General features: G+C 35.4%; 1 protein-coding gene and 1 pseudogene across 2 annotated transcripts; both read right to left on the reverse strand.

Moving 5' to 3' along the window:
- Positions 1-23792: 23792 nt before the first annotated feature.
- Positions 23793-26938, reverse strand: LOC149236576 (uncharacterized). Of its 2 annotated transcripts, XR_016246234.1 has the most exons (6): positions 26682-26938; positions 26329-26560; positions 26141-26232; positions 24798-26011; positions 24431-24503; positions 23793-24333 (listed from the first exon to the last, which is right to left on the reverse strand). XR_016246234.1 is itself a non-coding variant. In XM_089372429.1 (5 exons), exons 1-4 carry the CDS (start codon positions 26809-26811, stop codon positions 24478-24480), a joined length of 480 nt encoding a protein of 159 aa, XP_089228555.1. In that variant the 5' UTR covers positions 26812-26931; the 3' UTR covers positions 23793-24333; positions 24431-24477. The 2 variants fall into 2 exon arrangements, 1 of the variants encoding a protein (XP_089228555.1); XM_089372429.1 differs by lacking the exon at positions 24798-26011 and having other exon boundaries at positions 26682-26931.
- Positions 26939-28733: 1795 nt separating this feature from the next.
- Positions 28734-60636, reverse strand: LOC149236577 (peroxidase 5-like; annotated as a pseudogene).
- Positions 60637-62942: the final 2306 nt, after the last annotated feature.

Genomic DNA, 62942 nt, shown 5'->3' on the forward strand with positions numbered 1-62942 from the left:
ATAGATTCTTCTCTCCCAATATTATCAAATCTTAATCAACGACTCCTAGGGATTTTTAGGAGTAGATTAAGGGAATTTTGTTCAATCCTATCCATATTGGATTCCGGATTGGAATAATGATCTCATTAACTCAAGTGTTCTTTTCCAAGTAAATCTTTCAGTTTATTTTTATTATCAAAATCTATTTATTACATCATCATATTTACTCTAGATTGAGTCTACTATGGCCTTCAAGCAATTACTAAAAGTAGTTCTTCCTAATTAAAGGATATTTACATAAGTAAAAAGGGGTATTACATCTTCCCCCTATAAAAATAAATAACACCATCCTTGATGTTTATTCCTTCTCTGCATCATCCAAATAATGCTAGACAGGCCCCTTCCATATTATCCTCACGTTAACAAGTATCCTCAGTTGTAAATTTTCTCCACTACACTTTAACCTCAGCAATGACTCGATTCCAAAGCAAGATCTCTTTCCAATCTACAATACCGAGTGGCTTTTGCATAAAATATCCTTCGAGCTCCACTTGTATCAAATTCTAGTCAATTGCATGAGAAGGATCATGAATATATTTTTTTAATAATGATACATGAAACACATTATCAAATTTAATATGACTGGGCAAAGCTAGTCGATATGCCACTGAACTAACTTGGTCAAAAATTTGAAAAGGCCCGCAGAATCGAGGTGCCAGCTTGGCACAACTACGAGTGCTAAGAGTACTTTTTCTAGGCTTCACTCTCAAGTACACATGATCTGCAACATTAAATTCTTTATGACTTCTTTTTTTTCTTCATAACCCTTTTGTCTATTGTGGGTTGTTTTAATATTTTGTCTAATCTTCTTAACTATATGTTCCATCTCTTCTAAATCTTTAGGATCCAATATTAATTTTTCTTCTGGTTGACCCCATCTAAGTGGCATATAACACTTCGTGCCATACAAATCTTCAAAGGGGCTCATTTTGATGGAATATTAGTAGTTGTTATTGTAAGAAAATTCTAACAAATGCATAAAATCCTCCCACTTAGTGGGTATGTCAATTACATACATGTGTAACATGTCTTCTAAGATTTGATTTACCCTTTCTATTTATCCATTTGTTTGCGGATGATAGGTAGTGATGAAATATAACTAGGTCCCCATGCCCCAAAACAAAGCTCTCCAAAATTTTAAGGTAAATTTAGCATTCATGTTTGACACTATCATTTATGGTACACCATGCAGTCAGAAAATTTATTTCATGAAAATGTTTGCAATCTATGTAGTTCCAAAAGTAACTGCATGAGTATAAAGTGTGTCGCTTTAGTCAAAGTGTCAACCAACACCGTAATCGAATCATGTTGATACTTGGTTATTGGTAAACCTATAATAAAATCCATTTATATTACCTCCCACTTCCATTTGGGTATGGATAATGGATTTAGTAATCCTACAGGATGTTGGTGTTCCACTTTTACCAATTGACACTCTAAGAATTTTGTTAGATATTCTCCTACATCATTTTTCATGCCTGGCAAAAAGAAAATTTTCCTTAACGTTGTTACCATTTATTGGTCTCCTGGGTGACCAACATATGGTCTTTCGTAGTATTCATCTAGTATTATTTGCCTCAACGTGTCCGTATTAGGAACATACATCATTTTTTGATATGTTAATAGTTTTTTTGTGTTTTTAGCATATCCAGGGACTTCCTTTTGCTGCAGTTTCTGTTGTATTTCTTGATATTGAGGATCCTATTATAATTCCTATTTGATTCTCTCTCCAAAATATGTAATAGTGTTTCTCACAGAAATTCCTACAAATGCATGGGCATTCCTACTGAGAGCATCTGCAATTGTATTTCCTTTTCCTTTTATATGTTTTATATCAAATTCAAAACGTTAGGGAAATCTAACCACCTAGCCTACTTAACATTTAAATCAGGCTAACTAAAAAATATTTCAAATTGATATGGTATGTTAACAACAAAAATTTGTTTCCCAATAGATAGTGCATCGATATTTTCAGAGCATGTATTACAATTGCCAATTCTAAATCATATGTAACATAATTTTGTTCATTTTTTTTCTAGATATTTGAATTCATAAGCTATTATTTCATTATCTTGCATTAGCACAACCACAAGTCCCTCCAGAGAAGCATCAATACAAATAATAAATTCCTTATTTGGGTCCACAATTTTTAATATAGAAATTGTTGTTAATAATTGTTTCAATTTGTCACATATTTCTTGGCATTTAGCTTTCCATTTAAACTTTATTCCTTTTTTCTACAAGGAGGTGATAGGGTAAGCCAATTTCGAAAATACCTATACAAATATTCGATAGTACCCAACAATCCCCATGAACGATCGAACTGTTGACACATATTTTGGTATAGGCCAATTCATGATGGCCTTAACCTTCTCAAGGTCCACACCTAATCCTTCCTTGGAAATAATGTGACCTAAATACTGGATTATGTTTTTGTAGAACTCACATTTGCTAAGTTTTTCATAAAGCTGATGTTCTCTTAGTGTCTTAATACCAACCTAAGATGCTCTTAGTTCTCCCCTTCATCTTTAGAGTACACTATGAGGACATATATGAATATGTACACAAATCTCTCAAGATATTTGTGAAGAATATAATTCATTAGACACATGAAGGTTGTTGGTGCATTAGTGAGACCAAAGGGTATCACTACGAACTCATAATGTCCATACCGAGTCCAGAAAGTTTTCTTATGGATATCTTTATCTTTTATCTGTAACTAGCGATACCTAGTTCTTAAATCAATTTTTGAAAAGACGGTTTCTCCCCTTACCTAATCGAATAGGTCATCTATTTGGGGAAATGGGTATTTATTTTTGATAGATAACTTATTCAACTGTCTATAGTCAATGCACATTCTAAAAGTGCCATATTTGTTTTGGACAAATAGTACAAGGGTTCCCCAAGATGATACACTAGGTCTAATATAGCCCTTATATAAAAGTTATTGTGACTTCAATTTACATTTTTCCACAATTTGGGGGCTAATGTAGCTTAAACTAGCCCCAGGATCAATTAAAACAAAAACAAGTTGGTTTTGAATGGTACATTCGATCTCAATCATATTAGATTGATGATCATCCCATTGGTCTTCCAATGTCGCACTAATTTTGGGAATGTTTATGGCCACATCATTTACATTACTTTCCTCATGTACAACTTGAATATTTTGTATTGACCTCAGATTATGCAGGCAATCCCTTAATAGATGTGGCTTGCCACAACCCCATCATTTTAAGCAGTTTTCGTTCTTTACCTCTTATTCTCTTTTTTCTATTCATTTCCATAGTCTTTGATCCTATGTGAGATTGAGCTGATTGATTTACACCTCCTTTGTTAAATTCTTCCTCTTATGAACTTTTCCTAAATTTTTCAAATAGGAAGAATTTTGTCTTTTTAGATTCATAACAAAATTGTTTTTATCCTTATTCTGCCATGAGTTGGAACCTTCATTCCTATTTCTGAACTATTGGTAATAAATTATAGCTATCTTGACTGCTTCGTCAATGGTATTAAGATTGTCAACTTCAATCCTCTCTTTATATGGTGCTGGTAAATAGTTTAGAAATATTTGTGCTTTTTCTTTCTCCTCTCTAATATAGGGCATGCAGCAGTGTAAGTTTGTAAATTTTGTTACAAACTCATCCATGGAAAGTTGTCCTAACCCTAATTGATGGAATTACTTAGCACGGTCACCTTCATATTGTTCCCTTAGATATCGAGATTTAAACCGCTTCAAAAACTCCTCCCATGAAACTGTATTTTCATCCAAAAGGTGTATGGTTTTAGCTTCTAATTCCCACCACAGAGTGGATTTATCCTGTACCTAATAAACAACCAGTCAGGCCTTCAAATTACTTTCATATTCATACACTTGAAAGTATTTGAACATGTTAAGAATCTATTTTTCCATATCCTCCTCCCTTTCCCCATCAAAAGTAGGAGGCTTGATTTTCTTGAATTCTCCCTGCAACTCCATTTTCTTCTTTTTCTTGTGTAATTTGAAATCTATTTTATCTGATTCTTCAACACTTTTAGACTTTCCGACACCATCTCTACTTCCTTCCATTTCAACCCTTCTGGTTCTACGCTTTTGTAGTTGCATTTTTCTGTCAACTCCTTTATTATATGTTCCTCATCCTCACTTGTTTTTAACAACAGTTCATTACTGTTCTGGAGCTAAGCCAACTCTTGTTGTGAATATCTTATAACTTCTAGAATATGAGAGTTTGGGGTGGCGCCTCCTCCTCCCAATTCCACATACAAGTCTTCCCCTCCTGTTATGGTTGTAGGAGATTCGAATTCCATACTACAATAATATAGTGTACTTATGTGCCTTATGAGACAACACAATCTGATTATCAATAATTTCATATTTATCTTTTTCTATAAAAAGAATATAGCTATAATTATTTTTTTCTTAGAGACTGTGATGGCCCATTTCAAGCCAAGTGTTAAACAACCTAGTTCTGATACCACTTGTCATATAACACTCTATCATATTTTTTTCCTTTCTATTTTTAGGATTTCGTTATAGTACAAAATAATTTTTCCTTCGATCCATGATTATCACCTTGTTAACAACTTTGTATCTTCCTCATTTAAATTCATGAAACATGTATTAAATAATAATTAAACATTTCTATTCTTAATTATTCTCACCATAGTGCTTACTAGTTGGATATCCTTTATTTCTATCAACTCGGGTAACAATCTGATATATTATTCATATCATAAGTCTTTTACCTCTCACCCATACATTTTATTAATGTTTACATACACTAATGTATGTTATGCTCCACTTCTACGCTATATTAAACTTCAATAAATATAAATATAAATATATATATATATATATATATATATATATATATATCCTATAAAGACTATGGTAAACATAGCCATCCCAAGCGATTATGCAAGGTTTAAAATGTGTGATGTCCTACAATGGTGATAAATGCTACCCATACCAAAGTGTACATTACGCTTACAGCTATTGTGGTAGTAACTTAATGCATGCCAGCTGTGGCAAAAATCTCGAGGACTTGGAAAACTCAACCTCCAATCCCATTTCACTAGCTGCAACAAATTCATATGATATTCAGATGGGTGTAATCTTCATATATGTGAACGGTTGAGATTCACCAAGGAAATCCAATGGTAGTTTCTCGTTCATCCCAAACCCTAACCTTCCACCACTATATTCATCCATCTATTCGTTGTTCACGCCTTTTTCGAAACTGGCCAAATGTATGAGGTTATCGTAACACAGCTGTAGGGTTTTACAGAAAACATGTGTCACAGGGGCTCTTTTGCCTCTCATATGACCACTGGTCAAACCCAAATGGATATTTTTTCATACTGTACCTTATTTTGTCCTGTGTATTTAGATGGAGGTTGACAATTTCTCTGATAATTTTTCCTGTCGAAGTCTCAAGTTCTCAGTCTTCAGCCAGTGTTCCCATGTTGTATTAAAGGTAATGTATTCAATTATAATGATACTGATACATTCATATTTTTCTTTCTTTATTTTCATTTTCTTATGGCTGTATTTTGATCTATTGATTTTGTTTATCTATACTACGGTAAGTGAATAACTTCGGAATATTTTGGGGATTTACCCCTCCGAAGCTTTATAACCCTCATCTCCTACAATGTTCTGCCCTTGTCGCCTCACTCCAGATGATAAACTCGGCATTTTTCCTTTGTTGCTTCTTTATAGGTGATGGACATGGTGCTCCTTTGTTACAACAAAGTCTATTTGTTTTTATTATTCCTTTTATTGTTCGGTGTTAGCAACATAAGTCAGAATTTTAATAGTTTTATTTTTTAACTCCATGTTTTCTTGATGCTTGTTCTCTGGGTGCACAGGGGAATTAGTGTGGCGTAGGTTTAGGCACCAGAATACTGGTAGTGACTTGCATATGAATCTGTTTGAGGATTATGATAAATTGAAAGTAATTAAATTAGAGTTTTAAGTCTCTTGTATCAAATTCATAAGCACATAAACATGAACTAAAAGTTCAATTTTTGTAGAAAATAGCATAAAACATTGCCATAACAACAAACACAATAAAACAAAATTATGAAGGAGTTCAACCCTCCTGGGCTACATCTCCTGGTCAAGCTTCCAATACTTGGGCCTCTTTCATTATGTTCATAAAATGGTGTTTACATCAAGTTACAGTTCTCAAAAATGACTTTAAGACTGTCAAAAACCCATGTCTAGCCTCTTTTTGCTCCCACAAAGGCCAAAAATCGAATGAGTTATAATCTCCCCAATTTTTTCTGCCATTCATTCTACAAATCGCACTTGTCTGCAGCCGTCCTACAAATCTGCCCTAAAAATAACTAACGGAACGACATCTTGGCTAACTGCTAGCGTAATTTGTGAGACACTTAATTTGTCCATTAAAGCCTGTGGACCGAATATTTTAACCATATATGGTGGTCTCGCCCCTTATTTGTTGTGTGTGCGGTGACCAGCGCTGAGGCTAGCCCCGACCCACCCCAAAAAACGCGTGCATGAAAATTTTAGAATGGTTTTTAATATATGAATAACAAGAACCAATCGACGGTGTGTTGACAAGTCATGTGGCTTGTACTTGACCAGTCCCGTGTTCGATTCCCGTGGGTTGTGCTCGGCCCTTAACAAAATTTTGGTGGCCACCAAGCAGCCAGATGGCAGCCTCTATTGGCCCACATGGTCCCTCCGTCCGTTGGTCGATTTCACTAACCTCAAAACCAATAAAAACTGCCCATTTGACAACCAATAAGATTCTCACAAGTGGCAAGCTATTACAACCAATCAGCTGACAACCAATAAGAATCAGCTGTGGCAAGCTATTACAACCAATCAGCCAAGTGGCAAGCTATGACAACCAATAAGATTCTCACAAGTGACAAGCTATTACAACCAATCAGCTGACAACCAATAAGATTCTGACAAGTGGCAAGCTATGACAACCAATCAGCCTGTACAGTCAGGGTTCAGTCAGCATGCCATGTTAGCAGGTCCAAACAGCTATATGGACTACTGACTGGGAAATCTTGCAATTGCCGGTTTGAAAGTTTAGTTGTTTCCACAAATGAACAGATCACTCATACGTCGTTCGTTTTTCGTGGAATGAATTGCGCTGGTTTGAAAGTTTAGTTGTTTCCACAAATGAACAGATCACTTTTTCGAGAGCATACGTCGTTCGTTTTTCGTGGAATGAATTGCGCCAAATTTAGAATGATGAGATCTATGTGGTCATTGAGGTTTCGAGCCATTCAGAAAAAATAGGAAATTTGATCATAAAATTGATCCACCGGGTCAAGTAGGTTTAGTCTCGGGGTTCAAAGTTGAAACTCGCTACATTCATTAGTATTTTGTCTTATTTATTTATTTCTTGACGGGACAATGAGTATTGAAACCACGTTTCATTTCCCTATCCCCATTGCTTGTACGGTGAACGCATAACCATATCAGGTTTTTTCCCTTCATCGTACCTATAACTAGAACTCTACATTTAATCGATATTATTCTGTGTGACATGTCAGTCCACCGCTCTTGAACTTGTGAAGAAATCTTTCAAATATGTGTCTATCTTGGGAATCCATTCCCAATTTTTGTGTTATAGTCGAAATAAATCTTATTTGTTGTGTTCACTGGTTTAACTGTGAAGCATTTTTCTCCAAATGGAGAAACACATATATTTTGCCCATCGGGGTTTAAATACTGCAATGGAGTTTGTATTCCCTTGTGTGATATTACACGACTGAAGAGACCTATATCCTCAGTTATATTTTTGTTGTTTATTTCTTATTACAGTGTAATATTATATGTGATATGGTTTCTGTCTAGAAGTTCAAAGTGTATTAAAAGATATATGTTTATAATGTACTTAGATTGATATTTGAGCGATAATGGTAAATATGTACTTGAATTGACTACTCAAAATGGGGATAAGTATCCCATCATCTAGTTAATAATTTCTATTTATGTTTTCCTAAATTTTGTTAATTTGTTGTGCTTGCACTACTTTATCTTCAATATGAATAAAAGTTGTTTGGCATATTATATAGTGGCTTAGATACTTTTCATACTCTATTGAAATGTAATTAAGTTTTATGGTTGAGTTAATTATGCAATCCTTTGTGTGTTGGCCTACAACCATGGAATATAACTACATTAATAGTTTATCCATTTAATAATAAATGTATATCCAATGAAATCTCTTCTCGCCTAGTTAGCGCCACAACCCACCTTACCAGTGTTAAGAATTGGCATATTGTTCGTATTACTCCAGTTTAGTAATTGATCAGTGACTAGTTCCATCTGGAACTTCTGATTCTTGGTTCCATTTCGCAACTGGAATTCATTAACTTACTAATTTACCCATATTTTGTTTCCATTTTTATTTCTACATCTCCATGGTTAATTATACGAGTTTTTAAAACACTCGTGGTGTAATTTGACTGAATATATCTTCATGTCGTAACCTAGTCTTTCTGTAACCTGTCATAGTAATTATTATAGGAAATTGTGCTAGTGAATGTCAAGTTAAATAGTTTATTTCTCCTATGGCGTGTAGGCGTAATACGAGAAGTGGGTTTCAGTCCCTTTATGTTGGTTCTGTGAATTTTTCCCATTTTAGTAATTAATTTAGTTTCAGATACGACGATACTTTACTTGTCGTGCCTGGAAGTCCATTCAACACGATGAAAGGATACAATTTTTGTTTCATTCTCTTTCACAGTGAAATTTCCATTTTTCGATCTCTAATCGTCTAAAGCTCTCAATATGATTATACATGTTCTAGTGGTTTCCGTTTCTACACAACGCCCCTAACTTTATATCTACTCTACGAGAAACGGTAATATTGTAACCACGCAAAACGGTAATATTGTAACCACGCAATATCAGTGAAAAATAGCATAACCTCTATATAATTTTAGCAACTAGACAGTCATGTAGTAACCCAATTATTAGTTTTCCTTAAAATCTTAAAAAAGCCTCAGCATATCTAGGCGTAGAATTTTCAAGTGCAACTTATATATGTCTCGTATACTTTGTTTTCCTTAATCCGTAACACCCAGAATTTTAAAATTTATTGAACACATAATCCAAACTTGGAGTAATGATTTGAATTCAAATAGCTGCCCTATATACTTGAATAAGAATGACATTCAGATAGTGGTTAAATTCATGAGTATATTCACTTAGAACCACTCTCACACCACTTAACTGTAACAATCGTAACTGTAACTTCCAATACATTTCAACCAGAATTAACTATAAATTTTAAAATCGTATCGCTCAAAATTAACTATAATATAAAGTACATATCTACCAAAATTATTTATGATATTAAATGCATATCGGCATATTTAATTGTAATGTTAAATATGTATCAACTTGAATCAACTGAAATGTTAGAAACATATTAACCATAATTATGACTGTAATGAACTGGATCCCCTTGTATATAACAACTTGCCGTTCAACCATGAACCATCTTCCTTGGTTCTCTCCCGAGTTGAGATCTACTTTTTTGGTCCCAAAATAAATAACCTCTTCTGATTCTTCGTCGAGGTATTTTATGCCTTGCTTTCTTAGCAGAATTTCCTTAATGATGTCCCACTTTCTAGGGTCTACCAACCCCATGGGTCTACCAACCCCATAGCATAGATTTTTTTTTTCGAAAAAGTATGTTACTTTTTCATTAAAGACCTTTTTTTCTCCCGTAGTGTATTCATCCATTCTCGATGTTCTTTCCTCACTAAGTGATTTGATAGATTTTTCTCTCCCAATCTTATCAAATCTTAACCAACGACTCCTATGGATTTTTAGGAGTCGTTAAGGGAAGTTTGTTCAATCCTATCCATATTTGATTCTAGATTGGAATAATGATCTCATTAATTCAAATTTTATTTTCTAAGTAAATATTTCAATTTATTTTTATTACCAAAATCTATTTATTACATCATCATATTTACTCTGGGTTGAATCTACTATGGCATTTAAGCCATTACTAAAAATAATTTTGCCTAATTGAAAGATATTTACATAACTACAAATGGATATTTAAAAAAATATATTCCTCTTCTTCTTACCATCCTTCCACTTTTGTTAGTTCCCTTAACTTCTTTATCAAAGAAATTTATTCAATTTTCTCTTCTCAAACAATGTCTGTTGCCTCTCCATCTTCTTATTCATCACTAAATTGCACTCAAACTCTAACCCACCTAGCATCATTACTTTAGATAACACTACTACTATTAATTTCCTTTGAATTTTCTTGCCTATGCACCATCACCAAAATACAATCCAAACTCTAACTCACATAGCATAACTTTACCTAAGTACGATCCCCAAATTACAATCCAAATTATAACTCACCTAACATAACTTTATATGCGTACCACCACCAAATTACACTCCAAACTCTACTTCTACTTAATATAGCATCATTATTTTAACTTTGTTGATACTTATTGCCAAACCAATTCTTTATATTTAAAATTTCTTTTTTTGGGCAAAAAGAAAATAAAACTCTTTATAATAATATCATTTTCCTTTCGTATAGTTTTAGAACCTCCTTCCATAAATAAAAAAAATTAATATATAAATAAATATATGAATTAGACATAATGGTTGGGAGTGAAGAAAATATATATTCAAAAAACAATTTTGTCATTAATTTTTTTTACGGAAATTTTGATAAATATTCCTACTTAGTTATCCTTCTCTACTTAATTTAGAAAAAACGAAAAATCAAGATAGCAACGAACATGCTCACCATACTGGACTAATTAATTGGAAATCCAATTATTTCTGCGTTGCTTAATTCAGGATATGCACATAAATAACGTAAAATAAATTTTTCAAAACAAAATTCACTATTTAAATTAAAAAGAAAATAATAATCAATCAATAGAAGCGATAATATTTTATAGAATCGAATTTATCGAATAATAATCCAATAATGCCAATCATTACCAAGGAAATAAATACAAATTAAGGAAATAAATACAAATTAAGGTAATAGTATGTGAAAATCAATATTAAATCATGAAATTATAATTTTTTCCAAAAATGGCATCCTAAGTGGCATCGTGACGTTTAGTTTCAAGGTCCTTCATATTGAATACGATAGAGTTTGTTCAAAAGAATATCAACATGCCTTATGTTAGAGTTGGTTAAAAAGAATATCAACATCTCTGAATCATCTTGATAAGTGTATATAGGAAATTAAAAGTATAATAAATTATTATTTTAATGCTTTTTAATAATAACTTTATAAATACAATTTAATGTATTGTGAGGTAGTTTGTAGTTTAATAGCTAGTTTAAATTTTATCTTAATTTTGTATCAAATTTATATAGAAACCAATATAATTATAAATAAAAAATTCTACACTGGTTTTCTATCGTTAAAATAGAAGAGATGTATAATTTTAAAATTAGCACATGAAAATAATATAAATATATATATTAAAATTAGCACATGAAAATTATATATATATATATGGGGTTGGTTTTTTTTTATGAATATATATTTTTTACTACGTGATAGTAGGGGATGCGTATTTAAAATATATATTAATAGCAAAAAATATTTAGATTTGTATATATGTGTGTACATTTGAGTTTTTATTGTATAGATATATGTTTTTTACTAAACAATATGTAATATCCTTTGTCTTTATGGTTATGTTTTTTAATAATTAGACAATTGTTTATAAACTTGATAGCACGAAAGTCATGAACATGAAAGTATTATGATGTAATAAATAAAGTTTATTAATAAATGGAAAAGATGAAAATTACTCGAGAAAGAAGCACTAGAGTAAAGGGATTCTTGCCAAATTTGGAAAAATCATCTTTGATGGATGAGAGAAAATAAATCTTCCCTAAAAAAGACTCCTAAAATTACCTAGGACATACTAAATAAAATTTAATGAGATAGGAGAGAAAAATCCATTAATTTACTTAGCTCAGGAAAGATGTTAAGTATGGGTGGAATAAAGCACCACAGGAGAGAAAGGAGGGCTTTAAAGAAAAAAAGAAGAAGAAAGATAATTAGGCAAGTGGATTGGCAGACCCAATAAAAGAAGGACACTCCTAAGAAAAATATGCTAGGGAAAGAAAATATATAAAATACATTAGTTGGGAATCAAAGAGGTTGTTGATTCCCTGGAAAGTACATCTCACATCAGAGGTGAATTGGAGGATTTCAGTTCAAGGTTAGCTGGAAAAGGTGCAATATTCCCAAGTGTTCCCCTAACAGTGATACTAGTTAGATTTTTTGTTATGTTATTTTATTAGCATAAATGTTATGTGAAAAGAGTATATCAAGAAAATTGTTATCATGAATTTATTTATACTAGAAATTAGATTTTGATGTCAAGTTGAATACATGATGTTATTATGAATTTAATTATATTAGAAAATAGATCTTACTTTCGAGCCTAATATGTATGGTAGTTAAAATAATTTGGCTAGAAAAAAAATGGCATTAAGTTTAGGTATATGTGCATGACTATAATTATGTGTTTTACATTGGATTGAACCATCTACATATTGTTATTTCTAAGTATATGTTACTAAACATGTTACTGGTCTTAGAGACTATGTATATTATTTTCTTTACATATAGAAGAGGTAAATGTTAGGAGAGTTAAAGAAGGCAAAGGATTTAGTAGAAATCAATTAGAAAATCTAAGTGGGGTAATCGTGGAACCAAGATTTAATTTCTCGGGTGTCAGGCCTTTAGGAGACAGAAAGAATTCAATTTCTGGTTGGTTACAATTAACAGGAATCCAAATAATAGTGGTACAGAACAAAAGGAAAATAGCACAGTGGGCGTACATTCCTGGAGGTTACACAGTTTAAGAACATCCTAACATGAATTTTTATCCAAGATATTAAAGTCGATAATAGTCTATTACTATTCCTCTGTAATAGGACAATAGCGAACTTCTGAAAAAGAAACTAGTAAAGAGTCCATATGAAAAGAAAAACAAGAAAAGAAATAGGATATTAATTATTTCGTTGTTTCCATCTGTGTAGATCTAACTGGAAGGAATAGAATTTACAGCGCTGAAATACTTGGAAGAAAAATAAAATACTACAGAATAGCAAAATAATGGTTCAATAGTATTTGAAATATATATTTGGATCTTGGACTACATATTGTAGGATAGTCAAAGAAAAACAAAAATGACATGAGATGAGCCATAATATCAAACTAACCTCCACAAAGGAATTATATTGGGTTAGCACGAAAAGAAAAAATCAGTAGTTATTTCTATATGAAAAGATTGCACTATATAACACATTAAACTTTTCTTTTCCACCCATGGTAATTAGGGTACCCAGAAATTCTAAGTACAGAAACGAAGTAATGGAGGAGTAAACTACAGCCATGAGCTACTGACAAAAGAAAAAAAAGAGACAAAATCCACTAGATTGAGGATTGAATGCTTAAATTGTCCATAGGACATGTAATGCGAGTAGTTCACAATAATACTGGCAATGAACGAATTTTAACATGACCACTGAATTGGATCAAACTCTAGAAACTCGAATTTAACCAACCTCGGAGAAATAGTAGCCGAAAATAAGTGATGACTGTGGTTGCCAACTTCATGAGGAAGAGCTACTTCAAAGGAAACCCGCATAGCTATATGTCAGGCGAGACAGGGGAGTGAGTATCCTATTGCTTGAAGTGAGAGTTATTAGAATAATAACAACAAGAGAGAAAATTAAATTCCCTACCAGTTGAGGATAAATATCGGCTCATACTCCAACTTGTACATTAACAAGATAGGAAGTCCCCTTAGACACCTCTGCGGATATTCTGAGTAATAGTATGACGAGAAGAAAGAAAAACCACAAGGAAACTGGGAAACTAGGTGTGAATATGGTTATAGCTACACCTAAACAAGAAAACCATAGTGTGACCGTTCTATAAGGAAATAATAAACATGATGTTGAAAAAGTTTTAGAATGCCTGCGCTTACCTTGTATTCCCCTCGAAGCCAAGGTCACTGAATCAACTTGGTTTGGCTCTGCTGCTCCCTATACAAGAAGGGGAAACAACATTAAAGCCAAGACACATTGACCATGTGTATGGCAGCCATGCGATAATAGGAATATAATAAAAAAATAAAATGAGGTTGAAGACCAGAGATGCAGAAATTACTTGAGAACAAAAGGGTAACAAGGTTGGAAGAAAGAGACCCTACACGAGCATCACCCCTAAAAACCAAAATAAAAACAAATATAAATGTTATCAACTGAAGATGGGGAAGAGGGATGCCAGGAAGACAGATTGTAACACCCTCCTCGCACATCTACCCAAGAAACCAGCCAGTCAGGTTGAGCATGCGACGAGAGACCACTATGATATGATTCAAACTCCTAAGTCACCTTAAGGAAGTGGAACCCACGGAAAAACACCATATGGACATTCAACATAAACTAGAGGATCCTCAGGAATCAATCCAATACTTGGGATAACTTGCCTTCAGGTCCCACTACTCTTTCAGAAACTTGGGGTAGAGTAATGCTCCCCAGACACTGCCCAAGCGAGTGATAATGCTCCCAAGACACTACCAAGGTGAGATGTAATGCTCCCCACGCACTATCCACACGAGTTATAACACTCCCCAAACACTACCAAGGTGAGTTATAATGCTCCCTAGACAATGCCTAGGAAAGTTAGCCTTGAAACTAACGTTCTATTTGCTAGCATTCCAAGAATTGAGCCACATTTTTAAGCCCGGAGCCTGGGACACTGCCCAGAATGGAATGATCACTTAAAATTGGTAAGAATACAAGAAACAAGGGTGAAAAAGCAATGAACTCTTAAAATTGGTAAGAATACAAGAAACAAGGGTGAAAAAGCAATGAACTGAACAATACCATAAGAAGACCCCTACTAGCCATGATAGGCACTTTGTCAAACATATCATCAACATGTAATCTACAAATATAAATAATAGAATTACGTGTATGGATCTCATACTTATCTATGAATCATCGTGAACCATTGTTTCCTCATGTAATTTGCCACCTTATCATTTATTAAATCATAGATACCTTATCCATTCAGATACAAGTAAAAACATGTTGAGAGCCATACATAGCTGTTGTCATAAAACGTACATATAGCCAGCATAATAGGAACAAAAATACAATAAACATATCAACTATCAAAATCCATATATACACTAATAAATTTACACATGAAAATCAATGGAATTAATTTCTCATTAATAAATGCAATGAACCAACCAGTGATGGGACTACCACATTCCACCTGACCGTAGAATGGCTGAGCCAAATCTCTCTTCAACCATTTACCCTTGTTCCATATTCTAAGCATCAATGTGGGATCTCATAGAACACATTAATCAAAACTCATCCAGGGCTTCCAGAGGCCATCCACCTCAACCCATCAAACAATGATTCCACCTCAAGTTCAAACATCATAAAACCAACATCAGATCAATCTCCATCCAAGCCTTCTAGAGCGTTTTTCCAACCAAGGCTTTCAGAACTAGTAACTCAACCCACAACTTATACAGGGATTCTAGGGTGTTTCTCCAAACAAGGCTTCCAAAACTAGTAACTCAACCCACTAAGGGCTTCCAGAGCGTTTGTCCATTTAACGCTTCCAAGACTAGTAACTCAGCCCAAGTTGTTACAAGGCTTCTAGAGCATTTTTCCAACAAGGGATTTTAGGTATAATAACTCAACCCAAGCTAAGGAAACATAAGAACCAACCAAAAACAAACAATGAAAGTAAACCCACAATCACCATGGCTATTCAAGAAATTGAAGGCTAGGAAAATCCACTTTCAATCAAGGAAATCCTCCATGCCAATGGTGGATCATTGCTAGGAAACCACATTCATGTGCCATGCATGCCAAAACTAGTGAAGAAAACATACATGCAACTCGATACCCGTTAAAAAATCTAATGTAGTCATTGATCTCGACGCCTTCTTGTGCTTTCCTGCTCTTCCTTCGCCTTCTTGCTCCAAGAATCCAAGTATGCAACACCCTCCAAGAGTGCTCCAAGAAAACGCTAAGTATCCAAGAGCATGAGAGAGAGAATAGTGAGAAAACTTCGAAATTGAACTAATTAAGTCTTGAGCTAAGAGCTTTCAAACTAATTCTCATAAGCCTTTTTATGAATGAGGCCTTTATTTTCTTCATTTTCTATTATTTTCCTTTAATTCCCTCCCCACATGCAAACTTTGACCTTTCACCTTCTTTTTCTCCTAATTTCCATTATTTTCATAAATAAAATTCCAATTAATGTCTCTTTGCCTTTCCAATGACTTTTCCATTGCCTTTGTCAATTTCCTTAGCCATAATAAACCAAATCAATGCCCATTAAGATGTCTTGCCCAACATTCATCTTGGAATAGGTGCCTTATCTGTGATCATTGTTTTTAACTTTTATTACATGGAAGAAGCTAGAAAAACTAAATGCTCAAAATGCCATAAAATGGAAAGTGAAATCAAGTTATAAACCCAAAAAAAAAAAAAACAAAAAAACCAAAAAAACTGCAACAAAGAATACCTTACTTGTAAATTTGGGGAAGGAGAACTATGAAGGTGGGTGGAATGAGCGTTGCCTCTATGGCCCATGTGCGTTATCTAGGGGACGAAGGCTGAGCATTTTGCTGGACGAGCGACGTTGTAGTGATACCAGACATAAATAGCGATAGAGGAAATTGAATCCAAACAAAATGGCGGCTACGAGATAGAAAGATTAGGATTGGTGACGTGAGATCATATCCTTTTTTTTCCAAACTTTCATCTCAACCGTTCAAGCGTTGTCAAAGTGATCATATGAATAACATTTGAGGGAAGGGAACGTGGCAAGGAATAATGAATTTCCCAATGCAATGTGATTAACACTTGCCTTGATATGATATAATTCATCAAATCAAACGTCTAGAGTAATTTACTATGCGCCTGTGTGAATTAACCATAGACAAATACCCTCGTTGGTAACGATACCCAATAGTACCTATAAAAATTGCAAAACAAAACCAGAATACCTTGGCACATGCATTCATAGGTTAACATCGAAATAATTACACGAACTATACGCTGAGTAGAAATGAATTTAACATTAAACAAGGGGAGCTGCGACGCAGCGAGTCCCTGATTGAAGTAAAACAATGAACTGAGTTTTTAAGAAGCAAAATGCAGCTTCTGTATACAGCGTTTATTGCCCGCAGCTTCTGTATACAGCGTTTATTGCCAATGGCTTGAGCCAATAGTTTTAAACTAGCCAATCTGCGGTGCTGTGACAGAGTGAGGCCAAATCCAGCACACCCACGATACACTGGTCAGGGTTGAGAATAGATAACCAGGGAACTTGCCATTACTACAAACTAATGCAATAGCTAGAGGTCAAATAGATGGATATTTTAAAATGTATATATAAATAATGTGATATAAAAATAAAATTTACCCAAGCCTAAATCCATTCATACTCTTTCTAAATTGAAAAACATAACAACATAATAGAGATGGAATAATGTAACATAACTTCAAATCTGGCATCTAATAAACCGACATCCGAACAAAAATAAAAATAAGCAGAAGAGCAGAAGAGATTTTTTTTGTTACCAGCTCAATGAAGATAGCTCCCCTGATAAAATCAAGCAGTTTTCCGAACCCAGAGTTCGACTCCACTTGCATCAAATTCTTATTTTACAGCCTTTGTTTTTACAGAATGAGCAATCAGCGGGTCCAGAAATGGCAATGGTCAAATAGAATTGGAATTATAGCTCAATCCCAGGCCAATAAAGACAATACATTACTCCTTATTCTTTTAAGCATGAGTAGCATCAGCTCAAGGTAGAACGATCAGGGGAGCAGAGTCCGCATCGCCAAACAAGAAGAAGCAGTGTCGCGCGAAGGGCCGAGGCAACGAATTCAGGGCAGGAGCAGTGGCTCTTACCCAAATGCTTGAAATTTCTTAAATATTAACAATAAAGTAAACTTATTAAAAATAACAATTTTTTTTATATATATATTTTAGTTTTATTTGGAGATTATCTATATAAAGTGTTACATTATGAATTCAAAAGGATATGAAAGTTCTAAGTGACCTATATAAAATGCCAAGTAAATAAAATTAACAAGTTTTATGTTAAAAGTAAATATTGAATTATCCATGAATGCGTAAAACATAAAACTAAAATTCTGAATGGAATTTCCTTTATAACTTCCATGTCCTATGTATGTGATTAAAATTTAAGTTTGCGACTTTCGAAGAACTGGTTTACGCATGTGTAGTAAACCAGTCTCTAATTGTTTAATTTATTTTTAATGGTGCTAAAAGATGATAGGCGTAGATCAGAATTGTTTATCGCGTGAAGTTAAGCCTGTCGTGAAGTTAAAAGTTTTATACTGTGCATCCGAAAGTGAAACTTTTAGAGTATTGGAAGGAACTGAAGTTTTTAGGAAGCAAAATGTATCACTATATAGTCAATGGCATAAAAAAATGAACTGAGTTTTTAAGAAGCAAGTTGAGCAAGAAGCAAGTTGAGCCTGTCTATTACGTACTACAAAGTAGAGGAAAACACATATCAAAGCAAAATGCAGCTTCTGTATACAACATCGTTGAAATCAGAAATAGCAAATTGACATTGATTTTTGCTGCATCGAGTTGCTTTCCTAAGAGCAAAAGGTAGGCAAAAGCCTTAATGACAAAACTATTACACACTGTAGTCGATGTGATTCAAGCTGCATCGAGTTGCTTTCCTAAGAGCAAAAGGTAGGCAAAAGCCTTAATGACAAAACTATTATACACTGCAGGGACACGGACATTGACTGTAGGCCGAGAGATACATGCTGTCTGTAGTTGAGCAGAGCCGGTGATGGCGGACCCGAATGCATATTTGAAGCATCCGTTGTACACCTGTAATAGAGAAAGAAGCGGGGAAATAAGACAATGCGTAAGATAATCCAAAAGAGATGTTAGGTTTTTTTAGGTTTCTTTTTCCTTTGTCTTTCGACTTTTACGATGTCAATGATCAGAAGAGTCATGAGAATAAGTGCTAAGAGAAACAATGCTGTGAGTTCAGTAAGTTGGCTTATGCTAATGGATTCCATGTTATATGAAGCGGGGAGGTGTTGGATGGGTCGTTCAGTAGAATCAGTCTAGCTTGGCAGGGGATAAAGCGGGGGTAAGGCTATAGTGAGGCAGGTGAAGAGAGCTGAGAGGGGGGTATCCATCCACCATACTTAATACTCAGCTTATTTCGGCCACAAAAAAACCTCTCCTTGAGGTGCAATTAAGTGGTCGATAAGACATGGGGAGCAAATGGGATATGGAATGATGCATTTGGGGGTAGAAGTGATGTATTTGACATCGGGCAATCTTGGTGGTAGATCTAGGTGCAGAAATAATCTCGAAGATCAGATTGGATCAGAGCAGTATTTAATGATGGGCATATCGATCTGACATGGGGTTGAAATGGCATATGGCATGATGGATGTGGCGGCAGTAGTAAATGCGAAATTAGGTGCCCCTTTGAGTCTGTGGCGGTAGATGAAATATGATGAGTATTTAATGATGGGCATGTCGATCTGACATGGGGTGCAAATGGCATATGGAAGCGGCCTTGGAGCAGGTCTTCCTGTCGGTTGATCCACCTCGGGATGAGGGTCCATCGCCCTTTCCCTTCGGGAAGAGTGGGGCGATCAGAATCCATGCAGCCTAGGCCAAAGGCCTGATCCATGAGTTAAAAACCACCATAATCAGACTATGAACATAAGAGACAAAGGAACGAAAATTGAACCCATGAGACAATAATAAAAACCCTGACAGATAGGAAAAACTCATGCCACAAAGGGGCACAACGAATCGAGACAATAAGGATTTAAAAGGTAAAAATTTAGGCAAGGAACTATTCAGAATATATTTCAATTAACAATAATAACATACATAAGGCACAAGGTTAAAAGCAAGGATTTCTTTTACTTAGGTTAAAGGGTGCTTCGATGAAACCCTAAAAAAACCCGTTAGAAAACTACCTACTATTGCAGTCACAATGGCAGACTATTATTATTACTACGAAGGAATGTTGTCTACAGATTTTCTTTGGTAAAGGCCAGATTACTTTTGATAAGTGAGCTTTTTTTAAACCACCTTGTCACTAATACCGTTTCGATGTCTGTATCAACTTTACTAATGAATTGAAGATCCTATTATCGTTTAAATTTTGCCAATCAACAGGACCTACGTTGTTTGCAAATTCCTTATCAGCAGCACAGGCAGACATTGGGGCGCGCTATCATTGAATTTAAGATTTCAAGCAACTGGTGGTTAATATATCATGTTGTTGATATCAAAAACAGTAGTTTTAAATGTGGACATAATCCTTTTTTATTGCTCTGGGATTCTGTTTAAATCAAGCCTTGTGCCGGTATGCCTTGTGGGGAGTGCGTTGGGATATAAAGTTTGTTAGAAGGAGCGGAAACATTGGGAGGGTCTTGGCGATATTATAGGAAAATTAACCTTTCTCGCGCTCTGTTTGATCACTTGAAAAGATCTCAGTGACCGAAACTAATCATCCCAACACGATACCAACCCCATCCATAAATCATATCCCAAAATCTTCAAACCCCTACAAAGGTTTTTTTAGAAGATTTATTAGCTTTGAGAAACACTGTGTTGGAATCTGAGTTTAAATGGGGTTCAAGGGCTGAACCTTATCTTAGGTCTCCTAGGGAAAAATTTAGAACTAAGCCCTTATCAAAGGCCACAGTCAAATTACTTTCGCTGTTTGCAAGAGTTTCTCCCTTACAGAATAGAATTGTGCAGGAGGTTTTACTTATGATTTTGAAACCTATATTTGAGCCTCGTTTCACTCAGAAATCTTATGCTTTTAGACCTAGTAGGAATGCTCACACTGTCCTAAGAGTCATTCGAAGCAATTTTGGTGGGTATGTCTGGTTCCTGAAAGGTGATCTAAGTACTATCTTGGATGAAGTCAAGGCTGGTATTGTGATGACTTGCCTTACAAAATCTATAAGAGATAAGAAAGTAACTGATCTCATTAAATCAGCCCTAAGAACTCCTTAGATGGCTTACCAATAGAGCATGTCTCAAGAGGAGTCTTGTTCCTTGATCATATTATTTGTCGGCGTGTGATATATCCAACTTTGGGTACTCTGCTTTCTGTCACTGCCAGCTTGGAACAGTGCATTAGTCAATTCCGAAAACTAAAATTTGTCAAGGGTGACAGCGATCCTGATCCCCAGCCATGTTCTCGCATGTATTTTGCAACTCAAGTACACAACAGCTAGTCCCTGCCTTAAGGGTAGAGAACAGGGATCTAGATCTCCAAGCTTTGTCAGAGCATCTACCAATATCACATGAAGGTCTGCAGTCCACTACCAATATCTCATGAAGGAGAATATTTCATGAAGGTCTGCAGTCCACCTCAAGCGAGGCTTTGGGTCTGTTGACAGAACTAGCCCACTCGAATTCTTATTTCTGGTAGGAAACCGAGCATTAGAAGAGGGTTTTGTAGAAGGTGAGCTGTATAGATAGCCTCCATGCCACTGTCATTGAATGAATAAACAAGGTCAAAAACTAAAATCTTGAATAAACAAGGTGAATAAAGAAGGCCAAGAATTCCAATTCAAAGCAATTCAGAGCAATCACCTTCAAGATAGGTGATGCAGAGAAAATGTATGTATTAACAAGATAAATATCCATCATAGAAAATTAATAAACACTAAAAAATTAGATCTTCACATATTTCAGCCTAAATTCCTTTCAGAAACTCAGAAATGCAGAGTTCTGAGACGCTTGGATCTGTGAAATGTATTAATAGTTGGAACAGTGCATTAGTCAATTCCGAAAACTAAAATTTGTCAAGGGTGACAGAGATCCTGATCCCCAGCCATGTTCTCGCATGTATTTTACAACTCAAGTACATAACAGCTAGTCCCTGCCTTAAGGGTAGAGAACAGGGATCTAGATCTCCAAGCTTTGTCAGAGCATCTACCAATATCACATGAAGGTCTGCAGTCCACTACCAATATCTCATGAAGGAGAATATTTCATGAAGGTTTGTAGTCCACCTCAAGCGAGGCTTTGGGTCTGTTGACAGAACTAGCCCACTCGAATTCTTATTTCTGGTAGGAAACCGAGCATTAGAAGAGGGTTTTGTAGAAGGTGAGCTGTATAGATAGCCTCCATGCCACTGTCATTGAATGAATAAACAAGGTCAAAAACTAAAATCTTGAATAAACAAGGTGAATAAAGAAGGCCAAGAATTCCAATTCAGAGCAATTCAGAGCAATCACCTTCAAGATAGGTGATGCAGAGAAAATGTATGTATTAACAAGATAAATATCCATCATAGAAAATTAATAAACACTAAAAAATTAGATCTTCACATATTTCAGCCTAAATTCCTTTCAGAAACTCAGAAATGCAGAGTTCTGAGACGCTTGGATCTGTGAAATGTATTAATAGTAGAGAGGATCTATTTAATTGATAAAAGGCAATGTTTTTGAGCCCTACGTAGACTCTGGATAAGATAGAAAAACTAATGAAGCACACACCTTGTGATACGAAATAAGTATGTAACAGTTAGAGAACCAAACAAACAAACAATCAATTCGAAAAACTATACTTGTATGGGGAAAAAGTACAAGAAATCCCTATACTGCAAAGAGTCAAGTTGGAACAGCAATGGATCCAAACAGTACAAAATTAGAATAGTACAGGGTCCATAATACAAGAAATCCCTATACTGTAAAGGAGTCAACTTGGATACAACGAGTACACAATTAGAATAGTACAGGGTCCATAATAGTTTTCCCAAAGCGAAGCAACGCCCAACTGATAAGGGTATGACAAACTAACAGGTTATAACTTAAGAATATTTAGTTAATATCAATCGCATAATTCTGACCAATGTACTGGATATCTAATACTAAACAACATATACTAAAATAAACAACATATACTAAAATTCATCATGTCCGTCAATTCAAGACAGAGGCCTAGATAACATGTTAAAGACGCATACTGCTGAAATTGAAGGTGAATCTGCATGCCCTGGAGAACCATGTGAAACATCCATCCCAATAATAATTATTGATTTCGTTGAAATCTTAGGTATCCTATGCGCAAATTCCATAGATAAAACAGAGTTGAGGCCACCAACTTGAAGAACAAAACAACAGTTCCAACAATATCAACATACAAGAGATTTGCAATCCCTAGAACTCTCTGCCAACAAAAGATTTTCCGGTAAACTCCAGCCTCAGCCATTCTTGTAACTACATAGCTACTAACAAAGACCAAAAGCAAAATGCCTGGAAATAAGACACTACACGAGATTTGCAATCAATAGAACTCTCCTACAAAGAAGAAGGCTATTGGACAGAGGGGCAGGTGCATGCATGTTCATATAGAAAGATATAACTACTTCAGTTTTGCTACAGAAAAACTAGAGTTCCACAGCAATGGCATATGCATTTTCTTTATAATTTGTCTAGCACATGAAGTTAAAAAGTCGAAATAACATAGAATTTGAAAAACAATAATGGGAATATTCTAAATGAAACTCCCTGACTCTCTATATGAGAAACAGAGCCAAATTCATCATTGTACAGAATAAAAAAAGGAAGTTAAACAACAAGCATCATACTCAGGAAACGAGAGAGATGCTAGAGCTTGATGACCAGAAGAACTATATTAAACAAATTATTGAACTAATAATCCGATAGCATAGCATTATATAACAAGTCAAACCAGTTAGGAGAAAATTACAGAATGCATTCATTACGGTTGGATAAAGTTCCAAGACAAATAAGACAACCAAAAGCGTTGTCTAGTAAGACTTGGGACCTTCCAGTCTAACCCTAAGGGTTTGTTGGACAAACCCAAAATCCGGAATAGCCACCTACACGGTTTTTATAGGCATTCCTAATAACCAAAATGAAAATATATAACTTAAATACAACCACAACAACGAATTTCAAGGGCATAGCCGCTTTCGTCCAGACAAAAATATAAATACATATACATCCTGTGTATCAAATGAATATCACAGCTAAAATAAAAAACCTTCCAAGGGATTCACCTAACAACAAGACTGTCTGTCTCTCTACCCAGTCATCAGAAGACCACGACCAAAATTTAAACATACCCATAAATTCATTGAAGACTTGAGCATGTAGGTGTCAGAAAATGATGGAAACTACCTCGGAGATTCCTTGGAACGCCGCGACCTCACTAGGAGAACCTGCAAATCAATTATAGATAAAAAAACAAGTCACGAGATATCTTTAAAATGCAACCATGGAAACTCAAGGGAAGTGCAAGATCATTTATGAGATTACCTGATAAGGGCAACGTATGGGTGGTGGAACCACCTGCTCAGAAACCTTCACGGTTGCCAGACCATACTCATCACTGCACAAATCACCCGGGAATAAAACCCTGGTGTCATAACCCAAGAGCTAGAGAGCCGAGAACTAAGAAACGACAATGCAACATCAAATTTCAAATTTAAATAAAAATAAGAAAATCAACCGATGTCAATAAAAATAAAAATGAAAGTCGAAACTTTTATCCACCTTGTGGGCCCTACATGACGGCCATGTGCCTAACACCTATCTCCCTAGCATAACACATGCAAGCTATACAGCAGGCCACCTAAGGTCGCATCAGGTTAACACGTTCATCCTTCATTTCCTTTTGTCTTACCAGAGTCACAGAGTTCCATCAGATTTGAATGGAAAGAACAGTCCCCTCCTCCTTGCAAGCGAGACACCTGGCTATATTAGAGACTTGAAGGTTCCCATTTTCCTTTTAAGGGGTCGTTGGCAATCTTCATTAATCAGGCATAATCAGGCAGCAGGCGGTAGAGTTCAAAAGGGAAGATTTAAGGAGGAAAACCTATGCTTCGTACTCTGATTCTTAGGCACCATGGTGTCCTCATTATCATGGTAATATTGATACCAATCAAAGTAATCAGATACAACCACCAACCAAATCAGTGATGTTTGCGGAAACCGGACTTTGTATAGATGATGATGCCGCCCGCTGGTGTAATATTTTGTGACCTCTCCACCAAAAGGCCACATGCTTACGGTCTGCTCGGAACAGCTTCTTTAGGGCCGGCCGTGCAGATTGACCAGATTGCTAAGGAGGATTTATCAAGAGCGGTTACGCAATGTTGGAAGAAATTGGTAGCCAACAATCGCAATCCAGCTCAACCAGTATATTCGGATGTCATGATCACGAGGCCGGCGAGGAATGTATTGGGAATGCTCGTCTACACAATCTGGTGGAGTGACAGAGGCGGATTAACATGAAAGCTGTTTCCTTACTCTGTTATCGCTTTTAATATGGTAAGGTGAGGCTTTCTATATCTCAGGCATTTCAATTCGAATGTGAAGAAGACCATAGAGAAGGAGCCCTTCATTTATCGCATCAGAACTCTAGTTTATTGTAATAATGGCTTGTATCCCTTTAGCAAATCGTTGTCTTAAGGAGGGCTAGGTTACCGGAAGGTCGGATGCTCGGACCAGAGAACTCTCTTTCTATCTTGTATTCTTCTATGTCTTTTTCGTCATATCTGTGGAAGGGCTTTCAAGGCCATTTCAGAGGCAGTTACGAAGCATGGAGTACCATAGTTCCTCTATGGCAGAATTGGGGCATTAGTTTGAGGAAGAGCATGTTAAAATGAATAGGCTATTGGAAAAACAAAGGAGCTTCGCAGAGGAGGAGCGAAAGGCATATAAATTGCTCAGAGAACTCTCTTTCTATCTTGTATTCTTCTATGTCTTTTTCGTCATATCTGTGGAAGGGCTTTCAAGGCCATTTCAGAGGCAGACCACGAACCTCGCACTCTTACTTTGAATCAGTAAGTTGCATCGGGTGTGGTTGATGTGGATATGAGCCACTGGTTTTGAAATCTGCACTGTGCTGGAGAACTGTCTCAGAAAGGCTAGGAACAACCAGCTGTTTATTCAAATCCACTGCCAAACATTTAAGTTCACCAAAAATACAAGAATGGCAAAGCCCATTTTAGGGCAAAACGTTACCTATTCGAGCATAAGTGCCTTCGGGTATGGCAATGGACAAATCTGTGGGCACCAGGGCCTTCCCTCGGGCGGGCACCACACAAGAAGTCGCACTGCAAGAACAAGACAGAAGTGACCAGCAAGTTTAGAGGGTAAAAATAAACAAACGCAAGAGACAATGTGAAGATAAGATGGCACTGAAAACGCACCTAGAGAGATCATATCCGGCTGCCAAAGCCGAACCTCTAGAAGGCAAGATAGCATTAGACGAAAGCTTCTTTACGCGCAATAATGGCTCAAAGGCACCTTCCACGCCATTATTCTTCAAATACGCGGCGTTCCCATTCAACTCTAGCCAGTGCAAGAAAATGCAGGAAGAACTGTCGAACTTTAAGACTGCTGGTAGCCCGTTCTCTGAAGATTTCTTTAAGCATTTCGATTCTGTTTACAGAAGGCACACACACATGCTAGAGAAGCTTCAGCTGCAGAGGAAAAAGCTCGACAAGAAACTGAGGAACGTTAGGGCTTGGAGAAAGGTTTCTAATATCATATTTGTGGCGACCTTTGCTACGGTTCTGATATGCTCTGTGGTTGCAGCGGCCGTTATTTCCCCTCATGTTGTAGCTGCCATAGCTGCCGCGGTTCCAGCTGTTAATACCCTGCAACAACACGACAACACCTGTTAATACCATGCAACCATAGCATATACTTTATGAAATAACCAAACCTGTTTACCAACAACATTTAATGTTTCAAAACTAATGTTAACATTAAAACAAGCCCTTTTACGGTTAGCCAAAATGCAGCAGCCTTAAAACCAATATAACCCATGGTCAGGCCTCTTCCGCCTCGGGAAGAGGCCAAATAAGATGAGAAAGGTTAACCCGGAATGCGACTTTGGTTATGTGCACATAAAACCTCACACGACTTTAGGATAACCGGCGTATAACAGATGCAGAAAGCATTGAACTAATGCTAAGTCGCCATTGAACGATTACAATAGTCCCTGCCGGATGCCAGATGGCAGGGACTAATAACAAAGTGGTGGATACAAATGTTAGTTATATGCACTTTAATAAGAGACCGTGAAATGGATAGGTATATCCTAGTTATATGCGCTTTAATATGAGACACGGTGAAATGGATAGGTACATCCTAACTTAGGCATGGGTACTGACTAATAACTTTATAAGTTAAAGATAATGTTTTGAAATGGTAATTCCCAACGATTATAAGGAGTTGGATAATATTACAAAAGAAAACAAACTATGAGTTAAACTAATAAAAAGGGAATGATTCCGAGTATCTTAACAATATTAACAATACCATATCTACAAAACAAAAAGTTTGAGATGTGTTCATGGGCATGTGATACAATACGAGAGGAATATATCTTTAAAAATATATCAATAATAAAAAAATCAAATATAAATATTTTGGATCATATATATATATATATGAACCTCCTAATTATCTATGTGTTCAAAGACATCACACTTTTCTATATTTATTTTTTCTTTAAATTTTACATTCTATATATTAGCCCTTCAAAAAATTTAATTCCTACCTATAAAATATGAAATTAATACAAATATATATTAATTAAATAAAAAACTTCTTATAAAATTTTAATAAGAAAATTAAATAAATCTATAGCATATATTCTTTTTAACTATAATAATAATAATTTATTCACATATTTTTTAATAAAATGTTTACTGTTCCACATTATGCGCTTGTGTTTCATGCTTAGCTTGGAACCTATCTTGACTTTGTAATAACACAGAGATTAACGGTAGAAATGATAAATGGCAAAAAGTTAAACATCCAAAATGTGTACCGTTTAATATCATTAATATCCATTCACGATAAATTAACTAGATTGAGGAAATGTAAACGACACTGTTCTGTTTATTTGAATCTTTGTAAAATAGAAATCTGAACGGAAACGGAAAATTTGTCGATCATCGGAAGAAGAGTCTAATTCACTCCAAAAATATATCGAGAGATATTAATATGCTTCATTTCCAAAAACGCTAAAACACTAAGTGAAAAGAACTTATAATCACTGCTTTATTATTGGGTTTCATTTGAGAGACACATTTTCAAATTTAGTTAATAAATTGAAGGGTGACAGCTTTTACTGTGCCAAAGGTGAGAATGTTGTAGGTTGATTTCGTGTCTGAATGGTGCTAGAATATTGTATTTGTGAGAATCTATGTGCGTTGATTCAAATTTGGTTGGGTACTGCAACGTCATGTGTTTTGGGGATATTATACCTGTCATATTGGATAATGCTGGAGGAGTTCTTATATAATTAATAAATTTACTTATCTTTTCTCGCCCACTGCATATTCCATTCAGATAATGGGATTATTTTTTCCATTCGGATAATTATAAGATTAATTTCTATCATGCCGCACTGCAATAATTCTTAATTTGCGGACTATGTTGAACAATCCCGTGAAAGAATGGCTCTGGTCTCTTTATTGTTGCAGTGCAAGAATTCCCAATGTGGAGACCATGTAGTACATGTGACTTGGGATTACGATTTTATTGATACATTCACTGTTCGTGGATAGGAACGCAGGCATTTCTAATGGGACTCGATGAATTAGTTGTTAACAACCCTGCAGTTCACGCGGATTTCTCCCTGGTTGCCAGTCAATACCTCAATCTTTCCCATTTTGACCATCGCAGCAGCAAAGTTTTGCTGCCATGTGCGCATGCTAAATGCGCCGGCGTTTGCAAAAACCAAATTGCTGGTGTTTACATTCGTCAACAGCGTTGCGTCGGAGGTAAACAGACCGCGATTCTTTATAACGCCGTCGTAGTAGAGATTGTCGAGAATATTGGGCGTATTTACTTCCATGGGCACCGTCGTTTTATTATTAGGGTTGCCATTGGGGCACCTTGCCTTCAGCTGCATAGCGTACACAGGATCAAGCGACGGGTCAGTCGGATGCGTGTTGTTGAAGTTGTAGAGCCTGCTCACAAATGAAGAGCAGTGCGAGACACCAATTGTGTGCGCTCCTGTATGAACGCTCAAAGTGTTGGAATTTAATTTCAACTACAACATAAAGACGGGTCAGTCGGATGCGTGTTGTTGAAGTTGTAGAGCCTGCTCACAAATGAAGAGCAGTGCGAGACACCAATTGTGTGCGCTCCTGTATAAACGCTCAAAGTGTTGGAATTTAATTTCAACTACAACATAAAAAGCTGGACAGAAATCTGATTTTCTGTAGATATTTCAGGCTTGTGAGAGATTTTTCGGTGTAAATCACATGAAAAATCATTTGTCGACGCGTTTCGAACCAACTAGTGTGGTTCATCGTCAGGACCTTTTCCACGCTGTTCGATGTATCAAAGTAGCGCTTGATATTTTGCACATTAATGTGCATTAAATTTTCAGCATTGAATTCCCCTGCAACCGGCGACTTAATTTCTCGAGAAAAGCATTACCGCTTTGCTGCATTCAATACGCAGATAAACGTTAACAGATATTTTGATTATTTTATTGTTTAAATCAGATATGTTTTAAGATATAAATGTATCACATAGCAGTTCTGTTTGAAGTTAGAAGAATGTAGAAAAAGACAGAGAAGTAGGCAGAGCAGAGAAAACAACAAGAAAACAGAGTCGCTGTGTTTTGGAGCAACAATGGATTCTACAGGCTGTAACATCAACTGTCTGTGTGTTTCAGCAACAGACTGTGTGGCTGAAACTGTAATTTTCTGAGACAGTGAGAAATTAGTTTGTGAAACTGAAGCATTCCTGTTGTAATCCTTCTGTCAAGAGGAAGATGCTTTTCAACATAATTTTTTTGTGAAAATCCCTCTATGTGAGGAAGACGAATTTGTATCAGTTGGTTTACTATTTATAAATACAAGTTATTTTTACGTTGTTGTTACACCGTTGCACGTTGTTGTTACACCGTAAGCAGAAAATAATCTTGACGTCCAAACAGCGTGTTGCTGTTACACGATTTTCAGCATTGTTGAAACACTATTGCTGTTACACTGCAAACAACAACTGACAAAACTGCGTTGCTGAAACACCAATTTCCGCGTTGCCGAAACCGTATTCCGCAAACGATTTTTATTTCCGTTGTGTTAAAACAGAGTATTGTTCTGTTTTTTTCAGTTTTGTTTAGAATTATCAGAAATTCCAACATGGTATCAGAGCTGGTCTAGGCACTCAGTGAGTCAAAAACAGAGCTTGTTTTTCACTGTAGGAGCTGTAAGAAGCTTGTTGAGCAGATTTTTCTCCAGCAGAGAAAGTTTCTGCTTGTGTTTAATTATACAGTCAGTATCTTTTCTTTATTTTATACAGAGTGAAGATGGCAGATGCTGGAACAGGTTTGACAAATTCCCAACTGCCACAATTTAATGAGAAAAATCACAGTTATTGGTCCATAATAATGAAAGCATTGTTTTCTTCTCAATGAATATGGGAGCTAGTTGAAACTGGCTATGTTTAACCTGCAGATGCAACAGCGTTGGCTGCTTTGACAGTAGCAGAAAGAGACCAGTTGAAGAGCGACATGAAGAAGGATGCCAAAGCCCTCTTTTTTCTCTTCCAATCAGTACATGAAAGTGTTTTTCCACGGATTGCAACGGCAACAAAATCCAAGGAAGCATGGGATATTCTCAAAACTGCCTATCAAGGCATGGAGAAGGTGAAGACTGCAAAGTTGCAGATGTTGAGGAGAGACTTTGAAACACTCAGCATGAAGGAATCTGATACAATAGATTCATTCTTCACTCAGGTTATTGGGTTGATAACCCAGATAAGGTCTCATGGTAAGATTCTTGAAGAAAGAATGATTGTAGAGAAGATATTGAGAATTTTACCCTCAAGGTTTGAATCTATTGTGGTAGCAATAGAAGAAACAAAGGATCTCTCACAGTTCACAGTAGATGAACTGAGTGCTTCTATTTTGTCTCATGAACACAGACTAAGTAGAGGAACAGATTACTCTTTTGAGCAAGCATTCAAGACTCAGATGTCTTTTGGCCAAGGAAAAGGTCGAGGCAGAGCATATAACAGAGGTCGTGGAAGAAGCCAAAACAGAGGCAAAAATTATCCTGCAAGCACAAGCAGAAGGAGCTGCAATCAGAACCAACATGAAAGTTCAAGCAAACAACAAGCTCATGGACAAAGGTATGACAAATCCCAAGTCCAATGTCATTATTGTAAGAAATATGGGCACTACGCCAATGAATGTAGGAAAAAACAAAATGACATGAATAATAGGCAGAATGTTAATTTTGCAAATGAAGAAGATAAGAATCCAAAGAATGTGCTGTTAACATGTAACATTGCACAAGACAAACAAGAAGATTTTTGGTTCTTAGACTCAGGTTGTAGTAATCACATGACTGAAAATATTGCAATGCTTGCCAATCTGGATGAAGATGTGAAATCTGAGGTAACAACAGGGACTGATAGTAAGATATCTGTCAAGGGTAAGGGCAGAGTCAGTATCCGAGCAAGAAATGGAGAACAAATGATTGTGCTAGAGGTATACTATGTACCTGGTCTGAAATGTAATCTTTTGAGCATTGGACAGCTCATTAACAAAGGTTATAATGTGTTCTTCAAAGATGATATGTGTACAATCAGAGACATACCTCCAAGTAAGAAGATCATTGCACAGGTGTAGATGAACAACAATAGAATGTTTCCTCTCAAACTCAGGGCAGATTTGAAGGAAGGAAGAACTGTTGTAGCTGTTACACAAGAAGTCTTTCAGGAACAAGTGAAAGATGAGAATTGGTTGTGGCACTTGAGATTTGGACATCTCAATTTCGGAGGCTTGAATCTGTTGCACAAAAAGGGAATGGTAAAGGGATTGCCATTGATTGAGAAACAGGAGAGCCTTTGTGAGGGCTGCATCTTGGGCAAGCAACACAAAGAAAGCTTTCTAGCATGAAAGAGTATAAGGGCAAAAGCACCCTTGGAAATTGTTCACTTTGATGTATGTGGACCAATGCAAATACCATCATTTGCCGGAAATAAATATGTTTTAACTTTCATTGATGATTACACCAGAAAGACATGGGTGTATATGCTGAAACAGAAGAGTGAAGTGTTTGAGAAATTCCGCCACTTCAAAACTCTTGTTGAGAAGCAGTGTGGGCATTATATCAAAGTGCTCAGAACAGATAGAGGAGGATAGTACATCTCCAAAGACTTTCTGCGTTTTTGTAGAGAGAATGACATACAAAAGCAGTTCACCGCAAGGTATACACCTCAGCAAAATGGTGTTGCCGAAAAGAAGAATAGGACCATTCTTGACATGGTCAGAAGTATGCTGAAGGCAAAACACTTGCCACATGAGTATTGGGCAGAAGCTATCATTTGCGCAGTTTACATCTTGAATAGATGCCCAACTAAAGCTGTCATGAACAAAATACCAGAAGAGGCATGGAGTGGTCAAAAGCAAACTGTCACTCACATGAGAGTATTCGGTTGTGTTGCATATGCACATGCACCGGATTAGCTAAGGAAGAAGCTTGATAGTAAGGGGAGAAGTGTGTCTTTATTGGCTATTGTGATGAGTCAAAAGCATACAAACTCTATAATCCATCCACCAAGAAATTGATAGTAAGCAGAGATGTGCAGTTCATTGAAGATGAAGCTTGGGATGGAAGCTTGGAAAAGACAATGAATGTGAAGACAATAGTGTCTCATGAAGAAGAAGAGGAATGGACAACAACAAATAATCCTTCCTTGGTGGCTCCTCCTCCACCACAGCAAGTACAACAAACCACACCACAAGCTGGAATTTGAACAGCCTTAAGAAGTCAATGAAGTGCTTCTCCAAGCACACCACAGGGATCAGAAATACCCTCAAGTTCGGATGGAACTCCAAGTACACCAAGAAGACCAAGATTCATAAATCTGAATGAGATTTATGAACAAGGAGAGGTAAGTAACAATACCTGTCTGAATTCATTATTCTCTTTGTATTGTCATGTTGATGACCAGGTTCTTTTTGAAGATGTTGTAAATGAAGATAAATGGATTGAAGCAATGAATGAAGAAATTGGTGCAATTGAGAAGAGTAAAACATGGGAGTTAGTGGACCTCCCTAAAGGCAAGGATGCCATTGGAGTTAAGTGGGTCTATAAGACCAAAAGCAATGCTGAAGGCAAGATTGACAGGCACAAAGCAAGGCTTGTTGCGAAAAGCTACAAGCAGCAACAAGGCAAAGACTATGATGAAACCTTTGCACCGGTAGCAAGGATGGAAACAGTGAGAACAATGTTGTCTATTGCAGCACAACACAAATGGAAGATTTATCAGATGGATGTTAAATCTGCATTCCTGAATGGAGTGTTAAAAGAAGAGGTTTATGTTGAACAACCTCCAGGTTATGAAGTTGAAGGCCAAGAGCATAAAGTTTGTAAACTAAAGAAGGCTCTTTATGGGCTGAAGCAAGTTCCAAGAGCATGGTACAGTAGAATTGATGCTTATCTGATTGAGAATGGGTTTGATAAGTGTGATGGTGAACCCACACTCTACATAAAACAGAATGACGGTAAGATTATTATTGTTGTTTTATATGTAGATAATGCTTCTTTCATTGCTGATCTTAAAGCAGTCATGAAAAGTGAATTTGAAATGACTGACTTGGGCTTCTTAAGATATTTTCTTGGAATTGAAGTAGACCAAAGTGACAATGGTGTTTTCATTTCTCAAGATAAATATGTAGAAGCAGTGTCAAAGAGATTTAATATGCAGAACATCAAGGCAGCTGTGACTCCAACTGTAATGGGGTTAAAATTGACCAAAGAAGACAACAGCAAGGATTTTGATCCAAAATTGTACAAGAGCATAGTTGGCAGCCTTATGTACTTGACTGCAACTAGGCCAGACATTATGCACGCTGTGAGTTTAATCTCCAGATTTATGGAAAGACCGAAAGAGACTCATTGGCAGGCAGCCAAGAGGATTCTAAGGTATGTGAATGGAACGAAGGGGTTTGGTATTTTATACTCCTCTTCTGAAAGTTTCATGTTGACAGGTTACACTGACAGTGATTGGGCTGGAAGTGTTGATGATAGGAAAAGCACATCGGGGTATGTGTTTCATATGGGATCGGGAGCCATCTCATGGGCTTCCAAGAAGCAACCAGTTGTGTCTTTGTCAACAGCAGAGGTAGAGTATGTGGCAGCAACAGTAGCAGCATGCCAAGCAGTGTGGCTGAGAAGAGTTCTCAGAGATTTGTGTCATGAACAAGAAAAAGGCACAACCATTTATTGTGACAATAGCTCAGCAATAGCATTGTCTAAAATCTTTGTTTTTCATAAAAGAACAAAGCACATAGACACCAAATTTCACTTCATACGTGAATTGGTTAACAATGGTGAGATTGTTTTGCAGCACTGCAGAACAGAGGATCAGCTAGCTGACATCTTGACAAAACCATTAGCAAAGAAAAGTTTTGATCATTTCAGGAAATGCCTGGGTATGCAGCAGTTGAAATTAAGGGGGAGTGTTGGAATTTAATTCCAACTGCAACATAAACAGCTGGACAGAAATCTGATTTTCTGTAGATATTCCAGGCTGTTCGATGTATCAAAGTAGCGCTTGATATTTTGCACATTAATGTGCATTAAATTCTCAGAATTGAATTCCCCTGCAACCGGCGACTTAATTTCTTGAGAAAGGCATCACCGCTTTGCTGCATTCAATACGCAGATAAGCGTTAAGAGATATTTTGATTATTTTATTGTTTAAATCAGATATGTTTTAACATATAAATGTATCACACAGTAGTTCTGTTTGAAGTTAGAAGAATGTAGAAAAAGACAGAGAAGCAGGCAGAGCAGAGAAAACAGCAAGAAAACAGAGTCGCTGTGTTTTGGAGCAGCAATGGATTCTACAGGCTGTAACAGCAACTGTCTGTGTGTTTCAGCAACAGACTGTGTGGCTGAAACTGTAATTTTCTGAGACAGTGAGAAATTAGTTTGTGGAACTAAAGCGTTCCTGTTGTAATCCCTCTGTCAAGAGGAAGATGCTTTTCAACATAAATCTTTTGTGAAAATCCCTCTATGTGAGGAAGACGAATTTGTATCAGTTGGTTTACTGTTTATAAATACAAGTTATTTTTACGTTGCTGTTACACCGTTGCACGTTGCTGTTACACCGTAAGCAGAAAATAATCTTGACGTCAAAACAGCGTGTTGCTGTTACACGAGTTTCAGCGTTGCTGAAACACGGTTGCTGTTACACTGCAAACAGCAATTGACGAAACTGCGTTGCTGAAACACCAGTTTCCGCGTTGCTGAAACACCGTATTCCGCAAACGATTTTTATTTCCGCTGTGTTAAAACAGAGTATTGTTCTGTTTTTTCAATTTTGTTTAGAATTATCAGAAATTCCAACACAAAGAACAAGATGGTCACTAAACTCGCTCTAACTTTAAGATAATAAAAACACTATTAGGTTATGCAGGTCTTTAATTAATATACCAGACAGTATAACCATCTCGTCCTGGGATAGTCCTTTGGTTGCAAATCTCTGAGTTAGCTGAGTTACATTGAAGGTAGCGGGTGGTAGATTTGCCGGGATATCTGAATCTAGTGAAATATTTCCATCCCTTCGTCCAGCTGGGACATCCCAACTGAGGGGATATTGAGGTGGAGATGCCTGCAATTAATTTGCACATTATAATTAGAATGAATTGAACAATATTTTCTCCTAAGCTATATCCAGTTTGAAGGACAATAAACCAGAAGATTACCAGCTTTGCACTATCTCTTGCAGCAAATGCGAGGATATCTGCGCATGAAACTGTTTGGGGACATTGGCCTCTAGCTTGGCTTTAGCCATGTCAATCACATCGAATCCATGAAGACTTGGATTGTTAGCACGTGAATCTTTCTCTGCCACATTTTCCCCAATGGAATCAATGAGAACTGACTCGTCACATCCCTGTAAGTCCACGTCAACAGATTTTTACATTTCAAAAAACTAATACAATTGTATGGGAGTAAACAATTATATTTATAGTATGGATACAGGAAAATCCTTACCCTCATGAAACAATCGTGAAAATGCATCCGTATGAGTACAAGAACTACTGCTGGATTGTTTCTGAATGCATTTTTCACCAACTCAAACACAGCGAATTCTGCATTCGGACAGGTCAAACTCACTAACGCATAAAGGGGGTGTTAAGAGAAAGGGGGTTTTAAGACAATTTTTGGGTATTTGTCTAAAAAAATTATTGTCTCAAAGTTTATTGTTTTGAAAATTATTGTCTTAAAAAATATTGTCTTAAAGATTATTGTCTTAAAAATTTGTTTCTATAAAGACAATATATAACACAAGCGTTATTGTCTCATAAAAGACAATTTCATTTTTGTCTCTCTAGAGTCAACACTCGAATTAGAGACAATATGTCTTCAATACTAGCTATTCTCTCCAGAGACAAAAAAATAAATAAATAAATTTAAAGATCACTTTTGTCTCTCTAGAGACAATATAAAACAATGAATCCATAAATATCTCACCATTAAAATAAATCGATATAAAAAACATTTAATTAAAAATAAACTAAAAACATTTAATTAAATATAAATTACAAAATCATTGATTAATTCATGTTACACCAACCTCATGCTTAAAGCAGGTGTTCTTCCACTGAGCTAGCACACTTTAAAGAATTAAGAATTAAAGTTAAGAGTTATGTCTTTTCTATCTTGATTTATTAAAATATAATTCCAATCTTAAATTCATTTGATATTTCAAGTTTCCTACATATTTTATAAATTTCCAGCATGTTTGGGATACAGTTCCCTGTTGTGCCCCATTCATAAGAGAGTTCTTGAGAAGCACCATTTATAAATAATTCAATGCTTCCATAGTTTAAGACTCTTGTTTACAAATATTCTATCATCAGGTATTGTGAAAAAAAAAAAAGTGAAGGCAAAAATGAAATTTTTTAACAACGCCCCACTTCCATAAAAAAGTTGTTCCACCTAAATTTGAGGACTGTTTAAAATTGATATTCTAGCTTTGAAACAGAACATGCTAATTTGTTTGCAAACAATATATCGCAAATTACTTCAAAATATCAAGGCAAAGATTGCATGTATAAACATTATGCCTGTACCATGGTAAATTTGTCAAAATCATATAATGATATCTAAGACAAGTCAATTATGAGTTCTAAAATCATATCCGTCGGAATTTATTATTGCATTCCTCTGATGTCAAATAAATTTGCACTTCCTATCCTCTCCAATCAGGAATAGTTTTAGTTATGACACAATGTTCATCTTCTAGACTTAATCCTACAATATCATGTATCCATATATTTTGTTGCATCACATTTGTTCTTGAAGATCAGCATACACTACAAAATGCACAGGAAGGAAGTAGTTTACCTTGACCAGAACTGGCTGCAAGACTTATCTTTGTGCACTTGCATGTGATTGCCATCAAACTTGCACTCAGTAGTAATTTCTTTCGCTTTCATCTAAAACATGGGACAAAATGATCAGAATGCGTAAAAATCCAATATATAGTGGAACAAAGTTAAAATGGAGAATTTATACATTATAAGTTTTTATAAACACTGTTTGTATTTGGGCTATAGAAAACAAAGTTTCATTACATAAACAATGCATACAAAAGGCCTTATTTCCAAAGGGAAGGTAGAAATATCCATAGTAAGATTACTATCAGGAGTGACCACTGAAGGCATATTACGCTTTGATACCAACTTTCAAGTTATGCCTTTCCAAAAAATGGGCAAAAGATTAATTATCTTTGTAGAAGAAGGTGGGATGTTGTTTCCAGCAGAAGTCTTCAATTAGCAACTTCACATGACAACTTGTACAATGTGATTCCATTCTGAATGTGGATCGCAAGGTGAGGATAAGAAGATAACATTGCTAATCCACATAGACGTTAAAAACTACCCTATGTAGTTCCCTATACAGATAAACATACGCTTGAATTTGAGAGCAAATTTACATCCACGTAATCTGCTTAGTTAAGGACTAGTTTCAAGGATGCTAGGATTGTCCACATTTGAAGTTTCATAGACTAGTTGGTCTTGTACATGCTAGTCAATCCAGTATTGGCATCCCCTCATTGAATTTGTAATGCACAACCATAGATGTAACAACACATTGTGTGTGTATTCGATATCTATGCCTTGGGAGATGGCATCTGTTTTTGGTCCCAAAGGCATGCCCCCTAAGACTTCTGGCAAATCACAGCTTACTGCTAAGTTGCTAACTATTTTCATCAAAAGAAGAATGTTTTTCCTTTCCAATTTATGTTATATCACTCTAACTGACTACACAATAAAACTACTAGTAAACATTATACACGTACAACAGAATTGGTAAATATTATTCTCTATCTCTACATGCAAATTGTAGAGACAAAACAATCCAGATGTCATAACAATATTAACATATATAATCACACTAGCTGCAAACAAAAAGTAGCTACAATATTGGCTAAATTAAGCAATAAAGGTTTATGTCTTACAAATTCCCAAGTAGTGTCAATAGAATTCATTCGCTTGGAGTGTTGACACTTGACCGACTTGCCTACCACAAGATCTTGATGAAGCTTTGACAAGACAATATATTAACTCAAGCACAAAATATAATAAGATTGCAATTAATATGATAATGAATAGCATGTCTTGTTTAAAACAGAAGCAAAACCTTTAAATGGAGCCAGAGAAAGCAAAAATAATGAAAATGGTTAACATCCACCATAACTTAAATGACTAAATGAAAGACATATTTATCGGTTTTGATGGGTCAAAAGAAGTGTTGATAGGTATCATTCATATCAAAGATCAATGGAAGATCCAAAACAAACCTGGCGCAGATATCGAACAGAACGACTGTGTAGATGTAAGCAGACATTTTTTAAATCTACACAAGCAACCATCATGTCCCGAGCATCAGGGTGAATCTCATCAAGAATAGAATTTTCTCCCAACCCAATCCTGAGATCTGCAAATATGGATTTTGAATAAGATATTGGTTGGAAAAGAAGATATTAATACAAACCAAAGACCATGACCTAATGAAATAAACACCATCTCTGCCTCCTGATTTGTAAAGAGTAAAATGTAGTTAACTATTACATAAGCCAGGTCTATTCTAGAGAGACTGGGGATGGAGGATTGGGTAGCCCTTCTACATCTGCGTGACTAAGGATCTTTCATATTTGTGGTATGCCTAGACACCCCACTGACATTGCCCCTCACTTGGACAAATAATGGATGGCCAAGGATCCTATGGCCTACTGGTTGACAAGGTACCAATCCACCTGAAAATAACATTCTTATAAGCACAAATTTTGGAGATAGATTCTACTCCTACAAGGGTCAGTTTCCAATAGATTGGGGATGGCTTTTGCTTTTGCTTTGTGTCACAAGGATGAAATGGAAGTTGCAAAAATATTTATTTTGGATGTGGTATCAGGCTGATTTTGATTTCTTTAGCCCTACCCTGCTTTCGTGGAAAGGTCCTCTTATGGGTGAGACTTGGATTGTTCAGAACAACTGCAAATCTCTATGGCATCTAACACAGTTGATTGTTATTTCCTTTCTGCCGAAGCATCATTGTAAAGTTATTATTTAGGACCCCTCTTCTTTTAGCCTAGGGGATTTTAGAAGCTTTAAACAGGAGTTGGCTCTGCTTATGAGAGTCAAACTTTGTCCATGTCATGATGTTGAGTCTCTCTCTTGGTGTGCAAGCTCATATGCTTTCCTGTTTTGGAAATTTTTATGGCAGGATTTTTATAAAATCAACAGCTATCACATTGCACGTGAGAAGGAACTAAGAATGAGGTTGTTATCCCTCTAAAGTCCTTCCACTTTGCTGTAATCTGGAATATTGGGGAATTTGCAGCTATAACTACAAATTTCGTATGGCACATGTTATGGCTTGCTGATTCATGAGTTGCATGTTATAATGTGAAAACTAGATGGGTTGTTCATTCATTAGAAGGCTCACTACCTAATCCTATTTGCTTATAATCTCATGTTATAATTTTCCTTCATCATTCTATGGTTGCACATTATCTTTTGGCTACATCTTCATAATGTCGATGGTGCATCTTACAGAAGGGCCCTCATGTACTCTCATTAACCTAAAGGATCTACTTGGACTAGTCACGATACATCAGTGTATGGCTTGACTACAACTTCTCCATATAAATGAAAACCCTCTTTGTTTGTATTACTTGACTTCATAACCCTTGGTTTAGCCTCTGCTAGAAAAGCATCTTCAGGAATTGGAGAGATGCCAATAAAGAAAGACCACCCTCCAAGCATCTGCCTACTTCCTGCTGTAATTCCAGAGGGTAAGGAGGGGTAGTGATAGGGTCAGGGAGGGACAGGCAGCTCGGGATATGGTTGACAGAGCAGAAAGACTGCATCACTGAGTACCCTGTGTCTTTTCTATCTTGATTTATTAAAATATAATTCCAATCTTAATTTCATTTGAAATTTCAAGTTTCCTACTAATTTCATAAACTTCCAGCATGTTTGGGATATGGTTCTTTGTTGCTTCCTACTGTAATTCCAGAGGGTAAGGAGGGGTAGTGATAGGGTTAGGGAGGGACAGGCAGCTCAGGATATGGTAGTCAGAGCAGAAAGACTGCATCACCGAGTACCTTGTGTCTTTTCTATCTTGATTTATTAAAATATAATTCCAATCTTAATTTCATTTGAAATTTCAAGTTTCCTACTAATTTCATAAATTTCCAGCATGTTTGGGATATAGTTCTCTGTTGTGGCCCATTCATAAGAGAGTTCTTGAGAAGCACCATTTATAAATAATTCAATGCTTCCATAGCTTAAGACTCTTGTTTACAAATATTCTGTCATTGGGTATTGTGACAAACAAAAAAAGTGAAGGCAAAGATGAAATTTTTTAACAACTCCCCACTTCCATAAAAAAGTTGTTCCACCTAAATTTGAGGACTGTTTAAAACTGATATTCTAGCTTTGAAACAGAACATGCTAATTTGTTTGCAAACAATATATCGCAAATTACTTCAAAATATCAAGGCAAAGATTGCATGTATAAACTTTATGCCAGTACCATGCTAAAATTTTCAAAATCATATAATGATGTCTAAGACAAGTCAATTATGAGTTCTGAAATCATATCCTTTGGAATTTATTATCGCATTCCTTTGTTGTCAAATAAATTTTCACTTCCTATCCTCTACAATCAGGAATAGTTTTAGTTATGACACAATGTTCATCTTCTAGACTTAATTCTATCATACATAGCATGCATCCATATATTTTGTTGCATCACATCTGTTCTTGAAGATCAGCATAAACAAAAAAATGGAGAGGCAGGAAGTATTTTACCTTGACCAGAACTGATGCAAGACTTATCTTTGTGCACTTGAATGTGATCGCCATCAAACTTGCACTCAGCAGTAATTTCTTTCCCTTTCATCTAAAACATGGGACAAAATGATCTAAATGCCTAAAAATCCAACATATAGTGAAACAAAGTTAAAACAGAGAATTTATACATTTTAAGTTTTTATAAACACAGTTTGTTTTTGGGCAATAGAAAACAAACATTCTTTAAATAAACGATGCACACAAAAGGCCTTATTTCCAAGGGGAAGGTAGAAATCTCCATAGTAACATTACTATGGGAAGTGACTACTGAAGGCATATTATGCTTCGATACCAAATTTCAAGTTATGCCTTTCCAAAAAATGGGCAAAGATTGGTTATCTTTGTAGAATAAGGTGGGATGTTGTTTCCAGCAGAAGTCTTCAATTGGCAACTTCACATGAAAACTTGTACAATGTGATTCCATTCTAAATGTGGATCACAAGGTGAGGATCAGAAGATAACATTGCTAATCCACATAGACATTAACAACTACCATATGTAGTTACCTATATAGATAAACATACACTTGAATTTGAGAGCAAATTTACATCCACGTAATGTGCTAAGTTACGAACTAGTTTCAACGATGCTAGGATTGTCCACATTTGAAGTTTCATAGACTAGTTAGTCTTGTACATGCTACTCAATCTAGTATTGGCATCCCCTCATTGAATTTGTAATGCAAAACCATAGATGTAACAACACGTTGTGTGTGTATTCGATATATATGCCTTGGGAGATGGCATCTATTTTTGGTCCCAAAGGCATGCCCCCAAGACATCTAGGAAATCACAACTTACTGCTAAGTTGCTAATTGTTTTCATCAAAAGAAGAATGTTTTTCCTTTCCAATTTATGTTATATCACTCTAACTGACTACACAATAAAACTACTAGTAAACATTATACACATACAGCTGCATCGGTAAATATTATTCTATATCTCTACATGCAAATTGTAGAGACAAAACAATCCAGATGTCATAATAGTATTAACAGATATAATCACACTAGCCGTAAACAAAAAATAGGAAATAATAGCATTATACAACAAAAAATAGCTACAATATTGGCTAAATTAAGCAATAAAGGTTTATGTCTTACAAATTCCCAAGTAGTGTCAATAGAATTCATTCACTTGGAGTGTTGACACTTGATTGGTTTGCCTACCACAAGATCACTTGATTGGCTTGCCTACCACAAGATCCTGATGAAGCTTTGACAAGACAATATATTAACTCAAGCACAAAATATAATAAGATTGTAATTAATATGATAACGAACAACATGTCTTGTTTAAAATAGAAGCAAAACCTTTAAAAGGAGCTAGAGAAAGAAAAAATAATGAAAATGGTTAACATCCACCATAACTTAAATGACCGAATGAAAGACATATTTATTGGTTTTGATGGGTCAAAAGAAGTGTTGATAGGTATCATCCATATCAAATATTGATGGAAGATCCAAAACAAACCTGGTGCAGATATCAAATAGAACAACTCTGTAGACACAAGTAGACATTTTTTAAATCTACACAAGTAGCCATCATGTCCCAAGCATTAGGTTGAATCTCATTTAGAATAGAATTTTCTCCCAACCCAATCGTGAGATCCACAAATATGGATTTTAAATAAGAGATTGGTTGGAAAAGAAGATATTAATACAAACCAAAGACGAAGACTTGATGAAATAAGTGTCGTCTCTGCCTCCTAATTTGTAAAGAGTAAAATGCAGTTAACTATTACATAAGCCAGGTCTTTTCTAGAGAGACTGGGGATGGAGGATTGGGTAGCCCTTCTACATCTGTGTGACTAAGGATCTTTCATCTTTGTGGTATGCCTAGACACCCCACTGACATTGCCCCTCACTTGGACAAACAATGGATGGCCAAGGATCCTATGGCCTGTTGGTTGACAAGGTACCAGTCCACCTGAAAATAACATTCTTATAAGCACAAAGTTTGGAGATAGATTCTACTCCTACAAGGGTCGGTTGTCAAGAGATTGGGGATGGATTTTGCTTGTGCTTTGTGTCACAAGGATGAAATGGAAGCTGCAAAAATATTTAGTTTGGACGTGGTATCAGGCTGATTTTGATTTCTTCAGCCCTACCCTGCTTTTGTGGAAAGGTCCTCTTATGGGTGAGACTTTGATTCTTTATAATAGCTGCAAATATCTATGGCATCTAACACAGTTGATTTTTATTGCCTTTCTGAAGCATCATTGTAAAGTTATTATTTAGGACCCCTCTTCTTTTATCCTAGGGGATTTTAGAAGCTTTAAACAGGAGTTGGATCTGCTTATGAGAGTCAAACTCTGTCCATGTCATGATGTTGAGTCTCTCTCTTGGTGTGCAAGCTCATATGATTTCTTGTTTTGGAAATTTTTATGGCAGGATTTTTTTGAAAGGTATATTATTCATGTGGTGTAATTTTTTTTGCTTCATGATCTTTTAAGTAAAATATATGGAGCATTTCAAAGAAAAAACATTGTAAATTAATATGGGTTGATGGCTATATTGTGTTGAGAATGTGTGTACATTGTGTTTCCCTTCAGGAAACTCCCTAGAGACACACTCAGATAGGTGTGATTTGTTGCTGCTTTGACAATGTAACACCTCCCATTTTCAAGAACTTGAGTTGTCACGTAATAATTGCAAAAAAAACATATGCTAGTAAGTGATAACCATGAATGATTATGTGAATGTTTATATTTTATTAATAAAGTTATTAATGTTGTGATCTTGAGTTTGGGAAATTCATGGACTGATCCTGGAAAAGAAGATGAAACTTGCCAGAATCTAAGAGGGATCAGATTTGTCATGATTTTTCCTAAAGTGAAATATATATAGAAATATATGTATGTGTTTAATCCGGTGGGAGATAAAGACCGGAAATAAAAGCGCTACAAGTGGAAAAGAAGGCATTTAGCTTTAAGGAAAAACATGGAAAAATCCTAGGCTGAGGGGACACAGAACCCCTGAAGGCAGGACGCTGCCCAGGAAAAAATTGTGAACATGATAATGATAAATAAGCATTATCAAGGCAGAGTGGAGGTTACTCATGCCTGGAAAGTTGTCATAGCTCAAGGGGAATCAGAGGATTCATGGTTGAGAGGTCTAGTGCAGTCAGCCATTGATTTTCCAAGCTTAAGAATATAGGTTTGAAAATTCCTAATTGTGCTTTATATTAGATGCATGTTATCTGATATGGGAAAAATGCTAATGGTTAAATTATTTCTGTAGGTGTCGTTTTCTTTATTTGTTACAGAATTGTATATTATTAATTACAAGCTAATGGTCAAATGGTTTAGGTAGTTGATCACCCTTTATTAGCTGCAGAATTGTATGTTATTTCAATAGATGCATGTCGTTGGTTACTTATCTTGTGTTAATGATTATGCTTGGTAAATGAAGAATTGTAGATTATTATATGGCGGATGCATGTTGATGGTTACATATCCTGCGGATGATATTTTTTTATTAGTTATAGGGTTGCATGTTATGTTTCTATTAGATGCATGCTAATAGATGATTAACTATTGTGGATGATGACACCTTTTTTGTTGCAAAGTTTATCTATGCTGAGGGTAGTATACTAAACAATGACTGTATGCATTTATGTTATTTGAAATATGAAGTTGTAACTAAAAGTGCCCTATGAGCAGAGGCCTATGAAGATATTGACCAGTATGACCACAAATAGGGAGAAGGTGCATGTAGGGAATGTAATATTAGTATAATACACCTTGGATATACATATACATGTCTTCATCCAATTTAATTGTGGTATATGGTGAGGTTAGGAAACTTATTACATATTTGGATCCATAGATACTCTTGATGGAACTACGTTCCATCATTCAGATGGGAAGCTCTATTTAAGGGATGCAGGTTTAACATAGAGCCTCATCCATTTCAGGTCCATTAATTCTAGTAATTTAATAAACGAAAAATACTAGGGTTGAAGTAATTCTTAAAACCCTCAAGGTTGGGACAATTGCTAGTAAAAAATGTAGCCTTAGAAAGAAAACCCTTCTTACTAAGAAAACCATAATAGTTCACGGCACGATACTTGGTGTCATTAACGCAAGCAACCCAAGGTAAGAATTAATGCTTCTTCATCATGAACGAGTTAGGATGAATTCAACCACCAGGATCTATGCTTATGTAAACCCTATAACAGAAAGGCGCAATTATAGTCAGAATCTATGATATTTGGACAAGAAAATTAGGAAATTATATGCTAAGACATCAATTCTGGTGGAGAACTTACCCGATCACAGTGACAAGCTCAGACTTCATTTTTGTTGTTGAAGAATACCATCAAAATCTCACACAGAAGGAAACCCATTAATGAGAGAATTGTGAGGTTACCGAAGAAGGAAGAAAGCCAAATGCCACCATGGTTGAGCTAGCTCACAATAGAAACTAGGCTGTCTAGAAAAGCTAAACCCTCAACATGGATCTCACCTATCACCAATGCAATGAGAATCTCAAAGGCCAAGTCTTAGTGGCAAGGGAGCTCAAATGATTGGAATAGTAACCTCAAAATAATGAAGAAAACCTACAAGACTCTAAGTAGAGCATCTGGGTTAAACAAGCACCAAACTCTGAAACTTAAGGCCAAGAGTAACCCTTATTGCCTCAAAAATCACCAAGATTGTTGGATGGAGCCCTACTAGATCTATGGTAATGGAAGTACCAAATGGAAGCGTGGTGGAAACTTTGAGAATGACCAAAGGTGTTGCGGAACAGCTAGTGCCCACTCAGCATGAGCACAGGTAAGGTAAAATGTGTATAAAGTCAACCATAAAACATTAAAACATAACCATAGCTACCGAACAGTGGAAATGAATTAGCCATTGAACCTTAGAAAAATATACACTATATAATTTATATAGGTCATCATCAATATCAAGTTGGAGGACTGTCACATAGGTTTTAGTTAACAAATAGCTTTACCAAGTCATATAAGAGTTCATAATGTATTACATGTCTCACTATTAAAATGATGTGTGTAAGACCTTAGACATGTGATTCAATGGTACAATGTTCAGGTAATGATTTTTGTTAAAAGTTTTTATTTGATTCCAATATGATAAATTCTCATGAATTAATTTATGGTTGTGTAATAGGTCAAACTAGATGGAGAGTTCCTGGTAGAGCCCCAATGCATTCTCGAGCAGAGAGAAACAATATTACGAATGCGCACTATCACCCAGGCTAAGGTGCAATGGAGGGACTTTAGCCTTGAGGATGCCACCTCGGAAGATGAAAAATTTATGCTAGAAGCTTATCCTGAATTATTTGAGGAACAAGAAAACAATGAGGATGTTGTTATGCTCCAAGGGGTTCAAGATGTAACACCCTCCAATCATGGTGAAATTGTAAGTAAAGTATGGTTAATTTTGTTATGATTAAACACAAAAACTTTATGGCTGAGTTGAATCCTAACATAATTTTTAATAAGTAAAAGGTAGTCGTGTGGTTATTTTCTGTAATTATTAATAGCAGAAATAAAGGTGAGGGAATCTTGGAGCCCACGGGTGAAAAACCATGAAGAAAATAACTCTTTCACTAACAGTTATGAGGAAATAGTTACCTCCCCTTTTTGAAGGGATAAAGGGGATCTTGGGGAGGAGAAAACACATAAGAAAAAGGTTGTAAAGGAAGTAGGATGTTGCTGAATGTAATCCAGAGTTGGACATCGAGCCAATGGAGAAACCTTATGAAAGTTTGATTCTAGGTCGAAACTTTGGAAGGGTTTTGGTGCCTGAGAATTCAACCTAGTTGGGATGTTGATAGTCATAATTGTGCTGGTAAAAGGTGCTCGGGGGGGGGGAAGGATCTAATTTCCTATTCTCACAGTTGGGAGGTCTGATTATTATGTGGATTCCCTAAGACCTGATCCTCACGTAAGTCTTGGTTACAGAGTGCAAGCCCCATAAGTGATGATTCATTTATGTGATTCATTTCACTAGTTCCAATCCCACTTCTTCACCCTATGAGAATTTTCCGATGCAATGAGTGCTAAGTGAACTATTGAAAAGTCATGAGAAATTAGTCAGCTACGACTACCTCTCATGGAAATGGTCATACGTGAATGACTTACTTAACGTAGTTGAATCCCAAAATGATATCTAAGTTTTAGATCATTTTCCTTTTAGTTAACTACAATATCAATAGCCCCAAGGGTTAGCTCAGTTGGTCAAATCAGTTCCTCACCGATAGGGAGGTCACACAGGGTCCATTCTCCCCGAAGCCCTTGGGGTTAGGCCTAGTTGTTGGCTACGCGACTAAATTCCCTTTGGGGTAGATCAACCTAGATTTATCTATGGACATATTAGCCACCCAATGTCTAGGGTGTCCGTGAACCACAGCTAAAAAAAAAACTACAATATCAACATAATTTATTTTATCAGTGAGTACATGAGCATGGGATCAAATATGTATTTATAAAGACTGAAAAATGATTAACTACAATTAAATAAAAATGCATGTTGGTTATAGGTCTGACTGTAGTTGGCTAGAAATGGGTAGAGTAGCAAAATCTTTCCTTCAATAACAGTAAACAAAATTTATGTTCTGGTATGCATTGTGTAAGAACTAAAAGTTAAATACAAATTTTATGCATGGAACCTGTACATTTCTAAGAACTCACTGTTAAATACAAATCCTATGCATGGAATTGTGTGTTTTTGAGAACTGAAAGTTAAACACAAATGTTTTGCATAGAACCGTGTATTTCTCACTTGAAAGAGGAACTGCACATAGACTATACATTATTTACAGTATTTCTTTTAAATAGCATTGACAGGTACAAAGAAGTAAATCAGATGTTCTATGAAATAAAAAATACAATTTTTCAAAACACACACACACACACACAAATATATATCTATATCTATATATATATATATATATATATATATATATATATATATATATATATATATATATATATATATATATATATATTTACGGGGAATCTGTCAAGTCAGCAGTACAATGGGAATAACCCCCAAAACTAGATTCAGTATGACAAGCTAATAACAAGAAAATAGTTCCACCAAAGTCGAAATAACCATAAATTATTTCTCATAACCGAATCGAGACCCAGAGGGTTTTATTCTAAAACTCTTGTAGGTGACCGCACCATGTTAGTTCTGAGGCAAGAATGTGAACTGGTCACCCTGGAACAGTCCTAGATGATGCAACAATAAGAAAGCATAAAAAATAATCCAACTGGATAACCATATTAAAATCAAGAACATAAAAAGCAATCACATTTGAAATTTTGTATGTATTCAAGGAATTCACGAATTAATAGTAACAAACAGAGAATATATAATATAATCTCATGAATCCTATGGAGTAACCATTAACTGTAACTGTGCAAATCCAACAAAGGGAAAAACTACATAATGTTCACAAAATCTAACTGTAGAAAATATTTAACTGGAAATTACAACAGGAAGACACCTTACAGTTCAAGACTCTATATTACAAAACCTTAATTAGAAATTATCCATATAAAAACCGTCCCTATAGACCCCAATACATTATGACCTAGAATTCGAATGATTCCAATAGTTTAATAAAGGAAAAAGAATAGAGCCAAAGTAATTCTTAAAACCCTTAAGGTTGGGACAACCATTGGTAAAAACCCAGCCTTAGAAAGAAAACCCTTGTCGCTAAGAAAAGCATAATAGTTCACGGTACTTGGTGTCATTAACGTAAGAAACCCAAGGTAAGAATTGTTGCTTCTTCCTCATGAACAAGTTAATGGGAAGCCAACCACCAGGACCCATGATTCTATAAACCCTACAGAAAGGCACAATTACAGTCAGAATATGTGATACTTGGACAAGAAAATTAGGAAATTATATGCTAAAAAAATCAGTTTTGGTGGAGAAATTACCCAGTCACAATGGCAAGATCAGACTTCATTCTATTGTCGAAGGTTACCATTGAAATTTCACACAAAAGCAAACCCATTAATGAGAGAACTACCAGGCTACAGAAGAAGGAAGAAAGCCAAATGTCGTCATGGTTGAGTCAACCCGCAATAGAAATTAGGTTGGCGAGCAAACCTAAACCCTTAACACAGATCTCACCTATCACCAATGCAACCAGGGTCTCAAAGGCCAAGTTTTAGTGGCAAGGTAACGAAAATGACAGGAAGAGTAACCTCAAAATAGTGAAGAACACTTGAAAACCTACAAGGCCCTGAATAGAGAATCTAGGTCAAACAAGCACCAAGATCCGAAACTCAAGGCCAAGAGTAATCCTTATGGAGTAGTCTAACAAGGTGGAGGAAATGCCCGGTTTTCATCACCACCCGGAAAAACATCCGGCTCCGGCCACCAGAATTCCTCTGCCCTCGCCACCTTTCCCAGCTCCACCATCCTCCACCATCTTTGGCGAGCTCCGCCACCCTCCGCCACTGTTTCACCTGCCACCATTCCACATTTAAATCATCTGACAAGTTAATGCTCATTTCAATTCGAATTTTCCCCAAACTGCAGACTTTGTAACTCCCCTAACCAATTCGACTTGGCACAAAATTTTCATACCCGCGCTCTCCAGCTTACCACCCATGGGACAAACAGGCAACAAACCAAGCTCACCATCACCAGGTGATAGATATAGGCAGGTTCATTCATCCAATTCATTTTTGAATGATCTTCAATCTTTTAGATAGAGTAAGCGAACACTTAGGCTTATCCTAGGTAGAGATCTAAGAACAGGGGAAAAAGGAACCTTTGACTGCCTTGAAGCCTGCCATGCGAAAAAATTTAGAGGACTGCAGGCCTCTGCGGGAGAAGAAGGGATAATTTCAGAGCCCGGTTGCATAGAATCAAAGAATTTGTATGATATACTGGAGATAAGCCCTGCGGTGAGCTTAAAAGATATAAAGAAGGCTTATATAACTCTGGCTTGGGAGTTTCATCCAGATTAGGCAACTTCTCCTGAAGGGAAAATTGAGAGGACCCAGATATTTTTGAGGATACACAATGCATATGCTACCCTCTCAGATCCACAAGACCGTCCTCAATATGACCGCCAGATTTCGAGTTAAGTGCGGGGCTTCGCTAAGAAGACATGGGGTAAAGTGACCAGTGAACGAGATCCCACATATAGATATCGTGGTCGTGTGGGGCGAAATTGGGAAACAGACAAATGTTGGAGATCTTCCTCTGTAATATGAGTTTTGAAGGCAAATCTATAAGGCACTGTAAAAAGAAATATCTCCATTCCTCCGTGTACATTCATTATGTACATTCATTCTTTTAATACATAAATTCTTTCAATAGCCCCTTATGTTATATAGTAATACGATTTGTCATAATTTCTTCACTTTCTTAGAATGAATATTGGTGGCCTACTTTATAATTGAAGAGATTAAGTTTTTAAGAAGCAATTGGTTTGATAACAATTCAATGGGCAATCCTTTGAAAATGGTTTTCCATCTGAAAGGGGTTTTGTTTCTCCACACCTGGAAGCTTTTTATACCCTCTTCTCTGCATCTTAGTGGGCTTCGTTTGTCTATAGCATTGAAACTTTTCCCTTAATTTAAATTCATAGGAAAATGATCTGTCGAGGGTCTAAAACTAACATTTGGAATTAGGTAACTTGATGATTTACAACGCTCTCCCTTCAAGCAAGATCTAAAGTTATGTCGATTGGTCTGGTCTATTGATTCAAAAAATCTTATCATTTGCATGTTTTATTATATATAACCTTTCGTTTCCATGGGTCAAGGAAAATCCATCGCACTATCGAACTATCAATTTTATGTAATCAAGTCAATGAGGTGGGATATGCAAACACTGGGGATGGGGAGAAGGCACTTGGTTATTTTGTTCGAATCCTGAGGGTAGGGATGAGGCTGGACCAGATCAATTTTGAAAATATTTTAAATTGCATGTTTTCTTTTATCAAATCCAAAAACTATTGAGGAGGATAATGCCCTACTTGATGGATACAATTAAAAGTAGACAACATATTCTACCAAAATATTTGAGCAAGTCTTTTGTTTCCTATGCAGTGGTTGTGGCTTTTTTTCCTAACAGGAAGGCTTCTTTTCATAGCTGTCACTTTCACATAGGTGCGGCCAAACATGGTTTATCAAATATCTAGTGATTCTTGTAGTTTGATTTATTGCCACTACCTGGAAAACTATATTATTAGAAGATTTTTACTGCAGACCTAGAGCACAACACATTTTTGGGGTTACCATCAGTCACATGACCTGGACTAGGGAAACAACTGGGCAAAGCCAAAGAGCAAGAGTTTGAATCTGTCAGCCCAGGATAGGTAACTCCATGATGGTCTTTTCATTAATGTGCAATCAGATATATACAATGGTGCAACCCTTTGTTTCATTTTCAAAGGGTCCCTTCATCTTTGCATTCTCCTACTTTATTTATTTACAATTTTATTTATAGGGAAGAAATCCTGGAAGATTATGTCCAACATAATCGAATTGTGAAAACTCAAGGCTAACATGAGTTACCTTCTTACACATAAGAGTACCATAATACCAGTGGAAGTGGAAGGGATTGCCTAGAATTATATTGATGAGGAACAATACATTTTCAATACATCCACAATTGAGGTGAATTTCAGGAAATTCTAAAACTCAAAAACAACTTAAAATAGGTAAATGTTGGTTGAACATAGTCAAACTTGCTGAGTAAATTGCGTAAGATCAGTCAAACTTGTTGAGTTCTGGTGACTTTGACAAGATTTAACTGAGTTTTGCTAAAATGAGAAGACTTGGCTTGTTTTGGAGTTGAGCTGAGTGAACTCACTGAGCAGTGGACAAATTTGACAATCTTGTAAAATTGGTTAGCATGCAACATATTGTACAGAATCAACCCCAGGGAGTATATTCATTAAGCTAATGTATTGTCTGCACAATGTAGAACCTTGCATCATCAAGGAAAGCAAAATGATTGACTGCTAGAATCCAATCTCCTTGTGGAGACCACCTTCCACAGGTCAAACACCATGTTTTCATAACTAATAAATCAAACCAGCAAGTAGCTTGACATGACTAGACACTCCACCATATAACCATGGGCACAGGATGACTCTTTGATGCCTTACTAGCACTGAACACTTAACCTAGCTGGAATTTCATGCTACCTGTTATGCAACAAATGGGAGCAACAAATACAATCATATATCAATTTTTGGCACATGTGTGGGTTGACCCTATATGAACTTTGTGGAAAAAAATCAATTGCAATAGACACACATCAATTTCAACTAGCTAGGTGGTCCATGTGATTAGCAGGGATATTACTATGATGATTGATCTTCCATACCCGTAATATATTCTGGACTTAATAGATCACCCTAGGAACTTTCAACCATGGCACACAGTGAAGCATGATGGATGCAAGAAGTCAAAGTGAGATAATTATAATGGTACCAATAAATATTAGCACATGGTGATGATGATGATGTCTACATCCATACACAAGAACATGGAAATTAGACACAAATGAACCATACTAGAATATTTTGTCTAGAAAATCTTCAACCTCCTCTATCGACTGAGCATGATTCACAAGAACCTACATTACCATTTGATTAAAGAGAAAATAGAATTACATTCCCATCTTACAAAGTGCTCCCTATATCTCACATAAAAAAGAAAAAACAAGCATCCACCTATGGAGCAGTACAATTGTTAAAATGATCCAAAGTGCATAGGACAAGAAGGAAGGAAATACCACTTATAAAAGGATGAAAACAAACATTAATAAAAGAAATATTAAAGTGATACTCCAGTTAGATATCCAAAATCCAAGTAGATAGTTTACAACTCCACAATGAGGTGTGATCTAATAACTTTGAAGTTTGCATTATTACAAATATAGGGGTACAAAATTACAAACTTCAAAGTGCCACAAGTGAAATGCAAACATCACAGAAAATCAGCAAGGGATAAAGCCTAGAATGCCTTCAACATTAGAACTTATTAACTTCCCTCTCTAATAAAAGCCTAGGCCTTAAACATTTGAATTCATCAATTTCCTTTACAAAAAAAACATAGTAAAGCAATGTGTGATAAACAATTGAGATGTGAGAGTTGCATTATAAAGATATCCAAAATATAGATTTTTTTTCAAGAAGAGGTATTTGAGTAAAGTGATGCAATTGAACATTCAAAAGGCTAGAAACCTGCCAGCTTCATAGAAAAATGATTAATCGGGATTCAAGTGAATATATGTTTCACAGAGAAAAACTGAAAGGAATTAAAATTGTGAGTTGTCTCACTTTACTTATCAAAGTAATGATGGTATTGTGAATTTGTTTGTTTTTTGTCATGATAGTTGCAACTGAGAAGTATATGAAGCCAAGAAGACACATTTCTACACGACTGTTATGAAATATTTTCCTTAAACATGACCCAACCAAATCTAAGTATGGTAAAAGTTAAACATTCATACAAACAGCATGATACCATGCACTGATAATACAAAGTTACAAACTGATGGGCAACACTAATACCAGATATTGAGATATATTAACGGTATAGTGTATATTGCATTCTCTTAAACTAGAATAAGAACTATGATCAATTATCACTAATTATAATAACCCAGATTTGAGTTTTTGATAGTTTTTATTATTTAAGAGATCAGGATGTTGGGATACCTTCGAGAAATCACTATCATCTTAAGTATAAATGGCCAACAATCATTTTAATCTAAAAAATGGTAGGTGTAGGATTATGATAAGTCAGAGTTCATAATGAAATCACTTGCAATCAAAAGTCATATCATATGATGACATGGCAAACATATTGATAGATATTCCATGTTAGAAACATACATATACAAGACTATAATTGGCAACATCAGCAATAGTAACTAAGTTCAATGGATGGTACTTGAAAGTGGTCAGAGTGTCTAGTTTTCATATGTTCAAAGTATGAAGCCGCACCATAAATTTAAATGCTTGTGTTGTAGGCACAATATGAATAGAATCTAAGTGGTACAAATACATAACATGTTAATCAATTGTATGGGGTCCTAGGCTATCAACAAAATGATATCATTATTGCCATGTGTATTTCTTCGTGTATGGACTCTGGAGTACAATGAATTTCATTATAACAGATTGAGGAAGAACATGTCTATTGAGTGAAATAATTCTACTATTATAGATGCATCATGTGCATTTTCAAAAGAAGAAACATATGGTACATAATTATGCAAATCAAAGACTAAGAAAATCCTACACTACTTGCTGCTACACACTTGCCCAATTCTGAGATTAAACTTTTCATTCAATAGAAGGTAGTCAACACACAAATAGATTTGAAACACACAAGCAATTAGAAAATACCCAACCCATGTCAAACAAGTTCGATGACAATGATGGGAAACAAATGAAGCATAAAGCACTTAGTGCCTGTAACAGAGGTATATAAATAAAGAAATAGGAAAAATATCACTTTCTTATGTGATCAAGAATTCTTGCATGCAATTTTTATAAAAAATGGGGCACTGAATGCAACTGATTTGATAATTAAGTAGCATATAACACAAGATAACTCTCCAACTGTAACAAAAGTTTTTGAGACAACTTTCAAAAGAAAAATGCAAAACTACAAACATGGTAGGTTTAACAAAGAACAAAATATTTAGCAAAAGAATTTCTAACCACATATAAGAATACAAACTCCAAAGGGAGATGACAAAGAAAAAGAGAAACAAGCAAAAATCATTTTCTTACCTAATCAAGAATTCCTGCAAGCAAATTTTACCAGAAACGGGGCATTGAATGCAACAGATTTGATAATACAATAGCTTATAACATAAGACAATTGCCAACCGTATAAATATATCTCAAGACAACTTTTAAAAGAAAATTGCAAAAGTACATACATGGTAGGGATAAAACAAATGAACCCAATATCTATAACAAAAGAAATTTCTGAAACATATATAAGAATACAAACTTCCAAAGGGAGATGACACACATCGCTTGTTAAAACTTAAGAGAAAAGTTCAAGTCGCAACTAACAAAAGTCAAATTTTGGACTATTTAAAGTACAATGCAAATCAAATAAAGAATGAAATCCACAACCTGTCAATATGCCATGCTCAAGATACATTGAAAGTAGTAAATAAGTACCATAAATAAGGCCCATAAAACTTGCCAAAAAAAACTATTATGAATTCAATATGGGGGGTTACAAGATTATGAAGCATCATTGCTGAAACTAATCTTGAAGATTACTAAATTATTCTCTCTTCCTTTAGAAATGCATCATTTATTACATAAGACATTAAAATTTGGGATGGTAAGCTTTTATACTAACTTATCATCTTTTCTTTGTTGCACTTTTCTTGGACTTCTTCAGGGTACCAGTTACCGTGTGTTATTTTTGACCTTAGTGGATGTTGAAGATGATAAACTGTATTACATTAAACCCCTTTGCTCTGCTTTTCCCTTCTTACAATTACAAGGCATTTCCTTTGTCATGTCATACATGACTTGTATGAATACACAATGAGAAAAGGTCATGTATTAAACAAAGACCATCTACAAAAATAAAATATTGCATCTCCTAATAGTGCAAAAACAACTCACCTTATTCCTCATGCATTATATTCATCTAAAGCAACAAGAGAGAAAGTTGCATCATGTCAATTGTTGCATCATTTGTCCCCACTTCCTTTTCTAATAAATAAATCTGTAAGCAATTTATCATAAATGAGTGCAAACAAACATTATAATTGCATCTATTAAGTAGGCAATGATATAAGTATGCACCTTACAGCCTGCTCTACCTAGTGATAGAGCAATGGCTTTTCCAATTCCTCTCGAAGCTCCAGTTACAACAACCACTGGGGCTTCAACCTTTTTAGGAGTTTCAACAGTTGCTTGTTCAATTGATGCAACTTGAGCCTTGACACCTGCATGCCAACATAATAAGGCCTAAATTTCACTTCTTGTAAAAGCCTTCATGACAAAACAATAATTATTTGTATCCTTGTTTGTTATTTCTTGGGTTAGAGTATGAATTGCTATCACACACACACACTCTTTTTCTCTCTCACATAGACACACATAACCATTAGTTATTTTATTTATTATCCTTAATATATGAGATAGAGAGTAATTTGTCGTCAGGAAAGGACAGAATAGACAATAGTAAGTTAAGCAGACCTGTTCAGCAAAAGTAAAACAATTGACATTCATGGAGAGACACAACTAAGTCAATCCCCTAAATGTATATTTAAGGCTAATAATAGCAAGTTGTGGTGTTTCCGAGGCAAATTCAAGGCGGTCATCAAAGGACCACAAAGACAAATCTATTTGTGCAAAAATATATTGTAGGATTTGACCCAATAAACTGCATGTAGATGCACCAAATGCAGACTATCTGGTCTCATCCCATTTCAACATAATTAAAAGATAAATATATTCATTTAGGTACAGTGGTTGAATAAACAAAGAAACTTCAAGACAATCAATAACTGTCACCTTCTCCCATCTTATCTTATTCTACTCTTATCTTATCTCCTAAACAAAAAAGTTAAGGAAACGGCCAATCTACAATAAAGTAGTTGACCTACAAATTACCATTTTAATTTGTTAATGCTTGTATATATTAGGAAATTCCACACATAACATAGATTACCCTACACTGATGACCAAATATTCAAAGGAATATAAAAAATTTAAGCGTGGACAACCAAAAAAGAGGAAATGTCGAACCAAAGCTCTAATAATCCATTAGAATCCCTCGTAAATAAGGAGTGGTTACATGTTCCAAACAATTCTGAGCTGCATTGTATTTATAGCTCACAAAAACATCACAACAGTTAATTTTTCAGGTTAGGGGAGACAAAATTGGATATGTTATAAACTAATGTTCTCCAAACAAAATTACATGTACATTATTAAAAACATTAGGCTAGTTAAGCCTTCTCCCAAATTCTAAGGTTATTTGAAAAGTAAACAGAAGGAAAAATGGGACATGAGAACATAAGTTAATAGACTTTCGTGTACTTATGTAAGGATAAAGAGACTACAAATCTTTACTGATGCATCTTGAAAAAGGGAAAGCATATATTATTAAAAAAATAAACTGCAATGAATCAGGTCAAGCATCTTCAAGGAGCATCAATTAAGATCTTCAATGATAAGCATAGGCTCTTTGGAGGGTAGAGTAATTTAGAGAAACAAATGAAGCTGAAAATCAAAGCAGTGATTAGAGAGACTGTAGAAGACATGAACATATCAAAGGTATGTGGCACATGGAGAAGGAAGAAATGGATCTCATCAAAAATAAGAGCTTGGAAAGTTGTTTTCAATCTATGATTAAGCGTCGAAAAAATATGGTTCTCATAAACCTAAAAGGATTTCATTTGAAACCACCCAACAAGTTAAGTAAAATTAAAATTTGACAAAGCACCAAAGGGGAAAGTCAGAGAGTGGAGGAAATTCCTAAAGGAGGAGAGGAGGGACACATATTTTTTGTCAATGCCTGAGTAAAAATTTTAAAAATGTGGTAAAGACAAGTCACAAAAGGCCTCCTCATGGGTCTGAAGTTAGGCATTGAAAGAAGATATCAGAAGCTAATAGTGAAAGGAGATATGAAATTCCTCTACGAAGCTGTGTCACCGCATTCGATGAAGACATGGTTCTAGAAGAGCATCCTCATAGGCTGGTTGAGATACCCCTTGTTTACAAATGGTCTAACAGTGATGGTTAGCTTCTTGAGCAACAAGAGTTGTTCCAGAATCTCTAAACAAATTTTGGTTGACATCTGAACTCATTGAAAGAATTAATAGCTTAATCATTATGTTGAACAAGGCCCTGCCAACCACACCCCCCCCCCCCACCCTCTTAAAAAAAATTGGTTACCCGCTGTTCTGGAATTTCAGGCACTTGGGGAACCCTAGTAAATGTACACAAACTGCTGAGAACTTCATCAGGGACTCGGGGACTTGCTGGCCATTTCAGGGATGCTCTGGGCAGATTTCATGGATATTCCAGGCATGTAGTTTTAGTTTTGAGTCTTGAAAATGGACATGAATAATTAAATACCATTATCATTTTCTCCATCAATATCTTTTCGTATTACACTGAATCTAAATCTGTTGTACAAATTGCAGCTTAAAAGATGGGTTTAGTATGATGGATTTGTATTTGGATCCTACAACTAGCATACTGTAAATGACCAGAAAATATGCCTATAAAAGGGTAAAAACATAGAACAGTTAGACTCTGCTTTTATGAAGTGGCTAAGAGTTTTACAATTCTGGAAGTGATTATATCATATGATCCATATATTTGGGGATTCTACTTGCCTTTTGTGCACTGTGAGCATGGCGAAGTTTATAAATTATGTTAGAACCAATGCCATTTCTGGGCCTAAGCCATGTCAAATTCATGACAATGCAGAGATGTCTATGATTTCCCCAGGACTAATTATTCTGGGGAAGATGGATTCATTTGGATTCAGAATGAATCCAACATAAATGTCACATTTTTGGGTACTCCAGAATATAAAAAAATGATGAAAAATCTCATTAAATATACCTTCTGTGGAATTCTAGAACCTAAAACTCTTTCAAATAATTGAACCCCATCGATATTTTTAAATGCTATCAAATTTAATAAATTATGTTAAGGGAAATGAGCAAGGACAAAATTCTTGGAACATTTATAAAGTGTAATGTAACATGGGATTTTGTAGTTCCTAGAAAATGCCTAAGCCCTTTCAACTATCAGGGGTAGGTGGGTATAGGAATACTGTCATTACTATATGCATCAAAAAACAATTTGATCAACAATGGAAATATGGTGAAGGGAGCAGATTTCAAAGAATGAATCAGTGTTTTCATTGGCATGTTCGAGGAACATAGATGGAATAGAGTGGACACTTGCAAGGATCTTCCTTATTAGCTTAAATTGGTTAATTAATAATTTAAAGGGGTTACCATTGGAATGATAAGTACAGTGATTGCAACGGATCTGCTTTACTGACATAAAAAGGAAGATACCAAAATGGAGTGGAGTTGAACATCAAAAGTTTGGAAATATAACAGATTGCTAGCAAGAAATTCACTGCAATGGATTTCATTATATTCAATTTATTACAAAATGCTAGAACTATTTCCTCAAGACCATGGAAACTGCCATAGTATTGAATAATACTTCTCTTGTGCTTCCAGAGCATCATTTCATGTAATGATGCTTATACAAAAGGTAAATTAATCTATCACAACTTTATCACTCGTTGTACAATTGGAAGTTGGAAAACCATGGACTAGATAAAATAAAAGCCTTCAACCATGACCATCACTTCCACGATGCGTTTTACAACAAAAATATTTTTATAGATAAACATTGTGTGCTTGGCAAAAGACCACATTGTGTACTTGGATGAGAATTGCATGCTTGGAAAAAGACCACATTGTGTGATTGGCTGAGAATTTATGTCTTGAAGCATAACTATAGAACAACATGAAAAAAAAAGCATCCATGTTAAAATTTTGAAAATTAATTAACACCCTCATTATCCTAGCAGACCATAAACTATATGTGACGAGGAACTTCAACACGCATATATGCAAGACCATAAATCATATTACTATATAACATAAGGGGATATTAAAAGAATTTATGTATTAAAAGAATGAATGTACATGAAGGAATGGAGATATTTCTTTTTAAGGTTGCTTACAGATTCGCCTTCAAAACTCATATTACAAAGGAAGATCACCAACATTGGTCTATTTCCCAACTTTGCCCCACACGACCACGATATCTATATGTGGAAGCTCGTTCACCGGTCGCTTTACCCCATGTCTGCTCAGCGAAGCCCCGCACTTGACCCGAAATCTGGCGGTCATATTGAGGACGGTCTTGTGGATCCGATAGGGTCACATACGCATTGTGTATCCTCAAAAATATCTGGGTCCTCTCGATTTTCCCTTCAGGCGAAGTTGCCTGATCCGGATGAAACTCCCGAGCCAGAGTTCTGTAAGCCTTCTTAATATCTTTTAAGGTCACCGCAGGGCTTATCTCCAGTATATCATGCAAATTCTTTGATTCCATGCCACTGCGTTCTGAAATTAGCCCTTCCGCTCCCGCAGAGCCCTACAGTCCTCTAAAAAATTTTGCATGGTAGGCTTCAAGGCAGTCAAAGGTTTTTTTTTCCCCTGTTCCTGGATCTCTACCTAGGATTTAATGGGATAAGCCTGAATGTTCGCTTACTTTATTGGAAAGATTGAAGAGCATTCACAAATGAATTGGATGAATGAACCTGCCTCTGTCTATCACCTGGTGATGGGGAGCTCAGTTTGCTGTCTATCTGTCCACTGGGTGGTGAGCTGTAGAGCCTGGGTATGAAAATTCTATGCCGAGTTGAATTGGTTAGGGGAGCTGTAGAGCCCATTGTTCAAGGAAAATTCGAATTGAAATGAGCATTAACTCTGTTAGATGATTTATTGTGGAATGGTGGCAGAGCTCGTTAAAGGTGGCGGAGGGTGGAGGAATTGCCGATGGCTGGAGCCTGACGTTTTTTCTTGGTGGTGATGGAAACCGGGCAATTCCTCGGCCTTGTTAGACTACTCCAATCCTTATCACCTCAAAAATCACCAACATTATTGGATGGACCCCTACCGGATCTACGGTAAAGGAACTACCAGGTGGCACCATGGTGGAAACTTCGATAAAGACCAAAGGTGTTGCGGAATAGCTGGTGCACACGTGGCACCAATATAGTTAAGGTCAACTATGCATACATGCAACCATAGAACACTAAAACATAACCATAACTACCTTAGAAAATTGTATACTATAATTTATATAAGTAAGCATCAATATTAAGTTGAAAGATTCTCGCATAAGTTTTAGTCAACAAATAGCCTAAATGCTAAAAATATGGTAAATGTAATTATTTACATGTTGAATGGTAAATGTCATTTTTTTTTCTTATTTATATATATGGTAAATCTTAAATTTGATAAATAAATGTTACATCTATCAACAATTGTAATAAAATTTAATATATAATGCAAATTCAATCCATATAAATTATAACTTAATTAAAAATATAAAAAGTAAAAGTTCATATTTATATTACCAAATAAAGAAAAGTTCATATTTATATTTTTCAAGTTTTATAATATTTTTCAATAAATATTTTATATAAACATAATAACTCATCACGAAAGTATAATTCAAATTACAAATTAATTAAAATATATTTATTAGTAAAAATACAAAGTTAGAAACCCAACTTTTCACTCATACATTTGAAATTTTTAACGATAAACTATATAACTAACTATTTAGTAATCTTAAAACATCATCGAATGTGATTCCTCATTCTCTTTATAAGAAGTTGAATTATATTCCTATTAACTACACAACTAACTTTGTAATTTGATTCCTTATTCTCTTTAAAAGAAATTGAATTATATTCCTATTAACTACATAACTAACTTTGTAATCTTAGGAAGATGGTGAAAATAAATTTTCTTATTCAATTAGCCACATGTTATAGAGTTCAAACATCTAGAATTATGATTCACAATTTTAATATTTTATGTTAATATGTTCAAATATTTGAAATTGTAATTCACAATTATAATATTTGATATTAATATTTTGTGAATATGATATTAAACTTCTAAAATAATAATTTAAATTTTAAATTCAAAATTTTAATAATTAAAATTATTTTTTTAAAATTATTGGGAACCCAATTTTCATATTTTCTAATATAATATTCACACTTATAAAAATTTATAATCAAATTTTTGTACTTTGATGTTTACAATTTTAAATCTAATATTGACATTTTCTTAATCTAGTTTTTTTAATTAACCCAATTTAATGAAATAGATATTTCAAACTCCTTTTACGTTTTCTTCAATGAAAAGTTGACAATGGACATAAACAAGTATATACATATTAGAGTGAAGGGAAAACTGTTAAAAAGTAAAATAATAATATTCCGTGTATATCATATTTTATTATAAGCTTTACAAACTTTCCTTATATTAATTAAAATTTTGGTTAACTATTATAGGTATTTATACAAATAAAGGAGTAAATGCTCTTAGTGCGAAAACCATTATAGGTATTTATACAAATGAGGGAGTAAACGCTCTTAGTGCGAGAGAACAAGATCTCATTTCAAATATAATATTTTAATGATTATTATTTAAGATTTATTTAATAAATTAAATAACATTTTTTATATACAGTATTATAGTTGTTAATTTTGTTTGAGAATATATATAGATAGATAATTTAGTGAAAATATGTAATTATTATTAAAATTAATATTTTTTATCAATATTAACAATTAATATATATATTAAAAATAGTGAATTTTTAATTAAATAATTAAA

The sequence above is a fragment of the Pinus tabuliformis genome, chromosome 8 (genome assembly GCF_031772625.1).
Source record: "Pinus tabuliformis cultivar Carrire ecotype Pingquan chromosome 8, CPIR1, whole genome shotgun sequence".
In the NCBI taxonomy this organism is placed as follows: domain Eukaryota; kingdom Viridiplantae; phylum Streptophyta; class Pinopsida; order Pinales; family Pinaceae; genus Pinus; species Pinus tabuliformis.

Excerpts from the sequence above, each read along its gene's own strand:
- LOC149236576 (XM_089372429.1), bottom strand. The coding sequence starts at position 26,811 with ATGGTATTAACAGGTGTTGTCGTGTTGTTGCAGGGTATTAACAGCTGG. Across the intron at positions 26,561-26,681 it reads ATATCAGAACCGTAGCAAAG|AATCGAAATGCTTAAAGAAA; the intron begins GTCGCCACAAAT and ends TTCTGTAAACAG. Across the intron at positions 26,233-26,328 it reads GCCGGATATGATCTCTCTAG|TGCGACTTCTTGTGTGGTGC; the intron begins GTGCGTTTTCAG and ends TTGTTCTTGCAG.